This window comes from Frieseomelitta varia, unplaced genomic scaffold (genome assembly GCF_011392965.1).
Source record: "Frieseomelitta varia isolate USP_RPSP 00005682 unplaced genomic scaffold, Fvar_1.2 scaffold_940, whole genome shotgun sequence".
Lineage (NCBI taxonomy): Eukaryota > Metazoa > Arthropoda > Insecta > Hymenoptera > Apidae > Frieseomelitta > Frieseomelitta varia.
Window position 1 is genome coordinate 515633 of NW_025110746.1, and position 69670 is coordinate 585302.

General features: G+C 31.0%; 9 protein-coding genes and 2 long non-coding RNA genes across 19 annotated transcripts in view; 5 read left to right on the forward strand and 6 right to left on the reverse strand.

Annotated features, from left to right (window-relative positions):
• Positions 1-5170: 5170 nt before the first annotated feature.
• LOC122537981 lies at positions 5171-9252 on the reverse strand. The gene is made up of 3 exons (XR_006308757.1): positions 9101-9252; positions 8032-8036; positions 5171-5183 (listed from the first exon to the last, which is right to left on the reverse strand). It is a non-coding gene; the product is annotated as an uncharacterized LOC122537981 (long non-coding RNA).
• A 971-nt stretch (positions 9253-10223) lies between these two features.
• LOC122537976 (nucleolar complex protein 2 homolog) lies at positions 10224-14812 on the forward strand. 2 transcript variants are annotated; one of them, XM_043671678.1, is made up of 12 exons: positions 10224-10313; positions 10486-10663; positions 11212-11447; positions 11539-11651; positions 11718-11827; positions 11898-12055; positions 12156-12380; positions 12476-12664; positions 12744-12863; positions 12941-13072; positions 13233-13448; positions 13807-14812. In XM_043671678.1, exons 2-12 carry the CDS (start codon positions 10513-10515, stop codon positions 14317-14319), a joined length of 2163 nt encoding a protein of 720 aa, XP_043527613.1. In that variant the 5' UTR covers positions 10224-10313; positions 10486-10512; the 3' UTR covers positions 14320-14812. The 2 variants fall into 2 exon arrangements, with proteins under 2 accessions (XP_043527613.1, XP_043527614.1); XM_043671679.1 differs by having other exon boundaries at positions 11218-11447.
• Positions 14813-15266: 454 nt separating this feature from the next.
• LOC122537975 (beclin-1-like protein A) lies at positions 15267-24561 on the forward strand. 2 transcript variants are annotated; one of them, XM_043671675.1, is made up of 12 exons: positions 15267-15522; positions 17244-17499; positions 18252-18336; positions 18557-18736; positions 18938-18978; positions 19636-19795; positions 19995-20119; positions 20251-20389; positions 21481-22108; positions 22607-23121; positions 23833-24034; positions 24121-24561. In XM_043671675.1, exons 1-11 carry the CDS (start codon positions 15500-15502, stop codon positions 23994-23996), a joined length of 2316 nt encoding a protein of 771 aa, XP_043527610.1. In that variant the 5' UTR covers positions 15267-15499; the 3' UTR covers positions 23997-24034; positions 24121-24561. The 2 variants fall into 2 exon arrangements, with proteins under 2 accessions (XP_043527610.1, XP_043527611.1); XM_043671676.1 differs by having other exon boundaries at positions 24125-24561.
• A 1440-nt stretch (positions 24562-26001) lies between these two features.
• Positions 26002-34112, forward strand: LOC122537974 (lysosomal alpha-mannosidase). 2 transcript variants are annotated; one of them, XM_043671674.1, is made up of 17 exons: positions 26002-26217; positions 26589-26691; positions 26827-26908; positions 27047-27232; positions 27630-27835; positions 28022-28158; positions 28465-28598; positions 29313-29526; positions 29913-30109; positions 30424-30620; positions 30919-31115; positions 31516-31726; positions 31793-31910; positions 32329-32605; positions 32852-33100; positions 33193-33342; positions 33763-34112. In XM_043671674.1, the coding sequence occupies exons 1-17, from the start codon at positions 26107-26109 to the stop codon at positions 33991-33993; spliced, it is 3000 nt and encodes a 999-aa protein (XP_043527609.1). In that variant the 5' UTR covers positions 26002-26106; the 3' UTR covers positions 33994-34112. The 2 variants fall into 2 exon arrangements, with proteins under 2 accessions (XP_043527609.1, XP_043527608.1); XM_043671673.1 differs by lacking the exon at positions 28465-28598 and adding an exon at positions 28785-28918 and having other exon boundaries at positions 26004-26217.
• A 528-nt stretch (positions 34113-34640) lies between these two features.
• On the forward strand, positions 34641-38385 carry LOC122537977. Its single transcript, XM_043671680.1, has 6 exons — positions 34641-34923; positions 35255-35642; positions 36006-36794; positions 37047-37484; positions 37562-37624; positions 37725-38385. Exons 2-6 carry the CDS (start codon positions 35255-35257, stop codon positions 38174-38176), a joined length of 2130 nt encoding a protein of 709 aa, XP_043527615.1. The 5' UTR covers positions 34641-34923; the 3' UTR covers positions 38177-38385.
• On the reverse strand, positions 35846-46099 carry LOC122537978 (sialin-like). 5 transcript variants are annotated; one of them, XM_043671683.1, is made up of 12 exons: positions 45747-46099; positions 44484-44796; positions 42104-42303; positions 41461-41591; positions 41253-41358; positions 40642-40726; positions 40357-40577; positions 40109-40255; positions 39898-40030; positions 39569-39810; positions 39185-39448; positions 35846-35863 (listed from the first exon to the last, which is right to left on the reverse strand). In XM_043671683.1, the coding sequence occupies exons 2-11, from the start codon at positions 44506-44508 to the stop codon at positions 39224-39226; spliced, it is 1515 nt and encodes a 504-aa protein (XP_043527618.1). In that variant the 5' UTR covers positions 44509-44796; positions 45747-46099; the 3' UTR covers positions 35846-35863; positions 39185-39223. The 5 variants fall into 5 exon arrangements, with proteins under 5 accessions (XP_043527618.1, XP_043527616.1, XP_043527617.1 ...); XM_043671681.1 differs by lacking the exon at positions 35846-35863 and having other exon boundaries at positions 38221-39448; XM_043671682.1 differs by lacking the exons at positions 35846-35863; positions 45747-46099 and adding an exon at positions 45037-45055 and having other exon boundaries at positions 38221-39448.
• A 78-nt stretch (positions 46100-46177) lies between these two features.
• LOC122537980 lies at positions 46178-51280 on the forward strand. Its single transcript, XR_006308756.1, has 4 exons — positions 46178-46339; positions 48415-48620; positions 49071-49268; positions 51159-51280. It is a non-coding gene; the product is annotated as an uncharacterized LOC122537980 (long non-coding RNA).
• Positions 47231-57805, reverse strand: LOC122537973 (collagen alpha-1(I) chain-like). Of its 2 annotated transcripts, none has more exons than XM_043671672.1 (28): positions 57583-57805; positions 56114-56170; positions 55763-55846; positions 55541-55590; positions 55392-55457; positions 55122-55235; positions 54798-54936; positions 54596-54720; positions 54114-54320; positions 53627-53725; positions 53439-53547; positions 52899-53086; positions 52528-52744; positions 52228-52316; positions 51416-51577; positions 51166-51327; positions 50611-50808; positions 50353-50497; positions 50014-50274; positions 49792-49925; positions 49388-49657; positions 49069-49284; positions 48854-48943; positions 48408-48789; positions 48066-48284; positions 47791-47963; positions 47480-47701; positions 47231-47398 (listed from the first exon to the last, which is right to left on the reverse strand). In XM_043671672.1, exons 1-28 carry the CDS (start codon positions 57713-57715, stop codon positions 47252-47254), a joined length of 4458 nt encoding a protein of 1485 aa, XP_043527607.1. In that variant the 5' UTR covers positions 57716-57805; the 3' UTR covers positions 47231-47251. The 2 variants fall into 2 exon arrangements, with proteins under 2 accessions (XP_043527607.1, XP_043527606.1); XM_043671671.1 differs by having other exon boundaries at positions 57529-57805.
• Positions 57806-59790: 1985 nt separating this feature from the next.
• LOC122537979 (structural maintenance of chromosomes protein 1A-like) lies at positions 59791-62326 on the reverse strand. The gene is made up of 8 exons (XM_043671686.1): positions 62208-62326; positions 62022-62119; positions 61581-61885; positions 60929-61183; positions 60688-60867; positions 60420-60598; positions 60087-60264; positions 59791-60021 (listed from the first exon to the last, which is right to left on the reverse strand). The coding sequence occupies exons 1-8, from the start codon at positions 62294-62296 to the stop codon at positions 59947-59949; spliced, it is 1359 nt and encodes a 452-aa protein (XP_043527621.1). The 5' UTR covers positions 62297-62326; the 3' UTR covers positions 59791-59946.
• Positions 62327-62677: 351 nt separating this feature from the next.
• On the reverse strand, positions 62678-68682 carry LOC122537947 (structural maintenance of chromosomes protein 1A-like). Its single transcript, XM_043671628.1, has 11 exons — positions 68404-68682; positions 68119-68239; positions 67484-67583; positions 67115-67293; positions 66855-66993; positions 65264-65728; positions 64223-64651; positions 63920-64131; positions 63206-63371; positions 62924-63046; positions 62678-62839 (listed from the first exon to the last, which is right to left on the reverse strand). The coding sequence occupies exons 1-11, from the start codon at positions 68513-68515 to the stop codon at positions 62678-62680; spliced, it is 2208 nt and encodes a 735-aa protein (XP_043527563.1). The 5' UTR covers positions 68516-68682.
• Positions 68683-69106: 424 nt separating this feature from the next.
• LOC122537951 (structural maintenance of chromosomes protein 1A) overlaps positions 69107-69670 on the reverse strand; it is a 7458-nt gene continuing 6894 nt past the window's right edge. Inside the window, exon 20 of the mRNA XM_043671629.1 lies at positions 69107-69641. Coding sequence (XP_043527564.1) covers positions 69573-69641 — 69 coding nt within the window. The 3' untranslated portion in view covers positions 69107-69572. The remainder of the gene's footprint in view (positions 69642-69670) is intronic.

The window sequence follows — 69670 nt, forward strand, 5'->3', positions numbered from 1 at the left end:
TTACAATTCGTTTGCAAGATAAAAGTCCGATTGCTTCTAAAACAAGACAACAGACCGACAAATAGACAAGTATCCATCTATCAAGTGCTTGTTTACGTTGAAAAAAAAGCATCATTATCAATTAGTTAACATTTCTAACAATATGTAACAATTGACGCCGCACGAAATGATTGAAAAATTATTAAATTTACAGTACCACTTGTCCAATGCCGAAAATGTAGCTATAAAAGTATCTAAAGAAAATTTGTTTCCTCGTTTGATTAATACCTAGGTAATTCCCAAATCACGTGATGTTTGTTAAAAACTGATGTTTGTAACGTTGTCAGACGAGAAAGATGTAGCGAAAGGTGCAGCGTTGTTAGGATTTCTATATTTCTACGTAGATACCTACGTATACAGATGTTGCAACGACATTTTCAAACAACGTTTGGACTCTCTGTTTTTCTTATTCTCTTATTTGCTGGAAAGGTAGACGGAGAAATAAACCTATAATAGAAATAGAGAGGAAGAAAGAGAGAGAGAGTGAAAGGGGGGGAGCAGGGAAGAGAGAAAGAGAGAAGTAATTGTTCAAAGTCGACTAGGTGCAGCAATTGCGAAGGCGAACCATCATGTCGGCACGGCGACGCGGTGGTGTGGCGGCATGGTGCGGCGTGGTGCGGCGTGGTGCGGCGCGGTGCGGTACGGTGCGGAGGCGGCAAGGCAAGGCGAGGCGCGGCGCGGCGCGGGCGTCTCGATTGGTCCGGACATACGAGCACGCACGTATTCGCGGTACAAGACTGAAAGGACACGTCTCGAATATTTTACCCCGGGAGTTTTTCCTCTTTAATTGATTCAATCGGCGAAAAACACGGCAGGACCGTTTCACCCTCCGGGAATTTTCGCCCGCCGCTTCACGCCGCCTCACGCCGCCTCACACCGCCTCACACCGCCTCACACCGCCTCACACCGCCTCCGCGTCATCCACGCTTTCAGCAACCAACCGCTGTAACGAGACGCTAGAACTAACCTTCCTTTTCGATGAAAACGCCAACTCCTCTTCGCGGTTATTCCCTTTCCTATTCCCTCATCCCTCTGTTCGCCACTTTCCTCCTTCTCCCTTTCATTTTCCTCACTCCTTCCTTCTCTCTCTCTCTCTCTCTCTCTCTCTCTCTCTCTCTCTCTCTCCCTCTCTCTCTCTCTCTGTCCTACCAACCTTATTTTCTCCTTATCATTATTTTCAGTTTCTCTGCACGTCAATTTTTTTTTTTTTTTCTTATTTTTATTTCTCTAATCGCTCTTCTACCTGCATTTCCTTTCATCCACTTTATTCGCTTTCATTCCATTCTATCGTTTTTCTACCGTTTACTAATATTTCACATCTCTTCTTTTCTTTTCTTTTTTTTCTTTTACATATTCATGCATTTCGCTCAAGGTTAGATCATCTATCGACATCTCTCACGTCGAGATATCGAAATTCGAAACATTTAGGTACCTATACGCGAGCAGACACGGGGGAGCGAAAACGGTAGACAGTAGATAAGTACGATACATACTGCTATTTCCGTGAATCGTTTGCCTGTAGGAAAGCGCACTGCTGAGAGTGGGTACACTGGAAACAGAACTTTCCATAAATGATGGAAACTCGCGAATTTTCCGTTTGTTATTTTAATTAGAGCCTTCAGGCCATACTTAACGAGAATCTGGCGGCCTGCGTTTACATTGTATACCTCCACAAAACGACAATGGAGTGTGCTATCGGTTTCTGGATAACGCGACACAGCGCAACGCCCTGTGCCCGTAATCTGCGCCCCAATCGTGAAAATGAAAATCTCCTGCACGAGCGAGTATATAGTGGTATTTCGTTCATATCGTATCGTATACTAACGGATACTATCCGTTTATAAAGAATTCTCAGCTATTGTTATTTTTCTTTCTCTTTTTTTTTTTTCACATCTAGATAGCTACGTAATTGAACGAATATAAAATTTATTTTTCTCAAATAGGATTTTTAATTCGAGAAACGTCGCGACAGAGAGGAGTAGCTACTTACTCTTTCTCGTCGTTCTTTTACGATTATTTTTTACTTTGCACAGTCGTAAAAATTGTTTCACTAGCTAAAAAAAGGGACAAGTTTTTTCCGTTACTGCGAAAAGTGTAGTGGAACTGGTTTTTTGCCGTTAGAAGGTCCCGTTAAAAAAAGCAACGGGAAAAGTGCTTATTTTTTATACTCGGTCACTTGTAGAAAGACGATAAAATAGTAACCTTCCTGTCACTTAAATTTCTTTATTTATCACGCAAAAAATGTACGCGACGACGCAAATGTTTTAAACTTGAAATTCAATGTTTTGTCGAAAAGAGACGTTTTTGCTATAAAATTTGTTACTTAAAAAGCTGACTTTTCAACTTCTCTTTTTTTTTTTCTTCTTTTTTTGCAAGTATTATCTACTTACTTCGGTACCTACTGCTTTTTGCTTCTCACAAATACGCATGCGAACAATTTTTAAAAGAAGGTACTGCAAAGATTTACGATGCATTTTTTCCTTTTAAAAATGTACGTGAATCTTTTTTTGTTTTTAATAAAAAATATCATCCGTGCTTGTAATATTTTTCATGTATTATCTCCAACTGCTATATACTTACAATTAGCATATGGTGCTGTTACATAATGCCTACATAATTATTCGCTTTTACGTCAAAAGTAATACCTATTATTTAAATTAGTGTATGATGTTTCAAGTTGCATCTACGTAGGATAGTGGCCTATCTACATAGATACATGTCTATCTATCCTTCTATAAAAAATTGCACATAGGTACTAGCTACCTACTTATAAATCTTTATAAATTGTGTTTTATTTGAGAAAAGCTTCGGGAATTTAAACATGAGCTAAAATTTTATAATCTAAAATCATAACAATAAACTTATTTTCTTTTGTGTATGCGCATGTACATGTACATTTCATTATTTTATTTATCCCTTTATCCTTGGATTAGATTATATTAGAAATATAATCCTTAGATTAGATTAGGTTAGAAAATAATAGACAAGTATTTGGATAGGTATTGCTCGTTACTAGCATCGTGCTTATTACATACAAAGGACTGAAAAATCTCTATTGGAAATTACAACAGAAAGAAAGAAAAAGGGGAAAAAAAAAAAAAAAATAGGAAGAAATAGAAAGCAGTAAAAGGATGCGGATGGAGCCAATATTGATTAAATACCGCGTGGAATATTTTGAAATCGGATATTTTAATTTGTAAATAGAGCATATTATTCCCAGTGCAGTGCATTGTGATGACGGTGTCTGTAGGGTTCAAAAGGACCGCTTTTAATGACCCGGACGTATATAGTTCCACCTCGCAGTATCCTATTCAATTCCAACCTCTGTACCCTCCGTAATCTCAAAGTAATTCTCTTTTCGATTCTTCCACTCCTTTCGCCCCTCAAGTTCGGCTCACGTTACCATACCCACTTACAATTAGATACCAAAGTACTTTGCACCGATTCCTTCACGACGTACCTACTTGCTTACTTGTTCACGTACTTATTTACTCATGTACTTGTGCTTTTTTATAAATTGTCTACTTATCCATTTACATTAGCTCACGTATCACATTTACATAATCTTTACACAGATTATTGACACAACTTGAAATATATGATTTTTCACACAACTTACAATTAGCTACATAGATGTTCATTTGATCAAATTTAAACGACTTCAACCTCACCCAAATTATGATGTTAGACCCGTAACTCTTTGTGCAATTACAGAAAGATGCGAGCATAGGTGCGGTAAACGAGCAATCGAGCTTATGAACACGTTTGATTTAGCTGTACGGTTATTTCTAAATAGAAAAAAATCACTGTTCATCGCTTGAAATTCGCAAAACTGCTAAAATAACATGCTTCTAAATTTTTTTGGCCGTAAACGTAATTTTGCCAGAAATTACATGTACATATGTAATTTCAAGTATGATCAAATTCGTCTATCTATTGAATAGGATTCCAGGTCAAGTGTAATATAGAAAGAGAGCTCAGGGTCTAGAATCGAAGATGCAATTGCAAAAGTTCACAAATTAATTCTCTTAATTAATTTCTTTTACAAATGAAAGTTTGATTAATTCGTAGAAACTGAAATGCTGGCGCCGCGTAGCGGTGAAACGATGGAACTAAAATCTATCTCTGTCCTTGTATCACAGTGTTGCACTCCTTGTCTATTCAATAGAGTGTTTCGATCCATTGAATAAAAATTCTAAATCTTTATTCTATATATCAAATGAAATGTAGAAAGAAAGCTTAGGCTCTAGAAACGAAGATGCAACTACAAAAGTTTACAAATTAGTCTTTTTTTGCAATTGAAATTTACAGCGAAATGCTAGCGTCGCGTAGCGGTAAAATGATTGAACTAAAATAAATCACTGTCCTTGTACCTCACGCGGTATTGCGCATCTTGTCTATCGATTATGCTGTCACTTATACCACATACGAGATCTTATGGGATTTCATGCCCCATGCTCTGAAATACCGACTAATACTAAGCTACTAAAGGAAACAACGCTTAATCTATTCATTCATCTTCAGAAATACGCAATACTAATTGCGATGCGTCCAGTACAATCATGCTGGAGGTTGCTGTGAATGACCACTTCTGTACAGCTCTTGTAGCTGCATCAGGTAATTTAAGAGCCTTCCACCAATACAGTGGAAGAATTTGGGCATTTTGTAAACGCAACGTTACTTCAAGAAAACGCGATCATTCATTATCGCAAAACTAAGATCGAAAACTAATTGGAAATCGCGATGGAACAATATCGCAACACTAAAAGTAAAAGTAACTGGAAATCGCGATGAAATAATGTCGCAACTCTAAAACCAAACTATCATTGACAATACAAATGCTATTTTAAACATTCTAACTTGAACCAAGAGAAAGCAAGCAAATTTTACTATATATAACATTAAGACCAACTAGAAAAATTCACAGTCAAAATTGCAAAAGACAATCGCGTCAACTCTAAAGCAAATATGATTATTATCTTTTTGTAATTCTAATCTAAACTGTAATCAATTTTTCGCAACATTAACACAGACGCGAAACTTTTTCGCAACTCTAATTGAACCCGTAATCAAAACCGCGATTTGCCCAAAACGACGATGAATGAACAATAATAGAGAAGAAAAAAAAAATACAACTACAAATACTAAAAGAGCATAGTGACAAAGTAGTAACGAGAATGACTTCCCATGCTCTGAAATTATTTGAATAATCCAGAGGATGAGAAAGCATTTGTTGTGACCCTCTTCGTGGCAGTTTGCCGGGTCTCTTCGGCTTCAAGCCTTTTCTTTCTTCGAGCGCAATGCCCGCTGAAACTTACGTCTAGCTCGAGTCTTTCTAATCTCAAACCAAAAAAATAACTTGCAAAGGTGAAATGGAAAGATAAATCGTGGAAGTTGACCTCAACATACATAGACGACCATCGATCATAGTGATCGTTGTCCGCTCGCACGTGCGTGCTCGAGCAATACCTAGATAAACGTTCGTTTCGGGACCTACTCGCGACCTATCCCGCGACCGCGATGCTAAATTCAAAAAATCGAAGAGTAAAACCAGAAACAAGTGGCATGCTCCATTTGTATCAATCTCACTGTCGATTTTTCAAATTAGATTTCCTGAAACAGGTTGGACACGCGAAAGAAGGACCACGCGAGATGCCAGAGACTGTGGCCAACCTGCCCGGCCCTACCTACTTATAATTAAACACATTCACGCCAGAAAGTATGCTACCTATCCTAACCAGTCGCCCTATATTTAAAAAATGGCAAAACAGGCACACCAACACATTCACTCCCCGGTTCTCACACATACCACTCGGACGCAGACCTAAACTAGAGAGGACGTCCCGGGACGCCTCCGACATCCGGGCTTAACGCACAACTTTCACACTCTAATTTACGTACCATTTTCCTAAAATCGACTGACAATGACTAGCGACCATTGCGTAAAACGTGATTGAAACACGTTTATATTTACAACTATATGTGACATACTAATGACTGAAAAAGAATACGTGTAATACTTATACAAATTACACGTACAAGTTAAATCACTGTTATAATTGATAGTATAATTAATAACGTAGTTATAGTATTTGATATTTAATAGGTATTATTATAATAAATTCATATTTCAAATTAGTGCATGAATATTTTAAATATTTCAACTTATAATGAATGGAACAATAAAAACGACGTGATTCCACATCCTAACCACTCACACACATGTGAAAAATACGTCGTGCACGATACGCTAATACATTGTCAGTCGCTGAGAAATCTTTCATAAAATTACAAACTATGGTCATCATGCCCAATGTCTTTCACCCACCCAAGTAGCACCTGGGCACGTGAGTGAGATCCTGACAATGAACACGGAAGGGGTTAAACCTGAAAATCCTAAACTAAAAGAATAATTAGTTTATATAATTTCTATCTAACAGACTATTGCATTATTTTATTTCAAACTGTGACTTTTTCAGAAACTATTGAAATTGCAAGAGAATAAGGACAAAGAATCGAATTTATTAAAAAGGCAAATCTAACAATTGACTCAAAAAATCAAAAATCAAACAATTGACTCTAAATTAAATATTAATAGAAACAATCTCAGGCGATTTCTTCATCAAAGCACATTCTCGAAAATGCGAAAACAGTATCCAATCTTGTTACTTTGATTCAAAAATCAAAACCTGCCTGTCGCAAAGTATCTTCTTGCACATAAAATTTCATACACTTTTCTATGGACAAAATTCTAATCTATTATTATTCAAATTCTACTCAAGTTCATAATTATAAAACTCTGTTAATTCAATCATTCACAATACTATTAAAAAAGGGAAGATAAAGCTGGAAATTATTAATTATTATAACAAAATACATTGCCAACATCAATAAATAAATAATAATTGCATCTTTCATAGCAACAAAATCGGAGGATATCCGTCTTCTCTACTACGAAATGCTTAAACGAAATTATTTTAATAATAATAATTATTTGCCATTTATCTATTCATGTGGATATCCACGTGTATATTTTGCTTTTACAAACATTTGCATTGAATAATCACATTTTGATTTTACAAGTAATTATTATAAATGTGTATATTCATGCTAATTGCCAAAATCGCGATGTGCAAGAAGCCCTATCCTGATCTAATACATGAAAAACTTGAAAAAATGTTACTACTCACGGGTATAAAAAATTCCCGCGGTCACTATGCTCATCAAAAATTCTACGTATACAACCAGTCACTCGTGTCGATTCGGACCTTTCATCCTACGACATGATTGAGTGATCGGAGGGACATAAATGCATGCGACTCACAATTAGATGCTAAGAACGTTGTCATCGATGCAACATTCGATCAAAGAAGGTCGTTGTGAAGATTCTTATCAAGTAGATTTCACCGAGAATCCCATGATGAAAGTGAACGCCGTGAAAGATTTCTTGAAAAGCATAAAGCATAAAGCATAAAGTGTTATTTGTGAAAATTTAAATTTTAATAATGGTAAAAATTAGGATTCCAATAATTTTAATAATGGTAAAAATTAGGATTCCAATAATTTGAAATATCTTTATTTTTTAGTTATAATTTTACATCTGACTTCAATAAAAAGAGAAGTATAGAATTAATTCAAGTACAATATGCTAAAATACTTACATTTTTAGCTTCTGAAGCATCATGAGATCCTTAAAAGATTAGGGGAAGTGGAGATTGTAGAAAATCTGTAACAAACACTAAACATTAGAATTTATGTTTAAAAGCAAAGCAAAATCTGAAGTTGGAAATAATGAGGGATTCTTACATTCTTGGCTTTAAAGCCACCAGTTGGATTTTTCCCAAACAATACAAAAAAATTGTTGCTGATGTGAAGCGTCTGTAACAAAACGCCGAACTTATACTTTGTTGCTAAATTTGAAAAATTGAATAAATGAAGTATATATAAAATTACGATCTTGATCTCCTGGAGAGACTTTATCCTTTTGAGCACTGACACTAATACCGAAAACGAATATTGAACTGACGAAAAAAGAAAAAAAAAAGAAAAATAAAAGACTATCAACGCGCACATTTAAGTAAAAATCGGCAGATTCACTGACTCTAACTTCGCGAATTATGATTTAAACGAATTAATAATTTAATTTAACGAGAGCCATTTTGTTCAGAAAAATATTACAGCAACAAGCACCGACTCTACCGAAAAAAATTATTCACTTCTTCTGGTAATCTGGCAGATCTCGATGAACTGAAGATAAAAATGCAAGTTTTAACTTGAAAATTCACAATACAAACACAAATCTAACAACTATTAATTTTATGTTTTTACCTGAGATACTTTTTTCGTAGACGAGGTGCACTTCTTTCCGCCATGCTTCCCGCTGATCCTAAAAATCGATCGTGAGAAATATCGATTACGTTCGAGAATCGTAGGATGTATATTGCGTACTTCACCGTTGGCGCTGTAATCGCGTGTTTCACTCGAAATGTTAACTGGGAAGAAAAATAAAAAAAAACTAGCCTAAATCAAATACATGAGAAACTCGTAGAAAAGAACGAAAATATTCATACACTACATGAAAAATTGTCAATGCATTAAATTGAGAAATAGGGAATTTTATTATATTACGCAGTAGAATCATTATTTTAGCCATTAAATACGTATTAGCCATTAATTAATAAATTATTCTTCAATTTAACATTAGCATTGTTAAGAATTACGCAGTATGTAGAATTAAAGAATGAACAAATGAACAGAAAATATTACAATAGAAGTAAAAGTGATATATTATATATAATAATAAATTAGTCATATTACAGGGTCACAATATTTGTATTGGTTAGAATTGAAATTAAATTTTGATATAAAATTATAAATAACCTTTAGTACAATATGTTCTATTTAAATGTTTATATACTATTACTTCGTTAATTGTTGAAAATTATATATATTAATTATTTGGTTAAATTTTACCTTGAGTTGAAGCTAAAAATGCATGTTTTTATCTAAAAAAATACAAAACACAAACACAAATCTAACAATTATTGATTTAAATTTTTACCTTCTTTCTAGATGATTTTTCTGAATAACACTTTTTTCTTTACAGACGAGGTGTGCTTCCTTCCGCCATTCTTCGCGTTTTGAAATCGATCGTGAGAAATATCGATATGTTCGAAAATCGTAGGAAGTGTATTGCGTATTTCACCGTTGGCAATTTAAACACAAAACACGCGCGTTTCGCACGAAACGTTAACTGGAAACAAAATTCTGGTCTATATCAAATGCACGTAAGTCTTATTAATCTAATGAATATAAATAATGAAATAACGAATATAATGAAGTATGAAAATAACATTATAATGTGATACTTTTTCATAACTAAGTGTGATTTTTATTGTAATGTTACTCACAGATTAATTTCCATTATATTTAATAATATATACTTCGTCTGTGTTATATGTTGTGTGCTATACACCTTAGTTCCACTGATCTCTGATAGACGGCAGCATCAATATGTTAAATGTGACGACCGTTACACGTTAAAATTGAAATCAGCGCCATCTATAACAAAGCAATCGTTCTGCCGAAAAGTACATTTCCTGTAAACCGACATCGCTAACTGTATGTAAACCCCTAACATAAGAATATTTGTAAATTGTCATTTTATTTTTATTATTACTATGGGGATGTTATTACCATGTTTACTTATTTATAGAGATGTATATATAGATCCCATTTTATAATTTGTTATTCGTTCCTTAATTAACATTCGGAGAAAACAGTTATCTATTTGTGCTATAAACTTTATTGTTATTTAAATGGCATTTATTATAATTTATTAAAAGTTACAAAGTTCTTTTTATTTATTTGTAGTATTATGATATTATCATAATCACTATATAGACAAGAAGTGCAATAATGTGCGACAAGGACAATATAAATTAGTTCTACAATCTCACCGCTACGCAACGTTCCATTCCCCATGAATTGATCAAATTTTCATTTGCAAAAAAAAAAAGGTTTAAATAATATTAAATTTCTCATAAACTATATTCAAAATTTCGATCAAAATTAAGCGTAAGTATAAATGAAAGCATCAGATTTAAAATACATGACTTGAATGAAACGCCAATCAATCGCGTGAAAATGATTTAATTGTGAAACACCGAAAAGCATTGTACACTATCTTAACTTTTTACTAATCCATGCCTGTGTTTTACACGTGGGAAGTTAAAGTAATATCTAAGACGAGGTATAATTGTAAATATTGAAAGGTAAAAGTATCAAGTAATATAAATATGTAATTAATATTTTCATGTTCTTTTTACTTTTAAGAAAATAGTGGTAGAAACTTGATAAGTTGTATTTACATGGTATAGTTATATTAATAATATTCTTTGATATGTATTTGTACATTTATGTAGTAATTCTTTTAATTCGTTTCAGCTTTTATCATCATATTTTATTTAAATCATGAAAATAAAAAAGACAAAACCTGCAAGAGAAAAAGAAGAAACAAAAAAACATGTCACAAAAAAGAAGAAACAATTAAAAAATGTAACTACAGATGACTTTTTCAATCAAAAATTTGGAGATAAAATGATTGATGATACTAGTGAACAAGGTAATAGCACATAAAAGAAAGAATTAAATGGTATAAACAATATTTTTATTTGATTTTGGTTCAAAATCAAAACAAGATGTAGATGAAAACAAACACTAATTGAAAAGGCATATTTGAAACTTGATAAAAAGATGTCTTGAAGAATCTGACATTTTGATTGTGATAATATTTTGATTTGTGATTATGATTAACTGTTTGCAATTAAATTTAATACATAATTTTAAAGAAAAAACAAAAATTTTCTTTGATAATTAGTTATAACCTAATTGATTATAATGTCATCAGTAAACTAGTGTCAATATCTTTTGCACTTGAGTATTCTTAATATTGTATAAATAAAGCTATTTTTTTATTTATGTATATCATCTTTGAGATATAACACATACATCTGTCAATTTTAATTATTACCATAAGTATACTACATAAACCAAGACTGTGTATGTATTAACTTTTTAAAGAAAACTAAAAATTAGATACACTGTAAAAGAAAACAACATTTATGAATGAATAACATTTTGCTAAAAAATAAAATTTTTTATATGTGACGGATCAAGATATGTATGAAGATGATGCAAGAAGCAGTGAAAGTGACATGGATCCGATAGAACATAAAAAATCTTTGATGAGACTAAAGGACACAGACCCTGAATTTTATGCATATTTAAAAGAAAATGATAAGAATCTTTTAGAATTTAATATATCGGACAATGACAATGATAGTAACGACGACGTTAAATCTTCAAACGAATTAAATACAAGACACATACCCAATAGTCATTTAGAGGTACAAAAACGAAATGGACTAACAAAAATAATTTTTTATGTAAAAAAATTAAAAGAAACAAATATTACTTTATATGTATAAAATATTTTAGGTTGCCAGCGATGAGAGTGATTATGAAATAGATCAAGATAATGAAATAAAGGATAAAAAGAAACTTACGTTACAATTATTAAAGACATGGCAAGAGGAAATTCAGAAAGACAAGTATGTAAGGACAATTGTATTTATGTATATATGTTTTATATGCATTGTCTGTATGTAACTTTTCAGATCATTGAAAACAATTAAATGCGCTATAGAAGCTTTTCATGCTGCATTGCAAACTGTAGCTGAATCTGCTGATCCAGAATCTCTACAATATAAAGTAGAGGGTGGAGCAGGTTGGTTTTTTAATATTCAACATTATATTGAACAAGTATTTTCTGTTTCAATAATTAAAATATCATTTAGTGTTTAATGGAGTTGTACAATTGTGTATATTGTATTTACCGAATGCATTTAAAAGATACTTAAAGTTGAGTTCAGAAACTCAGTTTCACGCTCATAAGGTTAAAAGGTTTGGAAAAGTGAAAAGTATCCTCAAGTCGTATTTGGTAGATTTAATTAAGGTAAATATAAGGTTAATATTACGAATATTTAAACTGTTGCATGGTATAAATTCGAATCTATAATATAAAATATGTATGCGAATATATTTATTTATTGCAGATTTTACAAAATGTAACATCAACCAATATTCTCACAGTTCTTTTAAAACATTTACACCAAATGTTGCCATATACACAGTCATTTTCTTCATTAACTAAACCATTATTGAAGCTTTTATTAAGACTTTGGTCAACTGGTGAAGAAACTGTTCGTGTTGTTTCGTTTCTGAGCATATTGCGTATCGCAACTAGTAATCGAGAATCTGTTTTAGAAACATTATTCAAGGTAAACAAAATTATATTAATGTTCATGATATACATGATAAGAATATAGCATAGCAATTTTGTTACAGTTAATGTCTTTAAATTAATATATTGCAGGCGATGTATGTAAAATATGTTGAAAATTCCAAGTTTGTATCCCTCACAACTTTACCTGGAATTAATTTTATGAGACATTCTTTAATTGAAATATATTTACTTGATAATGATTTAGCTTATAATCATGCCTTTTTGTATATTAGACAATTAGCTATCCATTTAAGAAATGCTATGACTTTAAAAAGAAAGGTAATATTTAAAATGAGATACTACATATCTTTTTCTGTTAATATTTTTTTTATTAATAAATCAATTGAACTTACTCTAGGAACATTTCCAAGCTGTGTACAATTGGCAGTACATAAATTCTTTGAGATTTTGGTCGGAATTGATAAATTTGTCACAAAATGATTCTATATTACATTCACTTTTATATCCTCTTGTACAGGTATGTATTCTTACTCTCAGTATTATGATTGAGATATTAAATTATAAAATTATTAAACATGTATTGTGCTTTTACAGATTATTATAGGAACAATCAAATTAATACCAACACCACAATATTATCCGCTGAGATTTCATTGTTTACAGATATTAACAGATATTTCTAAAGAAACTGAGACATTTATACCTGTCTTACCATTTTTATTAGAGGTATGATAAGTTTTTTATCAGGAAACGAAAACTAATTTTAGATGTTAATTCGATAAATTATACAAATACTAAAATTATTTAAGTCAAATTGTTACTTGTGTAAAATAAATTGATCAGTTCATGTTTACCGTTAAAAAAACACTTGGATCTTCTATTCTAGATATTAAATTCTTATGATTTCAATAAGAAACATAAGGCAGTATCAATGAAGCCAGTGCCTTTCATTTGTGTGTTAAGGATGTCCAAGTCTCAATTACAGGAAAATGGTTTTAAAGATAACGTTATTGATTCGATATATAAACTTATCTTAGAAAATGCTGCTAAAGATAGTCATACAGTGTACTTTCCGGATTTATATATACCATGTATAATACAGGTAAGTTAATTATTTATATTCAAGCGGGTGATACAAATTAAATTAAACGAACGTGTCATTTCGACGATAAGATAAGTTAAAGTTATTGTAATAGATAATAAAGATAGAAAAAATTCAACACTGAGTTGATATTTCGAAATTTAGATATTAAACAGATATCAATCAGTATTGAAGCAAATATATACTGTAAATAGTTTCCTATTTTGTTAAACGAGCATTGGAAGTATTAATTTTAACTTGTTCGTCGCTTGAACTTTTTATATTTATTTCAGTAAATTAAACTTTATAGAATTCATAATTCTTTTTCATGCAAATATATTTTAAGCGGAAATTTTATATTATATTCATTCATTTTTAGTTAAAGGCATTTTTAAAACGATGTCACATAGCAAACTATTGCAGAAAAATGAAACAATTGTTAGATAAGATTGAAGGGAACAGGACATTTATTGAGACTGAGCGTAGTAAAACCGTAATGGATTTAAAAAATATGTCAGAGATAAAGAACTGGGAGAACAAGATAAAAGTACAAGGCACATCGTTATTGAAATTTTATGAATCTTGGATAAAAATCCATCAGTCTCAAAAACTTAAATTACTTACAAAAAATGAAGATATCTCTGACTACAGTTTACCATCTATTAAAAAATTGAAGAAAGGAAAAGAAAATGGAGAAAAAAGCAGAGAAGAAAGCAGCGAAGAAAGCGATTTTGATATAAGGATAAAGTCTGACGAGGGAAGACTTGAAAAACGTTCTAAACCAAAAAGAAGGAAACTAAGAGCTAACAAAGACATTAAGGACAAAGACATTGATTTACCTACGGAAAATACAGATATCATACGAGACATCGATAGTAACGATTGGGATTAAATGTAATTTACTTCACATGTATGATATATGTATGATAAATAGATATCAATTAAAATTTTAATAATTAATAGAATAATATTATTTTTAGAATTCAACATATTTAATAATAAAGATTTTTGTTATTACAATTGAGTAATTAAAATTACACAATTATCAATCTAAAATTCTGTAAAACTAACATACAATATATTCTTCTATTTTAATTAGAAGAAAGAGAGAGATTATTTATCGTGTATTTACTTATTTACGACAAAATGACGAAATGTATTAACAAAGAAACTGCAGCAAGTTGTGAGGAGATCGAATGGGTGCTATAACTTATGTCGCGTACAGCAGCAGCCACCGATTTCTGAGGTGTCGCTTTCTGATAGTCTATTTTTACCGAAGACGACTCAAGGCAGTCGGGAAGTTGGTATAGCGAAGACTAGGCGCTATTATAAAGCATCGTGTGCTTGGCGTGTAGTTTGCATTTCAAGTGAACGTTGCAGATAAGGGGAAAAAAGCTTTTTAAAGACGGAAAATAATAGTGTTCGATTTGTTGAAAAATAAGGGTAGAACTGATGGGGGAAGCTTGAATAAAGAACAAGCTTATCCTTCACGCGATTGAGCGTTTGGACGACTCCATTGGAAGAGGATTCAATTACGTATGTAGGTGAATCGAAAAAAAAAGCAAATGTTTATTGATCGATGTAGCTGGAGCGTGAAGTTTTCTGTCATGTTTGTAAGAAGTTTATGATAGTCTGCTTGATATAAAAATAAATATCCGTCTGGTATTCGGTTTCTTTCGACAAGTCTCAGGCATGAATGGGCCGCTGGCGAGCGATGCTGGTGACCGCTAGCCACTAAGTGCCATGCTGACGGAGTTGCCGCGGTTGTGGTGTGCCTAGTCGGCCAGCTCTTGTGCCTAACTGGCCACGTCCGTCCGTGCCAGAGAATATTTTGTAAGATGCGATTTTGTCTTTCATGGCAAGGGAGCGTTCGTCGTGAGATTCGTTCGCTTTCCGTACGGTCCACTTCGTTCGAAGTGTAGTACGCTCGCGGGTTACGTAAATTGCAAACAAAAAAAAAAAAAAAAGAAAATAACAAAAAGGAAAGAAAGAAAAAAAAATTCGTTGCGAAAAGGAAAAGCGCCTCAAGATAAGGAGGAAAGAAATTAGCGAATTGTGCGTAGAACGTCGAAATGAGGAGGGCACCGTTCGATAAGTAAATTTTCATTCTCTTGTTTCGAGAATCGGGATGAAATAGAGTACACATTAGTGGGAAAGAAGCTTCTCACCGCGTCGATACCTTTTGTGAAAGTTTTGCATCATTTCCCACGCTTCCAGCGCTTCCTACGCTTCGTGTGCTTCATTGTGCGATGGTTCGACGAATAAACGTACAGTGCGTTGCTTAATACCTCTACTTAAGGTATAAGAAATTTTAAATACAATTTTACCATTATGTCGATCATTGGCACAAATTTTCTTACATTTTCATAAATAATGAAAAAATGATGAGAATGTTTGTGACAAAGATCGGTAATTATTATTTTGAAATATTTCCTCAATAACAATCGAACTTTTTCTGCCGATTAATCTAACAGATCAATCACGTTACTTTAATTTACAAAAAAAGATTAAAAAGTTAAATTTGATACATTTTCAAGTTTATAAAGTGTAACAAGTAGAGTTTCACGCAATTCTGAATAAATTACAATCTGACGTTGATACAAAATAATTCGCGTTATAAATTTTACAGTAATTATTTTAAAGTATTTTCGATCGTATCAATAGTGCAAAAAAAAAAAAAAAAATACATTGCAATACTATTTAAACGTAAGTCAAATTATCAGTAAATATGGCAAAAAATATATAGTAAAAATTTGACAATCAAAAAGCAAGTTCTCGGTAATTCGTATCAACTTTTTTCCTAATCTCATTCGAAACATACCTTTACATTATTTATACTTATACGATACGGGAGATTTTATAAATATCTCTCGATTCGCTTTTTCTTCGTTAGCTTTAATTTAGTTGCGTATTTTTTTCGATCAACTTGCTTTCTAATAAACGCAGCACTGGTAATACGCCCCGAACGCAACCGCTCAAACTGTTACTGCGTATTACGTTACAACAGATAAATTTAGCATTTCTTTTGCATAGAACCTTATTGTACCGCTGCCAATACTGCAACGCGGAATTAATTGGCTGCTTGGAAGAGAACCAATTTCTTTTGATAAAAAATCTGACTTTTCCGATGTCACGTATACACACAAATGTCTATATAAATATATATCATGTGTACTTATTTGCGTTCGGTTTACTGCTGACTTCTGTTTATTTTTTTTTTCTTTTTTTTTTATTAAGATTTCATATTTGCGAAATAGCACCACAACTGTAACGTTGACATACAAACGAAATATTGTGAAAAAAATTTGAAATTACATTTACACGGCTTCCTTTCAAAACAAATAAATCAATTTCGCTCTTTTGCTTTTTATACGTAGATTATACACGTAAGATTATACATAATTTGAGTAATTAAAAGAATATTTACGCACTGGTGTTTCAAATGAATAAAAAATGTTGTATTCATTCACTGTAGAAATTCTGATTAAAGAAACAGCTTGTAATGTCCATGATTTATTATATGTTATTACATATAATATAATTTCAAATTAATACTAAGGGAGCGAGGAGGGGGGGGGGGGGGGGGGGGGGGGGGACGGGACCCAATTGTTCGTTTCACATTATAAATCAAATTACAATGTTATTTCTAATAGCAAAAACTACTGTGTTAAAAGTAGCTTCTGAGTAACATTGGCTTCGATTTGAATTTTTTCGTTAATTTTCACGATCGATTTATCGTAAGGAAATGAAGTCCGCAGTAAACATCACGAACAGTTTGCACGAAACATAGACTAAACAATTACCATTTACCGGCAGACACACTAACACGAAGCGGAACGTTTCGAGCAACGCGTACAGTTCGTATAAAATTGCGTCTGAAAATTCGAAGGATGCCAAGTTCCAGTACAGTGTAAATTACAGTAATTTACAAGAAACGAATTATCTGCAACGAAGCATTTCCGCAGACAATGTTATAATACGTTCCCGCGGCTTCAAACCCTCCGATAGGCACGATCCTGTGAAGAGGAATTTCCTTGAGAATCTTACAAGACAAATACTGCATTTCGACATGGTGAGTATTTATAGTTTTTCGTTATAAAGTCTAAATTTCATATATGTTCGGAAGCATAGTAGTTAACTTTTAGCACGATACTTGATCGTTTAAATGTGATTTCACACGTGTAGTTGCATTAAGCACAGCGATGACAATATGTACAGAGCGATCGTTGTGTTCTCTTTCTCTTTTCTTATCTCCTTTTGCCTAAAAAAAAAAGTGAGTTACCCGGTCGATCAACACACTTTTTAGTAATGTATCTAGAAAAGAAATTTACCTTGCATTACAAAACAAACAAGTTAAGTTAAAGATTAAAGATATTATAACATTTACAAACCATTTGACAGTTACTTTCTCCGACTTGTAGGGATATTTGTACGTACATAAGTAGGTATGTACATACATTGAATTTAGTGCTGCTCAACAATCAGTCTGAAACTGACCTATAATATAAGATATACACTTTATGACTGCGACTCTGTAAAATTGGCTAGTTTATTACATCCATCTCGTCCATTTGAAATTATTGCTCTGTTATAAATATAGTTTATTTATTTCGTCAAAGCGTGCCTCAAGCGTAGCGAAATACATAACACTAGACTTGATTGTTAATTTTGAAACGCTTGAAATTCCTTCGATAGTACCTCGACAGTTCTTTTCGCAGTCCTTTGGAACTTTATTTTACATTTTATGTTACGTTACAATTATTGTACAATAACAATTATACATGTATGTACATACATTGATTTACTTTTACTTTTATTTTAAAGGAGAGCAATGAAAGTACACCGGTCAATTTGCAAAAATTGCTCACGCCTGCCTCAGATTCGCAGGGAATCATACAATCGAAAAATAGTAAGTTGCACGTAGAACAGAATAAAAAATATTAATCGTATTACACAAGTATTATTGGCCAAAGTCTGTGCGCGTACATATGATATTTTTGCGAATCAGGAAACATTAGCAATTTAACAGGAACGTAAATAAGAATATGTGCATCTTCCGCACCCAAAAATATAATTAATAACTCGACGACTTGAATGAGTTCAAGTACAAAAAGTTTGTTGAACTACAGGGAAAATGTTTGCGTCGTCGTACTTTTATGCACCGACACACCCGACCGTTGAGGACCAAGTTGAACTCGCTCGGCGAATTTCACATTCGTTGAGCGACGTGAAAAACATGAAAAGCAAAGGCCAGTCCATGTACGTGAATAGAAAGAAACGGTCAGTCAAGTGGATTCATGATGGCAATGGTGAGTATAGATGTACGTACGTAATGTATTACATGCATTAATAAATAAATTTATGAATTTCACGTGTATCCCCAGACACAGACGCGCAGATACTATGCGATACGTAGATGCATCGATTACACGACATGTTGCAAATATTTATAATCATAATCGATCGTTTTACAAAATTTGTTTCAATCATTCAAAATTGCTGTATTACAGGTGTAGAAGATGCAGAAGAATCTTTAACACCTGTTCATAGAGTAAGTGGTGTGTGTTTAAAGTTGCAGTGCGTATATTTATGTACAATGTGTGTATATTACGTATACATATGTAGCTTCACGCCGAATTTTACGCCGAAATAACGAATGCCATTTTGATAGATGTATTAATCCGAATCACACGCGTAATTAACACGCTTTCTATCGATATCAATTTGAATAATTTGAAATACGTGGAATGTCGATCCCCTTTGCAGATTTAAGCGTGAATTAAACGTTCCTCTTTAAATTTTTTTAAATAATCGATACTAAAAACACAAAGAATAAACTTGTCGATCGACATAACTTTGTTAGACTTAATCGTGAGTTAATCTTTGGATTAAAGTTTTTTATCCTTTTATTCAGATAATCCTAGAAAAAAAAAAGAGGTTTGTATTCAGTTTGAAGAATGCTTAGTTGTAAATTCAGTTTCATACATTTATCTATAATTGAAGCTAGTAATAATAATAAACACATATGTATGTATGTATGTGTGTATAACCAAGGGATAAAGATCAGTTAGATTTTAGATTCTGCGTTTTTTTTTTTCTCATTAACAAATTGTAATAACGTGCATATACATATGTAACACAATTATATGTCGGTTTCATATTCACTGACGTACGTCTTTGTGTTTTATCGAAAACATTGTTTCAACAGGATAAGATTCCTCTGAAGTGCATGATGAATCCACATGGGAAAGTGTTGGATATACACGGTATTCAAGCTCTGGGGGAAGAAGTAAATATCGAACCGATGCCCAAGAATCCGGAGAAACTGTTCGACATTGTTCGTGATTTAAACAATCAAAGAGGCCGTGGTAATGACGAGTCTACACGTGTTTTTATCTTTTACGCATGTTTACCGACAGTTTCGAACATTGTTACTTGCGAAAGCAGGTACTTGTAGAACTCAAAAGAGAACTAGCTAGTTCTCAAGGAAATATTCCACGACTCGGGAGAAATATCGATCGTTGCTTCCGATAAGTAAAAAAATTAAATCATCGATTCGATTTATAGGCGCTGAGATATTTGCGAAACGCAGGAAAAGATCGGAAAAGTGGGTCGTGGACAAGGATCAACAGCCACAGAGTACACCAGGTACACCTGGTATGCCAAAAACGCCAACGTATCCGGGGAAATCGGTAAGGTTTTTACCTCGATAGAGATACAATACAGCAGGCAACGTTGTTATTCAACAATTAAAATGATGATTTCGTTAAAAATTAAAAGTTTAACGAAATTGATATATATTTCCTCGATGTGTCCGATACAGGAAATGAATGGCAGTTCAAAGTTTCCTCCAACTCCACCTTCTCTCACGCGTATCGTACCCGAGCCGGCTGTTGAAAAATCATTTTACAATCCTTTCACCGTAGATTTGTCTCTGAACGATACAAATCCATCTGCAACAGGTACGTGCATAATTTAAAATTTCGAACAAAGCCGAATCTTCTTCTTTATCGTACGTAGTCCTACGTAATCTAGTTGGCACGTATCGAATTTGGCAGCGCTCCACGCTATATTCTCGTTTGTTCGAATTGTTTTCACATCGCGACCAAACGCCTAATAATTTCCAAGGCTTCAAAGTCGAGCTAAACCACTTCATATTTATTTCTGGTTGATCTGTGAACACTCTATCTATTCTGCTCTTCAAATCTGTTTTCACTTTCGCGTTCATACATAGACACGTGCATACGTACGTGTATCACCCTACGGATAAAATTACGAAACAACCAGCTCGAAAAGCGTCAACGCGCTTACTGCACATGTGTATGCTATGCGTAAATACAAGTCGACGTGTTAGTAGAGACGTTAGAGAGCCTGTTTAAGACTCGTCTAATTGTAAGTCCAGGGTTCAACAACCCAGAAGGCTTCGATTGGCAAGCGACATCGATGTTATTCAATCGATGCGAGACCACTCTCGGCGCGTCGCATTCTTTTTCTTCCTGTATATCTAAAATAAACGACTGTCTGTACAAACTGTTGTTGCCAATCGATATCTTTGCATCGATCTCCGAGTTAATTATACCATGCGAGATAAACCGGCATTCAATTCAATTGTCGCGTTGAAACTAGCATTTCACACTTTCCAAATATACATATATACATATATACATATATACATATATACATATATACATATATACATATATTCGTATGTACGTCGCCTATGACAATTTTACGCGCGCGGCAATGTTGAAACAAAATTACAATACGTACAAAGTTGTACAAGTACAATTGTAAATTTTAATAACACCACCACCGCTGATTACTACCTGATCCATCTTTTCATCTTTGTAACTTCATTCGTTTCGCTTGAAGTTAAAAAATAACGTTGAACGAAAAAATGAACATGTTGGAAGTATAATATAAGTTTTTAAATAATATTAATTATTATTGTTTATTATTATTGTTGTTTATTATTATTACCGAAACCAAATATTTTTCACACTGAAAAATCAAAGAGATCTTTAATCATCAGAATTTCCTGCAAACGTTCCAGGACGAAATCAGTATCGATGCAACGGTAGAGAGTGCAACCATCCGACCGAGGTGAAAAAAATTTATCTGAGAGAAGTAGCCGTTGGTACTGATAACGATTTGCCTCTTGACAAATCTCGATCGTCGATCGTTGAGAAATCACGTCGAATCACGTTCGAACCCGATATCGAACGGCATAACAGCTATCACGGCCGAAATAATAACATTAATGAGAATATGGCAACGTCGATCATTACTAACAGACGCAGTCACAATTATAACAAAGCTTCGCTGAATAAATCGAATTTTTCTAATGCACAGCACGCTACTAACAAAGAGATTAAAAATTATGCGAAAGAACAACGGGTCGCAGAGTGCTCGGCAAAGAGCGCGATTAACGACCAGGGCAAGTTTCTAAATAATCGGCAAGATATTGACAACGAAGAGAACGACGACTACACACCGATTCCAGTCAAACAGTTGATACAAGAATTCGAGAAAACGTGCAGACCCGTTCTGCAGTACAAACAATTCAGTCCAAAGGTTATTCCAATTATGCAACAATCACCTCTCGACAATGACATATCGCGTTTCTTTGCGGAAAGGCAAAATTCCGTCAACAAGTACAACGCCGAGGAAGAGCACAGGAGGTGAGACGAAATGAAGTTTTGTCGCGCCATTCACCAGATAATAAATTCCTAGACGTTTTATTATATTAAATGAAAAATTATTCCCGTGTCCGGTCGTAAATCGATAAATGTCAATCCGTCTACTTTCCCTTTTCTGTTGTATTTTTTTCCCTTGTATTTTTTTTCGTCTAGAGCGTTGCACACACGTTTTCTTCGTCGTCCTTGCAACGGCCCATTTTGAAACAAGAATTTTTCATTCCACGTTAATTGAATCACATACGTAAAAAAAAAGTGAACACCTACATATGTAGGAAAGAAATTTCAATTTTTCTTGCAATTTGATTCGATATCCCAATTAGACTTTGGCAATTTTTATCAATCAAACTGCATACATAAATCTTACATGTCTTACGCAGACAGAAGATAGATGGAGAATTTCATTTCTCGAACACACAAGTTTACAATAATTTTACAAGTTGTTAGGATCGCAATATCATTTCGATATTGATTGCAATACAGAATGACCGAACGACAAAGATACGAGGAACTGATGAAACTACAAGATCGCTGTAACAATGGTTACGTGTCCACCGATGATACGGAATACACGACTGACGGAACCGACGATTCCGAGATGAACGATTACAGCGAGGAAATAATCTACCGGGAGAAGTCGGAATCGTCGAGCATAATGAACGGCGATCAAGACTATTCGTCGATTTATCGCGAGGAATGTTCCAGCCGACGTCGATCCGTTACTTCCGAGGAACTCTTGGACAACTTTTGCAACGACAACGACAACGACAACGACAACGACAACGACAACGGCCACGGCAATGGCAAATTCGCGAATACAGAGTCGGACGTGCCCGTGGAAGCCAAGTCGTTGTTACTCTCGATGATAGCTTCCCAAGAAGATATCTTGCAAACTATTAAGCATTTGCGTAACACGCCTGTTTTGGACAACCTGTTGCATGGTGTAAATTCGCCGGACTGTAAATTCACTGTCGACGTCTCGACGTGTCCGGATGTAGGCAAGTTAACTCGCATGCGCTTCCATTGTTTCTATTTCTATTTCTATTTCTATTTCTATTTCTATTTTTCCTTCTCTTTAATTTCTTAACACTCGACACGTCGTTAATTACTACGTTAATTAATCTTCTCATTACTTAATCTTCCGATCGCGATGAAGATTTTAAACGATGCACTCTCTGTCAGGCCTGCGCAGCAACGACAATTAATCCTTGCGAACAGCCATATTTTTGAAAGAAAATTCAATACAATTCATCCGTTTGCTTTGCAAATATTTTCTCTTCGTAATTTTCACTTTCGTTACTAAGAAACAGTTTAAGCGCATCTTTCAAACACAACGGTTCAAACGTTCATCTTTATTCTTTCACATCTTGGATTATCGCGAGAGAAAGATACATTTGTGAAAATGTATCGATTCCTCTTTAGAAGATATACGGATTAATTGCTTTTCCTTTTCTTTCAATATATTTTGAATGCTTTTTTTTTTTTTCTAAATTTTACCCACCTCTGTGGATAGATTGCATCATTCAACAAGTTATTCGTGAAACAGTAAACAAAGAAGAAAAAGATTCCTTTATAAATTTACGTATATGCGTATATACTTATATATTCGGCATTTGTATCGGTCGTCTGTACGTTTGGTACAAAGTATGTCATGTATGAAAGGAAATGTATCATTTTCAAAAATTCATTAAAGTCGTTTATTCTTGCAGGTAAAAAGCTTTATGAAAGTAACACCTATGCAGGACCAAAACTCGCTAGTGTCAACAACCTAACTAACTACAATACAGCACCTCGAGGATGGGATCAGTCGTTGACTTATTATCGGCCGGTTAAATTTGAGAAACCGCAAGAGATTGTTTATTCTGACTTTTAGTTAAACGATTTTAATAGTTGCTGCATCGATATACTCGGGTACGTATCAACATTTTACGATTCAACTCGTAATTCTCAATTCCAATCTCAATTTAGACTTGAAACAATCGTCTTTTATTTTTCAGAAAGCCACAAACAGGCCATTGCAGAACTCAGTTTCTCAAATTTCGCATTAGAGATTATCTGAATATTCTTTTCTCTTATTTATAATGTGAAGATGTTGTTTTTTTCTTTTCTCACCCCCCTCCCCCCTCTCTCTCTCTTTGCTTCCTTTGGTTTTGTTAAATTGAAAACGATTGCCGTAAAGGATGAAGAAGATTTCGCATTAAAAAAATTGTGCGATACATACGTGATATATACGTCTTATATATATGTCCATATACATATACATGTATATTATACGTGTGTATACATGCATATTTTGAAGCTTCGTTTTGCTTGATGTAACTATACACGTATATCTCTCTCTCGTTATTCTAAATATTGATCCTTATTTATGCCTCTCAGCAGTGTTGTTGCATTTTACTTTATAACCTAAACCTCAATAAATGTTGCTTTCATAACAATAACGTGTATTTTGAATTTGTATGTAATTCGTTCATCCAGCACTTTGCCGCATAATAAATTGTAATTTTGAAAAAACATTCAAACACGTACTTGTCCACTTTGTCGATCGATTTCTAATTTTCAGTAATCGAACGTCGTAATAAAATTATTTTATACAACATACTCTGGATTTTAATGAAATATCGTTGTCTCTCTCTCAAAAAAAAAAAAAAAGAGATTATTTACAAAGAGAACAGCTTGATTATTTCAATGTAAGTTTTATGTAAGATGCGTGAATACGTACTTACGTATGTACATATATAAGTATAATATCGTAAGTGATCTAAACACGTACCACATGGTATTTTATTTTTGTGCTCTATAGCAAATTATCTCTAGCACGTTCTCTATCAATTAGACGTCAGTTGCAATAAACGGAGGACAAACTTTTTCGAGTTTTAGTGAGTTTTATAAAAAGAGATAAGCTACGATTACCGGCCACAACAAGAATTAATTAAAAATATAGTTATTTAAAAAATTGAAAAATTCATATCGAATACATACTTGTAGTATAATTCCTTGATTGTTTCGATATTGATCTTTTTTTTTTTAGTGTACGCAACATAATCTAATTATCTTTGGTTGACTTGTTTATCATTACATTAAATGTAAGTTATATAACAATGTGATACGTGTATGCGATGTGGCTCGATAATTTTGAAAGTGAGCACTTGGAAAAAATATTGAGATATCAATTTTAATTAAACGTATGAAAATATTCTGTTTGTCATGTCTTTTGCTATCAAACGTGTCAAGTATCTACCATTTCCCTCGTAGTAAATAGTAATCTACGATTTTACTTCTTTAATCGACAAGCAAACACTTGCTTACTTGCGTGAACCAAGACGATGTAAAATTGAAATATCTAGCAATAGATACTAAATGAACTATGTTGTATTTAGGAGTACAATTAAAAGCATCATAATTTATTAGACGCTTTATGAGAACAATTTATACTGAAAAACGTATCGTTTCATATTTGCACGCTCGTGTAGCAGAAAAGCGACATATTTTGTACATGTGTCCAAATTAGATAACCACTTACAAAGGTATTTATACCTTCGTAATAGTAGACGAGGTTTCTTCATTCGTTATTTAAACTTTAAAGACTGACAACAAGTCTTGTTACAGTTCATTCATTTTTGCTATTACAACAAATGACAGCATCGTAAGTTCTTAACGTAACGTAACGTAACGTAACGTAACAAAAAAATACACAGTATGTAAATGAATTTCGACCCTTGAACGAATTCCGATCTCCGACTGAAAACTTACTTATCGCTACGGTCGCTAATGCAAACGTGAAACGTGATAATTGTTGAAAAATTTGGAAAGCTCGTTGAATGAATATTTACGTCGAAGGTTCGCTAGCGGCGAACTATGTATCTTGTATCTTGGACGCAATCGCAACAGCAGCAGCATGAACAAACGGTATAAGTAGAAGAAGAGCGAGTGATTATTTCATTAGTTGTGACTGAAAGCATCTAGTGTGCGATGCGTCGACCATGTCGTTGCTCGAGTTTTTGCTTACGCTGATTTCGCTCTTGCCATTGTTGTTCGTCTACAGCGATGCAGCTGTAATTCCGGAAGCAGTTGGTAAAACCTGCGGTTACAAGGTATTGAACGCACGAATGAATTCTTTGTTAATTACTTTAAGATTCTTTTTTTTTTTTTTTTTTTTTTTTTTTCAAATCGATAGAATAATAACCCCGTTCGGCTTTCTAATTTTTCTTTTCAAACGTCAAGTATAAATTGCATATGTATAATTTCAACATGCATAGATGAACGTACAAGTACTTTAAATATGTACTGAAATTACCTAATATAACAAGTGTAAACTTGCGCGATACACGCAAATGTGCGTGCTTTTGAATACATTTGTCGATCGTCGATAGTTTTTGAAGTAGTAAGAAAGTTAAAGTTTCTATATATTCTTGCACAAGACACGTTAACAAAATAATAACCTATGGATTCACGTACATTGTAGGCATGTCCCATAGCGGATCCAAAGAAACTGAATATTCATTTGGTTGCCCATACTCACGATGACGTTGGTTGGTTGAAAACGGTCGACCAATATTACTTTGGAAGTAAGTATACCTGTGAAAAAGTTGAAGTACCATCGTATCAGAATTTATATATTTATGATGTATAAATTAGATTAGTTAAATGTGACATTCAGATTTTTTGACTTTTCATTTATTTTTTTTTTTTTTGAAACGAAGGTCGGCCAAGAATTCAAAAAGCAGGGGTACAGTATATTCTAGATAGCGTTATTCAAGCGTTGCTGGCTGATCCTGAAAGAAAGTAATTACGTTACCACATTTTTCACTAATTTACTAATTTGTCAAACTATTTCATCCAACGATGAAACAAATAACAGTCCCTTCACGCGTACGTCCCTCTACACTTACGTACGTGTATAATTTATGCTCGTTTAATCAGATTTATTTACGTGGAAACTGCTTTCTTGTGGAAATGGTGGCTGCGTCAAAACGAAAAGACGAAAAAAGACGTGCGAAATTTAATCAATCAAGGCAGATTGGAAATAATCGGCGGCGGATGGAGCATGAACGACGAGGCAGTCACTCACTATCATTCCCTCGTGGATCAATACACTTGGGGTTTCAGGTAAAAGAAAAAAGAAAAAAAAAAAAAAAATAGAAATTTTGGATTATATTTAAATAAAGACGAATATTCATTTTTATTCGTACTGCTATTCAATATTTGAATAAAAACATTGACAACACGATGATAGCCCACAGCAATGTTGGTATTTCGAACGTCTGATATCACTCTATACAACTATAAAACAAATATCAAGTATATAACAACTCGATGTTATATTCGTTTATGACATGAACGCAGCATGTTAAAATCTAAGTATTTTCAACGTACATGCACACGTGTAAACTGTTCTGAAATGCGACGAGGAGTTTGCTTACTTTCATTTTATATACCCATTCCCGTGTATGTGGTTCGAGTGTTATTTTCGAAATTAAAGTTGGAGTTTTCCTAATCTGTCTAGACGTCTTAACGATACCTTTGGAAGTTGTGCCAGGCCGCGTATAGGATGGCAAATAGATCCTTTCGGCCATTCGAGGGAACAAGCGTCTTTATTCGCGCAATTAGGATTCGACGGAATGTTCTTGGCTCGCCTCGATTATCAAGATAAGAATAAAAGGCTCAGGGACAAATCGATGGAATTCATTTGGAGAGCGAGTCCAAACCTAGGTAATGACCAGAAAGCATTTAAAAGTTTTAAAAAACACAATTTCAGCGATCTACGATAGAGTACGTAGAGAGAGAGAGAGAGAGAGAGAAATACATGCAATAGTAGTTGTGTAGTGTGTAACATCTGTGAATAGTTGTTCGAAAATACAATGAAATGGAACGTAGACACACTTTGTGTTGTTGTAGGATCACGTGCAAACTTGTTCTCGGTTGTACTGTATAACAATTATAGCCCACCCCCTGGTTTTTGTTACGATCTCTTGTGCAATGACGAGCCGATAAACGATGATATTAATAGCCCGGATTATAACGTTAAAGAGAGGGTACGTATATAATTTTTAACAATTTCCCATCCTTTTCCGAGTCGTGACTCTTTCTTTATTAGGTATAATTTTTTAGCTTCGTCTGCTTAAACCTATTAAAAGGTTTAACAGGCTAAAATTACCATTACCATGCTACTATAATAATATTTACATCGACACTAGTCTATTGTTACTTGATCCGATAATTTAATTATTGTATGTCGAGCACATTTTTATTATTCACGTTTTGTCGAGAATAACAAAGAACTTATTTCTTTCGGGGCTTTGAGTTATTTTCGCCTGATACCGATATCTTTCGTAAAGCAGATCGACACATTTTTACAATACGTGACTGACCAAGCTAAAGTGTATCGTACAAACAACGTTATATTAACAATGGGCGGAGATTTCACTTATCAACAAGCGGAAATATACTTCGCCAATATGGACAAGCTAATAAGGTATCTTTCTATTTCGTTAAATCATTAGTTTCGTCTCGTGCGAAAACATGTAGGTACCATGTATATATGTCCACATACGAAGAGTATACAGGAGGAAAAGGAAGGGAAAGGTCTTATAATCGTAACGATATCGAATGTCTTGTAAAAATCGAATTGGTAAGTAAAATGCATTGCGGTCATTGACAGGTCGAACAGTTAGTGCATTATGCGCATCTTCAAGCAACGTCCTACAAGACTAATAACGTTATCTTTACAATGGGCGAAGACTTTAACTATCAACACGCTGAAATGTGGTTCAGTAATTTGGACAGATTGATCAGGTAAAAAACGTACTCGATAATGTTCGAAATGCTTGGCTCGAACATTTATACTTATAACGCATAACGAGTATGTATGTATGTATGTATGTATGTATGTATGTATGTATGTATGTATGTATGTAAGTGAGTATACAGATTACCTATACAGGGGTTTATTTATTTTGAAAAAGTGAATAAATGGTCAGAGATAAACATAAAAATATTTAACATCTAATAGTCATCACAACGAAATTATTCATTAATTTGAATTATTCATAATACCTATAGGATTATTAAGGATTACCTCAAATAGATTCTCTATCGAAAATCACTTGCATTTAACAACTACGACTTTGAAATAATTTGCAATACATGTACTATAGTCTTACACGTACTATTTCGTACTGTTTCACAGGTACGTGAAGAAAGAAAAAAGTTCCGAAGTAAATATATTTTACTCGACACCATCGTGTTACTTGAAAGCAGTAAACGATGCAAAACTTCAATGGACGACGAAAGATGATGACTTCTTTCCTTACGCGAGTGATCCACACTCATATTGGACTGGTTACTTCTCCTCCAGACCAACGATCAAATTCTTCGAAAGAATGGGAAACAATCTTTTGCAAGTAAAATTCTATTTTCCAAGTTTCAAAACCTAACGCCAATATTAAACATCGAACATTTTCATTTTTTCTATTATTTAAAATTAAGTATCAAGTATAACATAATCTGATTATAATTTATTACATTCTGATCAAGCCAATTGAAGAAATTGAATCTAACAAGAGTCAAATATTAATAATATTATCATTGTTATCATTATATTTGATAGAAATTTAAATTGAAAGTTAACCAAAGTCCAAAGTACAACTTTGACACAAAATTCGAAATTATATCAAAGTATCATTAACAAACAAGAAATGGACGAATGGACTTGATGATTATTTCACATAACGCAAAATGCAGTGAACATGATGCAGTGAACAAACGTGCAAATATTTTTCTGTTTTAGGTATCGAAACAATTAGCCACAGTGACACACTTGGAGGGTTACGAGAAGGAGTTGGAATATTTCAGAGAAGCAATGGGTGTAATGCAACATCATGATGCCGTTACCGGAACTGAAAAACAATTAGTTGCAGACGACTACGCACGTATATTGTATGCTGGCATGCAACAAGGCACAAACGTCTCTTTTCAGGCTCTAAGGTAAGATACATTCTTTCGATTTTATATCATAATTTTGTACGTTGTACGTATTTTTTAGACTATTGTCCATAATTTTGTCGGATTAATCATTTTCTTGGTAATATCAGATCAGCCATCAGTAGCTAGTACCTAGTTTTGTATCGATTTTAGTTCAGTTTTTTTTTTTTTTTTTCCTTACAAATACCTTGCTACGAGATTGTCGAATCGCTATTCCTTTCAGCTTAATTTTCCATAGAATAACATCCTACATGTACCTATCCTTCAGTCCTGATTAAATTCATTTAGAATTTAGCTTGTTGTTTCTTTTTTCTCAGAAAATGGAGATCAAGTGGAAACTCAGAGTTTGCATCAGAGAATATGTACACGTGCATGCAATTGAACATTAGTATGTGCTTGTACACAGAAGACGAAAATTTTGTACTAGCAATTTACAATCCCTTGAGCCAGAAAGTGGTGTCACCCATTCGCGTTCCCGTTCAACAGGGCAAATACAGCGTTGTTGATCTTACAGGTATGTATCGTTTAACGATTATTAATAACATCGTGATATCCATCTTTCGTCAGGCTTTTAATCAATTTTTCTTTCTTTCTTTCTTTCTTTCTTTCTTTCTTTGTTTTACTTGCAATTAATACAAGTAATAATGATGAATTCTTCATTGCCAATTCATCGATTATATTCCACATTGCTAATTAATTTACACATACTAGATAATCTAAATGATACACAGCGATATTATCGTCTTCTTTTAATTATTATTTTAAACTATTCAATTAATTAAATATTAATTGTTATTTAATTTTCTTTCAAGATGGAAATGAAATTGCTTCGCAAATAGTTCCCATTCCTGAGTCTGTACAAAAAATACCAGGAAGGAGAGGTAATGCAACTGACGAACTTGTATTCTTCGCATCGTTGCCACCTCTCGGTTATAAGACATATACCGTCAAAAGAAATTCAAAAAATATAAATCAGCAACCTACTGGAGAAGTTTCCATTGATAATGAGGTATTTACTTACTTACTTACTTACTTACCTACTTATTTATTTATACATATGTTACTTTGTGAGAAGCACATGTCATATCAACCAATGCGAGTCAAAAATCATTTTCGCATATCTCAATTGTTTTATTATTATCATTATAACAATAAACTATGATACTATGATACTGTTTAAGACGTTTAAGAGTTTAAACGTGGTTACTATCATTGCTAATAGATCAAAATTCTATTAACAATGAGTAATTCAGTAATGTGTAATACAATGAATAATTTCTAGAATAATGAATGAACTCTATTCATTGATTAATCAAGAAAGCAATGAATGTTGCATTTGCGAAATAATTGTTAATCAAAGTTGAAACGTGAATGACAGCGAATAATGTTTTCTATTTTTTTTTCTTTAGTTTTACAATGTATCCGTCAATAAGAATGGCCACATTGTGATAAAGTGGAAAAAACAAAATATAGAACTAACTCAATCGTTCCACTATTACGAAGGAATGGAGGGAAATAACGAGGAATTTAAAAACAGATCTTCGGGCGCATACATATTCAGACCTAGAAGCTCGTCTGTTAAAAATTTCATGAAGCCTGGTTCTTACAAAATATACAAAGGTAGTGTGATTCGATAGCAGAGGCGTTAGAAGATTGTCAAATTTGATTCATTTCCTGCCGTTACAGGCCCGCTGGTACAGGAAATTCATCAGTATGTCACTGATTGGGTGTGTCAAGTAGTCCGAATTTATAGTGGAAAGCAATATGTTGAATTCGACTGGCTTGTTGGACCGATACCTGTTAAGTAAGTAGATTGTATAAAGGTATAAAGTGTTAGTTTTTTAGAGATTCAAAATTCTACGTACATACATGTAGAGTTGTATATTTATATTTAGCTTTAAGATACTTGATGAAATCAATATTTAGAAAAATATTGCAATCGGCCAATATCCATCCAGCCTTTCATCACACTCTACCACTACCTTCCTATTACTGCTCTATTCGATCTAATCACTGATTACACAAAAATTTCTGAACAATATGACGATTACTTTTCGCATCGAGTTTCATTTATTCAAAGAGAAATTCTGAAAATTGCCATAAAACGATACAACTATTACATGTATAAAACGTTTGTTTCTTGAATATCATCAACATATTATCTAGCAATCTCAAAAATAGGTAATGCTATTATATATAGTAATAGTGAGATACGATTTTAGGGATAAGATCGGTAAAGAGATTGTAACGAGATATTACAGTAACTTAAATACTTCTGGAGAATTTTATACGGACAGTAACGGCCGTGAAATGTTGAAACGGAAGAGAGATTATCGCCCAACGTGGAACATAGAACTAGAAGAACAAGTATCTGGCAACTATTATCCGATTACCTCGAAAATTTCTTTAAAGGACAACGAAAATCAACTCAAACTTAGTTTACTCACAGATCGAGCAGAAGGTGGAACTAGTATGAGAGATGGAGAAATCGAAATGATGGTAATATTTATTATTTCACGTATTAAGCGATTAGAAAAGTAGAAAATTCCCAATATAATTGTCTAGTGATTATGTAAATATGTGTGTATATGACACGTAATATGAAACAATATACAATATGCATGTTATAATATACATACATATTACATTATATAAAATAACAATAATTTTTAATAATATCTCTAATAAATTATTATTATATATGAAATAATATCTTACGTAATATGTGTGTATATGTGTGTACAGGTTCATAGAAGACTTTTAAAAGATGATGCATTCGGCGTAGGGGAAGCTCTCAATGAATCTGCATTTGGCGAAGGCTTGGTGATCAGAGGTTCCCACTACATCATCGGAGGTAGTTTGAAAAATCTAGACGAACTTGCAGTTGAAGAGAAAACTTTGGCGCGTCAATTGTTACTTCGCCCATGGCCTTTTATTATACCCGTTGAAACAAATTCTTCAAGACCGTACACACCGTACGCATCTGGCTCGCAAGTAACTATCCGTTTTAGATACACTGGTACATGGCACATGGCTCATACGAGAAATAAAAGTTTATTATTACGTTCGTCTCTTCTCCTTTTTAGGGCACAGCTCTTGCTAAAGCATTGCCACCAAATGTTCATATCTTAACTTTGGAACCGTGGAAGAACAACACTGTTTTACTCCGGTTGGAACACATTTTCGAAGTAGGTGAAACTGTGAGTTTGTCAAAGCCCGTGGAAGTTAATATTCAGGTATGTTTCTTTTAAAAATTTTGTTTAGCTTTTACAAAATATCGGTGCAGAAAAATACGATCAATCCATGCATCTACGTTCAATGTGATTCAAAAGTGAATATTTAAAAACTGTTTACTCTTGAAGAACGCGAATTGACGAACAACATCTCGCTCCAATTCAGCGAGAGATCAGATTTTCTTGTAAAATCTCCTTTCAAAGTTTCCTCAAAAGAAAACTTTAAACTCAAACGTTAGTTTGCAACAAAATTCCTCATTTCATTTTTCTCCAAACTAACTTCTGAGCTTAAATCTTAATATTACGCGAATGAGAAATTTAAAATTTCCTTCTTCCGTGCTTAATATATATGCACTAAATGTAATTTTTTTTATTGTTTATATTTATATTGCAAGTGTAAAATTTACCGATTTGTCACAATAGGATCTATTCGCAACTTTTACGATTGTATCTATCAAGGAGACCACGTTGGGTGGCAACCAATGGATTAAGGATACGAACCGTCTAAAATGGGAACCTGAGACGAATGATATTTTCCAAATGGAAGAAAACCTTTCTCATTCTGTAGAAATGAATGGAAATGTGATGAATGTTCTTTTAAAACCAATGGAAATACGAACATTTATCGTTGAAATCGTGCCGCGGCATTTATGACTTGAAAATTAATGATGTATTGGCATTATATGTTGTTAAGAAAATTTCAATTTGTTACGTATGATTTATAATACATAATTGGCATTAACAAAAATGTAATAAATATAAATATGCGATTCTATACCTATGTCTATACCTGTATCTATACCTATTATAACATTTACTTATCTATCTGTCAGACTCGCATTTCTTTAAAGTTACAAGAATTAAAAGAATTTTATAATTAAATTTGTTGTAATATGATTCGTTCTTTTGCTGTAAGTATAACTTTCATTATAATCTGTCAGCGAATGAAATATCAAAAAGGTACATTGCAGTAAAACTTTGTTTAACCAGTTAATGTTGAACCTCATACTATAGCGAGTCTATTATATATAGACTCGCTATAGTATATATTATCTGACATGTTTGGAAGTTCTATTGTATTTATACTTCTACAAAAAAAAAAAAAATAGCATAGTATCTTTGGCTGGATTATGGAATTTTATCGAAAGCAGCGGATCGCATTTAACATTTTTTTATAACAATTAGCTCCGCTTATTTTATTGTTATTATGCACGATCAATTACAAAGCGAAGCTTCGAACATATCAATTTCATTTTTATTCGTTTCTTTAGACTATAATGAATTTCATTTTGTTTTAAATTACGTTCCACCGTGTACGTATCCTATATATATTTTGTACTATCTCAAGTTGAATATCATTTTTTTTTTTTTTTTTTTTTTTTTTGACATAGCATATGAATTTTAACCTTTTAACATGCAAAATTCCAATAATAAAATTTTCGAATAATTTGTTGAACTCTTGGACAATTTCTTTCGAATACTTTCTGCTCTGAGATGACATCTTGGACTAACAAACTAGTATTCATTCATTGACGCTAAATTACATTCGAAATAAGAATAATTTGGATTTAATTTCTTATCAAAGTAGGTGCTACATATTTTTATACATATGTACGTATATATGTATTATATATGTGATATTGTACTCTCGGAAAATTCAGCCACAATTGTCGGTAAATTCGGATCATTTTCGACCCAATCATGTTATTCAACTTGGCTTTTCCAGCAAACATAAAAGTACTTTTGGTTGTTGATGCACAGAAATTATTAGCAGAATTAAGTACTCATACACATATGTATGTACATATATGTATGTAGTCAAAATTTTCATTGTTTTCCCAAGACTTTGTCAACCAGATGATTAGTGTCTCTACATATTTTCATATATACTTACAACATATATATCTGTATATAGATGACTTCAGAAGATGATGCTTGGGCTCAAACTCTTATCACGGTAACGCCAGAAGACAGTGCGACGTTAAGAGAAATTTCGGATACGGTGACAGTGTCGTCAACGCCAGGCATAAACTTGGCCCTTGATCCTGATGATATTGTATTTAGACAAACGTTTATCCATAGACAATTTGTAGATTCTAAAGAAACAGGAGATGAAGAACCGAAAGCACTAGAAAAACCAATAGACGAAATCGAACGCAAGTCCAAAGAGGATGCAGAAAATCAAACGTACTTACAAGGAATACCAGTTGTACGCATTTCTATTGAATATCGAGACGAAGCCTCGCAAACAATGTACATGAGCACGCCCTGTCCTCCTTTAAAATACTTTAGGGATATAATGAGTATGTCTGTCCTCTACTATTCTTTGTTTTTCGTTATCTTTGATGCAAGATACTGTAGTTTCTTGATCCAAGCAATACATATAACAAAGTTTAATAAGACTACCGAAGGAATAAACAATTGTTTTTCTTATATGTATATTTACTAAAAAAATATCCCTCTTGTATATGTATGATAAAAAAAATAAGTTAAAATTGTACTATTCAAAATAAATTAATATAAAAATGTAATATTTTCATAGTCATATTGTACATCACAGAAAAGTAAATATTTATTCATACCGATAAAATAAAAAGTTTCGCCTCTATTTTGGCTCTAATTGTTAAAATATTGTAAGCCAAGTCATTGTGTCTATGTGTATGTAGCGTCAATGAAGGAAGGTCCTATGCCCGAGTTGAAGAGAAGCAATGCGACAGCAACTATTATTAGCTTCTATCCCGATACACCGCAAAATGTTGTGATGGAACAATTGTCCGTGGACATCGCAGACGAAGAACGCGAAGAATTCCAATCCAAACTCAACACCGAAGAAGAAACAGAAATGGAAGTTACTGAGATTTTGCATTTTTTACTAGCGCGTGCATTCTGGATAGACGATCCGACTAGTCAAGCGCAACCAGAAATTTCTGACAAAGCGACACAGACTTACATTAAATATAATAATCGTACGAAAATCTTGGTCATAGATAGTCAAGTGCAAACAGATTTGAGTTGCGAACCGAAACAATCTAACACGATGCTTCTAACAGATTATTGGGAAACAAAGAAAATGATCTTACGTTATTTGGAAGATTGTATTTCTACAGGAGTCGACGTTAGAATTATAATAGACGATATAATAGACGAAATTGTGAATAAATGTGCCGAAATAGTTAGATATCCCATGAAGGAGCAAATTGTACAAACTGTAGCTACGTACAAAGTAGACCACGAGAAAGAGGAAGATGTGTTGAGAAAACTGAAACTCGATATAATCGTAGATCCTTTAGAATCATCAATTATTGTCATACCTTTGATGGACAGTCTGTTAGAAATGACTTGCGATGTTATACACAAAAATGCCGTTGAAACCATTAAAATCATTTTAGATGGAATTATTCAACGAACAATGACTATTATTGCAAAACTTGTACAACTACAGAAGCAAGCACAGCGTTAGTATCAAATTTATTGTTAGAATGTCTCGTTATTATCATTAAATTGCAATTGCAAGCGTTATATTTATTTTTTTTTTTTTTTTACGCATAAGTACTACACACATTGATTGTTATAAAATATACTTTCACAGAGAAATGTTTTATTTCAATAACGATTTCAATACTAGTCATAATTAAACAATTAACTTTGTTTAATCTTAATTTAATCGTGTAACTCATTGCTAATTATAATATATTGTTACATTTCAGGTAAATCGATAGATCAATTATTGGCTAAGAGAAAGAAAAAAATTCTTGAATTAATGTCAAAGAAAGAAACTGAAACAATTTCTACGCAGACAAGTATAGCTGCTATTTCTGAAGTCAAAAAAATCAAAAAGTCCAAGGAAGTTCTATGTTCCGTCTGTAGAAGGCAATCAATGTGCCAATGGTGTTTAAACGATCAAGAACTTCACATTCCACAAGAGGAAATTAAGATACTTCGTACACAAGATATACTGCTAGCATATAAACCCTGTTATATTGTCACTAAAGTAACTGAAAAGGACGAAAATCTTCAACTACCTTGCCTTTCACAGATAAAGTTCAAACCTCCCGCACAATCTTCTTTAAAAGAAGACTCAGTTGGGGAATCTCGTCATACAATTTGTGTATTCGTACAACCTGACAAAAAAATCGAACCTCAAGGTATAAATATTACTAAATATTTCGCACAATATGTATATCTGTTTCTGTCTATATTTATATAAGTATTATTTTTTTAGAATCTTTTAATGAATGGTCTTACATAACAGATGCTACGATAATGAAATCATGTTCAATCAAAGGTGAAGAATTATAATTTTATTTTAAATATGAAGAAGCATGTTCGATATAAATAAGAAAATTAATTATTACTGAATATTAAATTTTGTACGTACTTTACAGAATCCGTGAGTAGTTCGAGTCAGACAATCACAACTTTGTTAGATCAACCAATTTGTCCAGCTTCTTCCAGCTATCATAGTACATTAACTTCCCAAGCGGCGAACGCCTTACAAATATTGAAAAATACATTTTGTACTCGAGAAAACTGTATTATTTCCTCGCAGCAGACTATGAAGCATTTTTCGTTTGCGGAAAATGAAGACGTGTATACCAAATCGACTTGTAGTCTATGTTTAAGTACAAATAACATAAGTAATAAAATAAATGAACAAAAAATCTCTTGCATGCAACAAACCTGTAAAACTTTTTCAAAACTACATTTGCCCAATACAAATACTTCTAGCAACTGTACTTCTTCTCGCATTCCTATGAAATCAGATGGAGATGGTTTTAAAATTATTCCTATATACCTCTCTCAAGAGGTACTTGTACCTAATAATTGCAAGAATTAACATAATGAGTATTTCCATGAATGCATTTATATTACAACAATTAATACATTTTTAAAATGTTTATTTATTCTTAACATATTTTTAAAATATCATCAGATCAATCTATATGCATTATAATACGCTTATATACTGCATCACTATATGTATAGTATAATATGTACATTCAGTAAATACATAATAAACCTTCCTAAAGATAATTATACAAAGTACATGTCGTTTCTTACTTCGTGTATGATTTTTATATTAATTATAACGAAACATGTATGAAAAAATATTTGTAATACTTCTCCAAATTTCGCTCTGTAGAGTACAAATAAATTAAATATGAGAATACATTATTACTCGTGCAACATTTCTTTGTATTAAATCATATCCCTCTTTATATTAGAATTAAGATGATAAATTATTAATTATCTTATATACAATTGCATATTTTACATTTCTGATTTTACAAATATAAACAATTGTACATTATTATTAAGATATCTTGTATAAAGTAAGCATTAAGTATACATTTGATTTGGCACGAAGTTAAGAAATGCAATCCGAGTATTTCTCACGTTTTAAAGTGTAAAAGCATATATTAAATAAACTATATATATATATGCAGTGAAAGCTCGCGATTTGAAATCACAAACTAGATAGAATTTAGAGACGATATATATATATATATAAAGAACTCGACACGGTGGTGTTTTAAAATCTCTTTTTAAGATTTACGCTGCACTCATTTATTTGTAAGTACCAATTCATGTATTAAGTCATTGAATAAATAAAACGAATAAATAAATAAAACGATTTTGGAAAAAAGTAGCAATAAACTAAAATAAAAAAAAAAACGAAAAAAAACTGACTTAAAAGAGGGATCGAGAAATTGGTAAATAAATTACAACTGACTATAGAAATGTAGAAAAATAATTGTGAATAAATTGTTTGTCTAGCTTCAAAAAACATCCGCAATATTCATACCACTTATAAAATAATTGGATGTTTTTAATATTAAATAAATAAATTTAGCATTAACTTAAAAAAAATGCAATTTTTTAATTATAACGATACTTTAGATTCATCGTCTTCTTGTTCTGGATGTGATTTTGTAGCGTGTATTGAATTCATTTGCGTTTCTTCATCAGAAATCGTTGATACTTTCTGTTGATTTAAATCATTCCATGGCTGAGTGTCTGCTGAACCAAAAAACCAAAAAAGTACTGTTGCAGATGTAAATACTGCTGTTGAAATCCAAAACATAATACGCCATTCTTCTACTCCATTCTGTAAGATAAAAATAGTAAATCAGTAACTACGAAATACTAAATTAAATTCAGAAATTTCCTTAACTAGTTTCTCGATTGTAATAAAACAATAAAAATTTTATATTTAATTTATCCATACTCTCTCATTTGTTAGAGCACCAATAATTGGTGGAATAATAAATCCAGGAAAACTGCCAAAAGTATTCATGATTCCATATAAGGAACCAGCGTAATTTGGTGCAAGATCTTGATGATTTTGTAAACTGGTTTGACATGCAGCACCATTAAAAGTTAATGCTACTATTAACATAATGATGGCAGCTGTTGCATCGCAACCAGCATATGTCATTACAATTAAAGCTAATGCAGGGCCCATATGTGCTGTCAAAGAAGAAATTAATATTTTATTTATCGTTAACAAATAAAATTCATTAAAATTAAACAAATAATTCATTTAAATTTATTTACAGAAAAGCATAAATATTTTTCTAATCCAATTTAAAGTAAGAATATTTTTCCTTCGAACATAATCACCAGCTGCAGCAAACAATATTCCAGCACCAAGTCTTGCTATATAAGGCAATCCTGTAATTGATCCTCCCTGGATACAATTCAATAAATGTTAGTTTGATTTCTACAAACTAATTTGAATTAAACTAATACATAAACAAGACAGTACCGATTTCATATTAAAACCAAGAACTTCTAACGTATATTTTGGTCCGTTTGTAGCAATGAAATATATACCCCACATGTTTGCAAAATGAGCCCACAATAGAACTATAAATGGTACTGATGTAGCAACAGCTCTCACTGGCAATTTCACCTACAGTTTTATGTTAATATTTAATAATAATTAATCACTAATATTATATATAATGTCTGAATACAATAACTTCTCAACTTAAAGTTTCAAAATTTGCTTACTTTTTGTTTAGAAACAGTAGTACCTATTTGTTCTTTAATATAATCTTTTTCATTTTTTGTGATTCCTGGATGAGTATCAGGGGTATCGTATATAAGGAAAATCCATAAAATATAAAAAATCAGTATAAGACCACTAGTAACATAATATGCAGCTTTCCAACCAAAAGCGCTAATTATTTGACCACATAATGTAAATGTGACCACAGTTCCAAAAGGTCCACCTAAAACCAATGTCTTGGTACATTCTATTTGATTTCTTAATTTTTTTCATTTTCATTTAAATACCTTGCATTGTCCACACAAATATACCCTTCTCACTAGGAGGAACCCATCTTGCTATCATTGCATGGAGAGCAGGGTAAATAGCTGCCTATAAATTTTGCTCATTAATAAAAATTTACTTCAATTACATTATTAAGCGTAATTAATAATAACAAACATTTTTTATGGATTAGTGAAACATATGAAGGGTATGTTACCTAAAATAGCTTTGCTATAATAAAATTTCATAAAAATATTTCCTATAAAAATTTTGAACATTTCGATTTAATATAGTTTAATTATATTAAATTTAGATTTAATTTAATTTTACGTGATGAAAATCATGAATATGAGTGTGCAAATTTTTTCATTGTACATTGTATACTGAACCTTATAAAATAATATATAGAATCGTAGCAAACATTTTTATGAAATTTCGAATGATAAAGTTATTCTTACAATAAAAATTTTCTGTACACTTTTATAAAACTATCTTCTGTAGTAAAAAGTTCAGTGAAAGAATAATAATTTATAAGAGATAAATAATTTAGTTCGAGTAAATAATTTAGTAAATAAAAGTTCAAAATGAAGGAATAATAATTTGTAAGCGATAAATAATTTAGTAAGTAACTTACTCCAAAGAAGCCCATCAAAAAACGAAGTGCAAACACTACACCATAATGAATATCAGAAGCCCAAGGCATCAAAAGGTTTAATATTGCAGGTATTAGTGTTGCAAATCTATATTAGAAGATTACATAAAAAATATATATATATATATGAAAAAAAACAATCTATAAAATTCAATGTAAAATAAGGAATTTGTAACTGAAAAATACTTACGCTACTACTTTAGAACCTCCATATTTTTCAGCCAAAAGACCAGCAGGCACACTTGCTGGAAGAACTCCGTAAAAATAGCCAGAGAGCAGAAAACCTTGTACATGTTGATTCCATTCAAATCGTTCACCGTACTGTAAGACGGAAATATTATATTAATTTAACTTAATAGTGGACAGTAAATTAATGAATTAACGTTATATTATCATATTTGTTACAAATCTTTACAGTATTAGATCAATATTTCTATAAAAAATCGTTAATTTTTCATGAAACTATTATTGAAAATATTATTGAATATGATTCAATAAGTGTTATTAAATATGAAGATATTATTGAATATGATCCAATAAAGGAAATTACATGTATTGAAGATGATGATTAGCGGTTGCTTAGATAAGATGTGTGTTGTGATTTCAATGTTAAGAAGAATATTTAATGATGGAAGAGAAAAAAATTTTTTTATATTTAAAACTCTGATAATAACATAATATGTACTATATCGTCTTTCTCTTAACAATTAGTCATATAACATGTGATAGAGACTTGTTTTAACTATGGAGTATGCTAAATACTTATTCTATATACACTTCTAGTACAAATGTGTGTTATACAATTAAAAAAAGAAAAAAAAAACAAATCTTACATCTTTAAGTACAGCAGGTTTATGACTAGTACTATTGCCATTAGTAGCGATGGCAGAACATGCTGGACCACTTATTCCATCTTTACTAGTTGTATTTGTCATAGCAACAATAATAATGGACAAATTTGTACGAATCATATATGAAAACATACAAGCTAAAAACATCATTGCACCTAGAATTGCTCTCCTTGGTATTCTCTCTGAAATATATGTATATACATTTTATTTGATAAGATAAATGTAAAATTTAGAAGATCTGATTCAAATTATTTGCATTATAGCAATATTTGCTATAATCAAACAAATATAAATATATCTTAATTAATAATTAACGAGTTTTAATTTTACCCAAACTGTAGCGAGATTTTAAATTTAAATATATTAATCAGATATGTATGTTGTGATCGACTTTGAATATAGTATAATTATTATATAGTGCATATAAAAATTAAATACGCAATTGATGACAAAATATCATGAAACCTGACATTTCCTAACAACCATCCTAACTATATAATGATATTTACTTGTTTTTAATTCTTACGCTTGTTCCAAACGTTCCAAAAGTATTTTACTTTAGAAAGTACTAAATCGATTAAGTTTATCATTAAATCTTCATAATATTAAAGATAAAGATAATCATACAAAAAACTACTCTTTTTTTGTATGTGAGATCTCGTTGTTCGAAATCATTTGAAATAATGAAATAATAATAAAATAATGTTATCATTAGCATATTTCAGTTAATATTAGAAATTTGAAGAAAAATGACCTTGTGGATAAAAATATTTCATCGCAATATTCATCGTACAAAATCAAACAACTTCTTCCTGTGGGTGTCTAACGCTGCCAAAAATAACAAAAATGCAAAGAACAACGGTAATAATAAATAACAAGCGAAACAAAAATGGTTTAAATATGTTAAAAAACAATAAATTATTTAATTAGAATTTTAGTCATACATATATATTATACATAGAGAATGTTTTCGATTTCGATGGTACAACCGAAAAGTGGACGATTCTAAAATTCTTAAAAAAGCTCCAGAAAATTGAGTTTAAAAAGCGTTATCTAGTATATTTAAATTTGTCTAATTCTAAACTAAATGATAAAAGTGTAGTAATTGGTGGAAAATTATTCTGCCTTGTTCGTTATTCATGAATGTTATTCATTACCGCGAAAGTAAGTGAACATTCAGCGAATATTTAAAGAATCGATTTTAAACATGAAAGGCAACGAGAAAAATTCATAAAAATGCCGATTCAGGCTTATTTCTCGAGTTATATAGCATAAATGAAGATAAAGAATATAATTTAATGTTAGAAATATACTGAAACTACCATAGGTCAATGAGTCAGTTCAGGCAAATCTTTCTATTTTAGTCATTCTTCATTTTTTTTCACTCTGAGATAAATGAGCGAAATTTTACGTAATCGTGATCTACGCCAAGTATAGGCACATACATATTTAGCGTAAAACAATATATACTATTTACAACTTGAAAAATAAGGCTTAAACAACATAAATTTTCTTTATTGCCTTCATGTCTGAACTACTTGCTTTGGAATATCTTGTATATTACAACATGCTCATAAATACAATTGACATATATACGTATGTATATTGCCAATACAATACGCGCAAATTGCCAATCTATGTATACATATCTGTACAAACAGCATCCGAATCGAGAAGTTGACCTCAGTATTTAACTTTTAATAAATTAATAGTTCTTCTTGACGCGCATATGCATTTGTCCTAAATAACCGTATGAACCAAACCGAACTGTATGAAACCAAAAGAATCTAAAAAATGAAACGAAATAAACTTTTTCTTTAATATGAGGAAAAAATTCTAAATATCAGATATTTTTGAATCCACTATTAATTCATTTGTAAGATGAAAATCTAATCAGAAAAATTAAACACGAATGAAGATAAAGAATATTCGTAAATATTCTGCCGGACCGTTATTATTCTTACAAATCAAATTAGGTCATCATAGAGGAATTCTCAGCTGGTTCTTTGCATATTTTACAATATTTAAAGAAAATGTAATAAAAGCATTAAAATGAATTTCGAAATAATTAAAAAGAAGTGAACTTTTTTTTACATCGCATAAGAAATAAATCATGTTTTTTTTTATTTGAATATAAAAACTAGAACATTCAATATTTGTTCATATAAATTTTTATTAATTGTTCGCTATGTAAATACGAACATATAATAGTATAATCTTATTAATAAAAAATTAAATTAGAGAAGGAGAAAATAACAAGAAATACAAGCAAACATTTATAATGCTCAAAAATATATATCTAACAAGCAAGCATTTAAACTCGAAATCGAGTTCAAAAAAAAAAAGATTTTGAAATACTTACCATTGAACTTCCGGAAGAGAGCCATTTTGCTTGCACTGCGTGTCACAATTGCTCGCTGGTATATATAAACAGCAGATCGATGTCTAGTTTTATAAATTATAAATGGTATTTACGTTTTAAATTGACGACTGTTAATCGTAATCAATAATGCAAGAAACGTTGGAGTCAGGTGATATCTTCAGGATTTAATCAACTCTGTAAACTATTGGTTTATTTTGCATTACGTCATGCTCTCGCAAATGTTGGATAATATAACGATATTGTTTTAGACTCTGCTTGGTTGAATTCGAAATCATATATCTTCACGAGGACGCTGAAAAAAGACGCGAAGACTATTACACCACATCCGAATTCTATATTTAATCCACCATAATAGAATTAGACTTATGTAATATCACATGTTGCATATATAAGAAGTAGAGTTTTAAAAAAACAAGCACAAACAATACATTCCTAAAACATTGTCCAATACGTATATCTGTAATTTGTTTATCAAAATCAAGGTTGTGAAATTAATTTGCAATGCGTATTCATGCACTTAATTCTATATTACCGATAAAATTAATACCACTTGAATTCACTAAACGACAAACGCATACATATACGTATCTGTATCGTATTTGCATCGTGTGTGTGCACACACTGTATGCGTATGCACACAAATCAAACAAATGTAAAATTTACGAATACTGCAAAGAAAAAAAAAGAATAAGAATAATATACAAAAGTGAAATTTGGCATTAAACACTTTTAATTAAAATTAATTAAAATGGTTTAATCTATTCGCGTTATTGCAACACCGAATCACATGAAATTATGCTTGTCTTCCGTAAAAATTTCGTTTCTTGCAATAAACAAAATTAAACAAAATATAAATTGTTAACTTTCACGTTATTACATAATGTATTAATATACTTTGATAAATTAAAAAATTGAAAACACAATTGGTTAAATTTAAAAAGATGGAATACAACTTGTTAAGATATTTACCATTAATCACGTTTATTCGGTAAGGTTTTTCTCTTGAAAATAAATAAAATCATATTTTAATTTCAAACTAAATTAAATTTTTAATATTCGTTATTAAAAGTATGATTTTGTACATGTGTTGAACTGTACTCGAAGTAAAATAAAAATTTTAACATTTCGATACGTTAAAATTAATATGTGAAAAAATTCACTTAATACATTCAAATAACAGTTAATACTATAAATTATTGAATAAATAAACAAACAAATTATTGATTAAATAGTTGTACTTACATTAACTGCACATATTTATGACAACCGTTTCATTTATTGCATGATGCACAACGTGAGACTAACCTATTTCACTCTCATCTTTTTCAAAAACATTGCAAAACAAACAATAACATCCCGCCAATTTGTCGATCAATATTCGCTCAAAGCTACGTTATCCTTTGTCAATACGAGTATTCACATTAAAATAAAAAGATATTTTTCATTTAACCTATTTGCATATACATGTAACAAACTTTATGTAAAATACAAACGTAATATTTATTTTATCTTTCAAATATCTTTAGATCACAATAAAATGCAACACTGTAATCCTCCTAACATGCAAATTCTTATACATACGCCATGACGAACGTGACTATGACTCTGACTGAAAGTTAGTCACTGAACGACGCGGCACTATCTTTTTTTAGTCTCCAATTCGCGCTTCTTTCTCCCCACCACAATCACCTGTTGAATATGTGTGTGTATATACTTGTATATACTATGTGTATAGTTGAATAAATACGATTCAGTCAGACATAATAATGGACAAGGATTTTGGTTCTAATTCCATTGCTTGATTGGAATTTTATATTATTTGTTTTACATATTTTGTACGTGTATAATAATTAAAATAATAATTAAATATTGTGTTTTTTAAATTATAAAGTTATTTTATAAATTGTAAATATTTACTGTACTTTAATAATATTTTTATTTTAACTAAATTCATATTTATATAAATGAAAGCATATAAATATAATAATGAGACTTTTTAAGACTATTAATATTTAGAAAATAGTGTATATGTAAACATTTGGAGTAATTGTATGCGTTTTAATTTGGCATTATTTTAATATGTGGTTCCGCTATCTTTGTAAATTGATTTATAAATCAACAAAGATTAAAATTAGTTGATATTTTAATAATTTTAAAATATAGAAGAACAATATAATTAGTTAATATTTAACAATTAAATGATCTAACTTTAAAATTAAATTTTTAGCAAAGCATACATTTACAAAGCAAAATTTAGTATTGAGATTAATGTATACTTTTATTATGTATTGTATAATCTTGTATGTACCGAAATTGTACAAAGAATAAAAATTTGTTGCATAAAATCGGAAACAAAATATTTATATTATCTTGATATTTGTTAAGTATTTAACATGTTTACATGTATGTATATTAATTGTAATTTTATTCAAATGCTATTGGAAGACTGCTGTATTTATTAAATACTTTAGTTAAAAATTTTACACATTATCAAAACTGGCAATTACTAATGACATATTCATTGCACGAACTTACATTTGTGTTAATACAAATTATGACAATTTGTATAAATTATAAAAAGCTAAAAAATTAATAATTAATATACATAATAAGACATTTAAACCACCACTAATTTGAATTTATAAGCTATATGTACATATATACGTATTATATGGAAATAGAGTAGAGAAAACTTTTTCAAGTTGTGTAATAATAGTGTAAAAATATATTTGTGTAAGTTAAATTTATTATTCATAACAAACAATACCAATTTCAATAGAAAAGCTCTGATCTGAGTTTCCAATATCTCTCAAAGCCACATCTATTATAGGCAATCTTACAGGTTTATCAGTTTGATATGAAATTGTTGTCTTGCCCCATTCCCCGTTGTATACCTATAAAAAATTTTGATATGAATGCTATGATATGTTGAAAATTTTTCAAGGTTAACAAATTTTCATCTGAATAATACTTACTTTGCATTCATCAATTATCATGTCATATCTTAACCGTTGATTTCCACGTGGCATTAATTCCACATCATTCCAAGTTAAGAATTTCATACCTTTTCTGTATGTCTTTTGTTCAGAATCAAAATAGCCTATGCTATTTTTGCAATGATATGTCATATTTTGGTATGCACGTGTTGACAGAAGTTGTAAGAAACCAATTTGATTACTGTCTGCTTTATACGTAATCTATATATTATGGATATTAAAAATATATAAGATAGTAAGGCAACTTATCACATTGAAGATGTATATGTAATATCAATAAAAAACGTTACCTTCATTCCATCTTCTATTTCGCTTAACCAAGTTTCTGGTTGATCAGTAATATACTTGATTTCTGGGGAACGTACTGGACTCGGTAATAAACATGTTGCACGTTTCTTAGCATCACAATACACTAAAATTGCATCTCTTGCATCACCTTCATTGGGATCCACCCAATATTCTCCTAGAGTAAAAAAGTATTTTTAATAAATAAATCTATACTAAAACAATAAATTACTGAAACATATGATTGTGTTAAACATTATTTTTCAACTTGTGAACTGACCAGAGAGTTTATCCGGATAAGCAGTATAAAGGTCTCTACAGGTTTTGGCCGGTGAATTTTTTTTACCATCTGGCCTTATAAATTTCTGAAATGATGATTTCAATTGTTTGTATGCCTTCAAAATGAGTTCCTTCCTTTCTTCTTCTGTCATATCTTGACTAAAAATTCTAGGTGGTTCATCACCAACTAATGGATCTGGTCCTTTAGTTTGACCTTGTCCTATTCGCATAATAATAATATGATTGATTCTATTCTGTTGAACAATATTTCACAATTTTTACTTTTATATTTACTTGGAAAACAGGTAAATATAAAAGTAATTAAGAAAATGATAATAATCACCTAAAAGGGCAGCTAAAGAAGCAGCATCATATCCCAAACCAAGTTCACCGGGTGGACCTGGAGGTCCTGGAGGACCAGGAGGACCAGGTGGACCATGACGACCTTCTTCACCTGGAGGACCTTTTGGTCCTGGATTACCAGTTAGTCCAATTATTCCAGGATTACCATCTCGTCCAGGACTACCTCTAAGTCCAGGTTCACCATCTTTGCCAGGTAATCCAGGAAATCCTGGTATTCCTTTCTCTCCTGGCAACCCAGTAGGCCCAGGTAGGCCTGGCAAACCAGTAAATCCTCTATGACCTTTCACACCTTTTTGGCCTTCTTCTCCACGGTCACCTTTAGGGCCTTCTAATCCTATCGGTCCTGGTTTTCCTCTAGGTCCCTAATTATAAAAATAGTATTATTTTATTTTTTAATTTAAATTATTTTAAAATAATAAAACTAACTTGTTGCCCTTCTACGCCTTGTGGTCCTGTTTCGCCTTTTGGTCCTCTTTCTCCAGCTGGTCCTGGAGGACCTGCTTGACCATGTGATCCCTAGTTATCAAAGTGTTCATAACTTATATAATTTTCACATTATTACTTTATATTTAATATTTAACTTTCATTGCATATTCGGTAAATTATTAAGATTTATAAAAAGTACAATTGTCACATCTTACAGGTAAACCAGGAGGACCGGGCAATCCTGTCTGTCCTACCGCTCCTGGTGGTCCTTTATCTCCAAGACGACCTGCTATTCCAGGTGGTCCAGGTTTACCAGTTGGACCTTCTGCTCCAATTTCTCCTGGTGGTCCAGGTGGTCCAATTGGTCCAATTTGTCCAGGTGGTCCAGGTGGACCTTCTGTTCCAGGTTTCCCAGGTATGCCAGTTTCACCCTGTTATATTATATTAAGTATAAATTAATTGTAATTAATAACTTTACTGAAAATAGATATATGTATATGGATTTTACAAAACAAAAAAGTTGGTTAAACTTACAGGCGCTCCTCGTACTCCTTTACTACCTATTGGTCCAAAAGGACCCGGTAAACCAGGTAATCCTCTTTCACCAGGAGAACCTTGAGGACCTTGAGGTCCAGGAGCACCCGGTAGTCCTTGAGAACCACTCTCTCCTTTGTTTCCATCTGCACCAGGTGAACCTGGACTTCCAATGGGTCCAGGACTCCCAGGTCGTCCTGCTTCTCCAATATTACCTTTACTACCTGGTAGTCCAGGTGAACCTGGTGGTCCTGGTGCACCTGATGGACCCTATAATAATTTTAAATTCTATATTGTATAATTTGTCTGCAACGAAATATATACCGTACATTTGTAAATATATAAATATTCTCTTGTTTATAATGATTTAAGTAATATTTCCTAAATAATATAATGAAACGTACTGTTGCACCAATGATTCCCGGTACTCCTGGTGGTCCCATAATACCAGGCTCTCCTCTAATACCTGGTTCACCTCGTACTCCTTTAGCTCCCGTCAAACCAATTAGACCTTGTGGCCCAGTTTCACCTGGACTACCTAAATAATTTATGTTCGAAGCGTATATTTATATGTAATTTAAAACTTGGTATATTTTTTTCTTTATCTAATACGTATTATTTAGTACCAGGTGAACCAGGATTTCCTTGATCTCCTTTTAGACCTGGATAACCACGGTCGCCCTTTAATCCTGGTAAACCAATAAGTCCTTGTTGTCCTGGAAAGCCTTGCAATCCTTGTAATCCTTGGGGTCCTCTCTCTCCTGGATTACCAGAAGCACCTACTTCTCCTGGAGGTCCAGGTAAACCAGGATCACCTCGTTCCGCTGGTTCACCTGGTGGACCTGGCGGGCCAATTTGACCTTGCGGTCCACGTTCTCCAATCCGCCCTACAATAAAATATAATATAATAAAATAGATACATGCTTTTTTAAAATAATAAATAGACATTTTCTTTAATGTACAACCTGGAGGCCCTTCAGGACCAGGTGGTCCACTAGATCCTCTTTCTCCTTTTGGACCCGATTCTCCTGGAATTCCCCGTAAACCAGGCAGTCCCAATAATCCAGGTGGTCCTGAAATTCCTTTATCTCCTTTTTCTCCAGGTAATCCCTGAAATATAATCAAATATTATATTAAAAATTGCAGATTTTTTAATGTAAAAAGTAGTTTGTGTTAAATAAATTTAAAAAGATAAGCACATGAAAAAGTCTAGAAATGCTTACAGGAGGTCCATCTAATCCTTGTACACCTGGTTCTCCTCTTGGTCCTGTTAATCCTGATGCTCCTGGTATACCTCTTTCACCGGGAAATCCTCGTTCACCTCTATTTCCAGGTGCACCTGATGGGCCGGGTGGTCCTTGAACACCTGGTTCTCCATCTTTTCCTGGTGTTCCTGGATTACCAGTAGCACCTGGAAAACCCTAATCACATCAAATTATGTGACAAAATTATATTGCTCCTTTTATACATTCGTTTTTACATTCATTCAACAACTACATATGTTTTATACATTAAATAGTAATTAGTTATAGAATTATTATTCATTATTAAAAAATTTTGATTGTAAAAAGAATGGAAAAAATGCAACAGAACAATAAGGTTAATGTAATAAAATTTTCTTATTACTTTTTCTTTTCCATTATATGTATGTTTATCATTACAATCGCAGCAGCATAATGTCCATTCAAAATTGAAAACTTCATCTTATGCCTCCGATTAATAAATTATTCAATCAAGTATAATATAGATTGTAGATTTTAATATTTTTCAGGATATACCTGAAAACCTCTAGGACCTGGAGACCCTGGAGCTCCCCGTTCCCCATCTGTTCCTGATGGTCCAGGTGAACCTTGAGGACCTGGGGCTCCTTCTTTTCCTGTATCACCTCTAGGACCAGGTGGTCCAGGATTTCCTGGTTCACCAGCTTTTCCAGTCTCGCCCTTTTAGAAATACATTTTCCATAAAAATAACGCTAAAATTTCACATATTTGATATTTAAAACACCAGAAATATCAACATCATCAATACCGGATATCCCTTTTCTCCTGGAAGACCTATTGGTCCAGGCAAACCTTGTAATCCAGGTGGGCCTTGTTCACCTGGTTTTCCATCAGCACCTTGAATTCCTCGTTCTCCTGGATTTCCTAGTTTCCCAGGAGCACCAGGGCGACCCATTAATCCACGGGTACCCTGTAATATTATATCTCAAGTTTTCTTTCTTTATAAAATTGTAAATTCTTTGTAAAATTGATAATTTTAAAGTTATTGATAAGCTGCTTTTCTCTCTTTCTCATTTCTTTCTATGTAATTTAAAATACTTGTACATTTTTTATAATATCTTATATATCTAAATTATTATGAGTAAACTGCAGATTTTTGTGCAATTTTGAAGGAAAGATTGCTTCAAAGATTAAAAGTTTTTTAACACATTCATTGCCAGTATGATTAATCGGTCACATCGGTAATAATAGTGAAGTGCCGAGAGAACCCATTAGTCACAAGCGAGCGAACGAATTCAATGTCACAGTCTACAGTCGACACCAAATGTGCACACAGTCAAAACAGTTGGCAATAAATGTGTTGAAATATGAGTATCTATAAATAGAAAGTTTGTAATAATAACACATGTAACTCAAACGTGCACCATTAAAAAAAAATATTATACAACTTGATTATTCAAAAAAATAAATTTCATATTAAACTCTCTATGACTGTACAAAAGAATTTGAAATGTAATTTTATTCTTTGTTCATTATTATTTAACTTTCCAGGCAAAAATATTTGATGAAATTATGTTATATATATTTTCCTGTACTATTGAGGTAAATATAAGTAGAAACCTGTAAACCCGGTGGTCCTGGACGACCAAGATCTCCTGCAGCTCCTTTTAGTCCCATTGGTCCAGTTGGTCCACGATCTCCAGATTGACCTAATGACAATAATATGAAGTATTCCTTTATTGAGATATAATAACATTAACATTAATTATTATTGCATCATTGTGTAAACAATTTTAAAATATAAAATTTCAAATAAAATCCTAGAAAACCACACATTTATTTCTAATAATAAGAAACAATGTTGATTTCTAATTTTATCAATGATTTTAACAAATTATCGTAATAATTATGACGGCATACCTTTGGGTCCCACGGGACCATCGAGTCCTGGAAGACCCGGTGCACCTGATGCTCCGCGCTCTCCAGTAGGACCGGGGGCACCAATTGGACCGCGCATTCCTCTTTTCCCTCGTTTACCCTCATTTCCAGGAGGTCCAGGTAAACCACGTGGTCCTGGTGTACCTGTATCACCTTTACCTCCACTGTCACCTTTAAATCCTCTTTCACCAGGAAGTCCCTGTATTTTATAATATGATATATATTATATTAATAATTATAATTTTATAACTCCTATTGTAACATATAATGCAATAAAAAAAAAAAAAATGTATACGAGTATAAAAATTTTAAGAAATTCGTAGAGTTAGATAGAATACGAAAGTAATATTTACAGGCATGCCCTTCGTCCCCGGAATGCCAGGATTGCCAGGTATTCCAGGTTGTCCTCGAGTTCCAGGAAAACCAGGAGCACCAACTAAACCAGGTGCTCCCATATTTCCTTTTTCTCCAGGTATTCCATCTTTTCCCTGGGGTCCCTGTGGTCCTGATTCACCAGGTTGTCCAGGACGACCGGTTTCTCCTATGAAAAGAAATATATCATATTTTTTATTAACTATATAGGGCTTAAAACACATAGAATAATAAAACATGAACGATAGTAAACTGGGAAAGTTACATGTATGAAAATTAATGCGGGAGATATATTCAAAGTTAAAATATATTGTTTCATACATTTAGTATATTTCTCTTGTTTGTAATTCTTCTTTAATTTAACATGAAGTCCAGCGAAAAATTATTGGAATGTATATCCGTTAGAAGTAAAGGACAGTAGAGTATACGACATTTTTATGTAAAAACAGCTAAAAATTCGTTGAATATTTCAAATTACTCATAGTAATTAATGAGTATCTAAGATAAACGAAAATATTTACCTCGAGGGCCTTGTATGCCTTGACTTCCTTTTGGTCCTTGTGCTCCTTGATCTCCTTTTGCACCTGGATTACCTGGAAAGCCAGGAGAACCTGGTTTACCTAGTGCACCCTATGTAAAATAAAGTCATATGTTTATTACTATTATAGTCGAATTTATATTTGTATTTTATCTTTTTTATTTGACTTACAGGTTGCCCAGGAGGTCCAACAATTCCATCCACACCTCTAATTCCCGGAGGTCCTGGAGGACCTTCTCTACCTCTTTCACCGCGTGGACCTGCAGGGCCCTATTTAATTATTAAATATTTAATGAATTATATATTAGAAGACTGAAATTTATAAATATTAATTTCATTGATTGCTTGTCGGTATCTAATAAACTATAAGAAATAAATAATAAATAAACTTTATGAAGCACTCTGACTCAAACAACACATATTAGAAATGAACAACCGCAGATCCTAACGAAAAATCCTAATCCTTGCCAATTGCAAAAGAAAAAAATATCAATAATTTAAAATGATGACAAAGGTGTTCAATAGTTTTATAAATTTATTGTTGTTACAAACAGGTTGGAATTTCTTGAAAATTTACAAAATGTATGAAATTTCAAATTTTATTTCAAGGAGAAAGAATGACGGAACATTTATGTTAATAAGACTGACCAGTACTTACCATCGGACCTATAGGTCCCATCAGGCCAGGTGCACCCATGGACCCTTTCTCGCCAGATACACCTTGTTCTCCTTTTGCGCCATCCAATCCTGGAAAACCTCGATGTCCTTTCACACCAGGAAGACCAGGCATTCCTGGCAAGCCTCTAGGACCGGCTGGACCAACTGATCCTGGAGGACCAGGTTCTCCGTCTTCGCCGATGTTACCCTAACAATAACATATACCTTTATGTTCCCGATATTACTTTATCCATTAGTTTGATTAATCTCGCTAAATAGCACAGGAGTTTATTAATAAATATAGCATAGCATGGTGAGTCGTGTAATATTTAAACTTTTGAACGCTTTCTTATTTTTAACGATAGTAGAAATCATTTAAGACAAAACAAAAACAAGAGATCTTTGCAATTGATAAACATCAATCTTAATAAAAGTTTTGAGGGTGATAATTTTATGAACATTACAAATTTAATTAATACATACATCCTTTCCAGGTAAACCGGATAATCCTCTGGGACCTGGCGTTCCCGGAGGACCTGAAGGTCCAGGTTCACCAGATTCTCCTCGCATTCCTTGAAAACCTTGCGGCCCAGGTGGTCCAGGTGGGCCTATTTCGCGTTGAAAAATGTCACATGAATAATTAGCAATAACAATAAGAAATAATTACTAAAGCAAGCATAATTACCTGGTGGACCACGTGGTCCAATAGGACCAGTTTGCATTTGTAAATAAGCTTCAGGGCCATATAAAGGAGCTGCTGCTCCCGTTGGTCCTTTATCTTGATTTGCTTGAGACAAAGCCAACTGTTGATAGTACATTGATACCTGTTGATATCAATTTATTAGCAGAAAAAGTGTTTACAGTACTAATTACAATGTATAATTTATACCGTGCATTTAATCGAACGCACAAGATAGTAATTTAATATGTCAATTGATGAATGTTAAATGAACGTCACGTAATTAAATAGTAAATTTTAAATAGAAAATGAATATCAATGTCTACCCACATCAGGTATAGGTCCTGGTGGTCCTGGAGGCCCTGGAATTCCCGGAAATCCAGGCTCACCTGGAAATCCAGCATCTCCCGGACGACCTATATCTCCAGGTCGGCCAGGTTCACCCTAATTTATAAAAATAACGTAAGTCATTTTAACTTTTCATAATAATTTTATGATAAAAAAAATACACGTGTTCTTAATGATATTAGCTGCAAATATAATATATATACATATATATGCGTGTTTTTGTTAAAACATGTTAAAACAAAAAATACTTACCCTAGGTCCAGGAACAGCAACCGCACTAATCATATTACTTTCGCCGGGAGTAATTTCCGTCGGTGACTAGCAATATAAATCAATTTAATTTTATTATTATACATATCTATAGTTCTCCATGTGGTTTGAATTTCATTTTCAATACTTACTGCACGATTTCTTTCTGGCGTTGTTTGCATCTCATCTGGCAATACACCAACTACGACATTTTAAGTAAATCAGTGTTTAAAAAAATATTAGATTTACATGATTACTTTAAATTCAATTATGTCATAATAATAAAATGATAAAACAGGATAATAATTTGTTATTGATACATAATATTTAGTTGTGAATTTACATTTGATCAATTATACAAAAGTATCAATTACCTTGATTAAAATTTCGAATTGTCGTTTGCGCTGGTATATCTGTAGACAATCCAGACCTGTAGTACTCTCCCGATAATCCCCTGCCTTAAGATAATATAAATAACGTTAATCAATTCATTTCTAACATTAGTTAATATTTTTGTAATAAATAATATATATATATATATATATAAAATCTATCGTTAATATTAATTTGTTACAAACATATCCAATTTCATTTTATCACTATCCATTTTAGACAGTTCCCTATTTTTTTATGAAAATTCAATCATATGTGACATTTTTCAAATTTATTTTTTACAAATATATTCTAATATAATATTTAAGATTCCTTAAAGGTATTGTACATACTTGCAGTGTTAACGCCAGATGTAACAAGTGGTGACGATGTGGTTGTAGTTGTAGTTTCTAAATACACAAATATATTGTTAAAATAGCTTAATAAATTAACGTAGTTAAATATTAAATGAAAATTACAAAATTTCAACGTTTAAGTATAATAATTCTCCAGCCTTGTTTTTATTATAATAATTTTTATAAAATCGTATTCTAAAGTTCGAGAGTTGTATTTTAAGGACCACATTCTTACCTTCAAGCTTATTGTTATATACCCTTATAATACATGATCAAATGTATAAATGACATTTTAAAACGTTTAACATTCATATTTACATAACAGTTCAAAATTCTTTTGTAATTCATTAAACTTTAATTTAATATTAAAACGTTCCCTTTAACGTAGAATAAATAAAATCATGAAAATATTAAGTATGAAATATTCAATCTATGATATACCGTATGAGATAATACTACCGGAATACACGTTGAAATGCGTGTCATTTAATAGACTACGGTAAAAACTTTAATTGTTAATTTTTATTAATTAGCACAATTGATTAATTGCATTACGCAAAGCGCTAAAACAAGCATTCGGTCCAAAGCTTCCGCTGTTATTAATATATACTTCCTTCAATTGCACCGTAACTAATATCTATAGCAACTTCTTACAATAACAGAGGGCTGGTATGTTATTTTACAAAAATGTATGTATTCATGAATGTTGAAAATAGCATAAAAATGATCGTCGTTGGTAAATATCATTTTGCACATACTATATTGTGCAAACTATAAAAAATATGTTATATGTTGCAAAAGAATTGAAATTGAAACAACAAGATTATGTAATTATTAAGTTTGTAAGAAATTTCAAAATATTTATCATAATATTTGAGAAAGATGCTAAAATCTTCTTTTCTATGATTTGAATTTTGTTATATATAAATTATATATTATCAATGCCACAAATATTGAATCTGCTTATCAGATTTTAGGATTTTTTAGGATTATGATAATCGGCTAGTTTATATAAAAGAACAACCAAGTCATTGATAAAGAATAAAGAATTACACAAATCCGACATCAAACAATTAAACGTCATAATATCAGAACTTGTATTATTAATTTAATAAAAAAAAAAAATCACGTAGAAAATAAAATTATTTTACAATTAATATATTACTACAGAAATAGTTATATTTGATTGCATTTTTTAAAATAAATTTTTCACCATTGTTCTAGACTCGAAATATACATTTTCTGATTTAGACTTAAAGATTGCTTGAAAAGCTGCTAGAAAAACAATATATTACTTGAAATCAATTTTTTAAGATTCTAGTATACACTCCAATTCGCAATTCAAATTTATCTACATAAATATAATACATGCTATAAAAAATAAACGAAACAAATGTAACTGTAATATTCACCATTTTTGTCATCGTAGTCATCATAACTCTCGTAATAATCGTAATCGTAATCACCGTTTGCAGATTGTTGAGCTTGCAGCGGTTTAGAGCGTTGTTTCCTGAGTTTGATCCGTACGGAATGAACCTGCAGCAAAAGAAGCTGAGCCACGACAAACGCCGCGGTTATCTGTAGGGCTTTCAGCCCCATGAGCAGCTACTAGCTGCGACAGTCGATAGCCAATAATCTGATCCTACTAGAGCCAACGCGTCTTCGTTCGAGAAGCTGAGGACAACTAAACTTACGACAACTGGCGTATCATCTATTTAGCAGATGCTTTGTAACCGTAAGGGGAGGTCATCATCCTCCGTTTTACGATCTACATGTAGTCCTCCCCACTGTCTTACTTGTTGTTAGTTTGATCTCATCCCTTCTCTTTGATCCCTTTCCTTCGATATCATTTTTCTCTGCTGTCTTCTGGCATTTTTCGTTGAAAAACTCATTCTTCTTCCTTCTATATCCAAGCTAGCACATAGGGATGAAACGTTGTCGCGCAGAATATAACATAATTAGGTTTGTTAAATCGATTGTTAAATTTGCATACACATATCCATTCGAATGAAAAAGTTTTTGGTAACTTTTGAATAACTTCAATCATATGAAAGATATGATTCTTTTTATTTTCAAAATCATTACCCAGTGAAATTACCCAGTTATTTTTTCGATTATATTATCCCTCATTTCATCTTATTTATTTATTACATATACATGTAACTCTAATATCGTTACCTAAAGATTTTTGACTTCTGTATTTTTTATTTTTCTGATAAAAAATATTATTTTTAGTTTATCTTAACTTTTAGATTTAGCAAATATAAATTTACATACAATTTATGTATTTGAATAGAGTTGCGAAAAGGAATCGCGTGTTGCTCCTTTTGTATCTATTACGTGTCTATTTCACCCTAGATTCGTCTTACGAAATAGAAAGGTCATCACCCTTTACCAAGAAATTGCTTGTGTCTTTTATTACGATGATCGAGAACGCATGCCACTTGTTTATTCTGCTAAACGTACCTACTTTTAATTTCTATATCTATATCTAGTGTTCTTATCACAAAGTCATTTCAATGAAACGTTTCTTAATAAATATACATTATCTTTTAAATAGAGCTTTTTTTCCTAACTCTAAAGATCACACATGTGGTGTAGAAACATAAATTAAGAAAACTACATGACAATTCAATTACCTGTATGGATAGCTTAATTACAATGTTACTTGTTTCAAAAATTGATGTCATGCGTTTAAACATTTTTTAGATATACTATTACATACGTGGGAATATTAATTAAGAGTTCACGTAAATTTAAATATATTATCTAAAATTTTTTTGAACAAACTAGGCAAAAGAATACGATTTTAGAATATGAATATGCAAACAATTGACTGACATATTCCATGATCCTTTAGTTTTTATCGGTTAGGATGCTATAGATCGCGTCATTTCGCGACTTAATAAGTTTATTAAACGACAATCATTATTTTGGCCGCATTCCCGGAGTACGACTTACTTTACAAAGCGTTAACCGTAATAGACTACATTGACCCAAGTCCCAGTATCGTTGTGTCCGACTATAAATCAGAGTTGCCACTATTTCTAGTAGTATAATTGGGCCAGTATGATATGTGTTAGTCAGTGTTGTTTTTATAATTTTATACAATGAAGATTCGTGATAATCCTTACGGTGTTGATTTTATCAACATCGAGTAACTTTATTAAGCATCTTTAAATCAAGTTCGTTAAGACAAATTATCTGTATAAGGTTTTTTATGATATAAATTCATTTTTAAATAAGTTAAATAAATTAACTAAAAAATAAAATTTTACTTTATATGAGAAATCTATTTTGATACAAGCATAAAAATTACGAGAAAATAATTCATAAGCATGTATGAAAAAAAAAGTCAAAAAATATTTAGAGTGAAATATCATTCAAAAATTTATTATAGTCTAAATAAACATTCGAAATAATTTAGAAAATTTCAAACCATAAGTCATTTGTTTCATCGATAGCAGCTACACAAAAATAATGCGTCAAAAGTAGTTTAATGGAAACTACAGACCTCGGAATATTAGGTTGCATCAGTATCATCGTCACTACTATTCGGATTAAATTACACAATGTTACATATATGTGCAGTTCATTTTACGAGAAACAACGAGGTCAATAGAAATAAATAATAATTTTAAACAATTTGAAAAAAAATAAAAACCGTAACTACATACATTTTATTTAATTAAAATGCGTATTGCGAAAATCTAACTATTTAATAAATCAATAATATAGTTGTACCGTGAGTTATGAATATTAAATTCATACACTGAAAACTAAATTCTCAATTTTTCATTTAACAATAATGTTTGCATAAAATAAGAAAATTATTTCTCGTATGATGTGGAATATTCTTTCAATGAAAGCGTATATATTAAACTTTCTGGACATTCTCCAGTAGTCTAGAAATATGAAAAGTTTAATGTACAAAATGTAAATAAACAATTTTAAGCAATCGTATACTTACATCAGAGCAAACTCCAATAAGAGCATCAGCATGTGAGTATAACTGTTGGTTTAAAGATACAATGATAAACTGCATCTCTTCCTTTTTAGAACATATAAATTGCACGACATTTTTTATATTTATGGTATCTAAAGCTGCATCAATTTCATCCAATACACAAAATGGTGCTGGCCTAAAACTATATATTTAATTCCATTCAGAAATTAGTTATTTGTAACGCCAAGAAAATACTTAGAAATAAAATTTAATACAAATAATATTTTTAGGTCATCTTATTATACGAATATATTAATTCGAAATGATTAGATAATTAGAAATATCGTAATAAATTACCTATGAATTGCAAATAAAATAGCTAGTGTAGCGAGTGTTTTTTCTCCCCCAGAGAGATTTGAAAACGACTGATATCGTTTGCCCGGCATTACGCAACTATAATTCAGTCCAGCTAGGTATGGTTCTTCAGGGTTATCCGGTATAAGAGTCGCTTGGGCCGACTGACTTTTTACTAAACACTTTTACAATAATATAAAATAAAAATAAATTAATATTTTATACTTAACAATAGATGTATCATTAGAGCATTATAAAAATATTTATTTACCTTATAAATGGAATCTAATTCTGTAGCAACGTATTCTAAACTACGTGTGAATCTATTATATCTTTCTTGTTTCACTGTTTCAAATTGTTTTTTAATTGCATTCATTTTCTCACGTGCTTCCTGGTATTTAAAATTTGTATCTTTTAATTTCTCAACTGCGAATTCAATTTCTTTGTGTGCCTGTGGAAATAGATTAGAAGACATTACTTCATTAATATTCATTCAAGCAATTTTTACAAACCTTGAAATTTGGATTTTTTACAGATTGCATTTCATTTTGCAATTTTTCAACTTCTTCCATAAGTTTACTTTTCAAATTAATAACTCTTTCATCTGTTCGAGTTCTAATATCCTCAGATAATATTTTGAAATCTATGGGTATAAACATGTCTTGCATATCTGTGTTTGGAGTTGAATCGCTCGTACTAAGTATTTGTACATCTTCAAAATTATTTACGTTACATCCAGAAAGTAGTGGAATAGTAACATTTTCCATCTATTAATACGTAAATATAACTAATTAACTTTTATAGAATCATGCTAAATTTTTATATTAAGTTTGCAAAATATGCTTGAAATAAATTAATAGAAAAACATTTTTAAATATTATGAAAAAATAATTAGTACTATTGTTACTAAAAGGATATCATTCGCAAGACTTAATCTAATTTTCTATAAAACTTGCTTTAAATGAAAAGATAAAGAAATAGAGTTATTGATTTTACATAACTTACAAATATATTTTAGTTCATTTTAGTTAATAAATCATCTAAAAAGTTGTTAATATAAATAATATGAAGATATCTCTATTAAACGTTCTTACAACTTAGGATTATTGATCAAGAATGAAAATTAATTGATATTATTAATACGTGTATCATTCCCAACATTACCTTGCAATTTTTCAAAATAGCATGATATTTTACTTTTTTCTTTTTAATATTTGTTGTAATTACTATAAGTTCTTTTTCAGTATTAATAATTGATTTTGCAATGATTCCGATATTATATCTACATTCATTAACATTTTTCGTCTGCTCATTAACGTTAATTTTTGCTTCATTACATTTACTTCGTAAATTGTTTAATTTGTTCGTTTCATATTCAGTACTCTCTGTACATAAAACTTCATTCTGACGTGCTTGTTCCAATTCATTTTTAACCGTGTTTAAGTCTTTTTCCATCTTTAAAATTATACCTAAAAAAAGGAAACAAACATTTTTATGTAAATAAAAATTTCTCGATAAATAATTCATTTTGATGTTATTAAATTGCATTAGAGTATCAACGTATAAGCAGTAAGTAATAAAATAATATAAACTTAGAATATTTACTTTTCGTATCACGATCCTTTTCAAACTTCAACAAATTTTTAATACGACTATATTGTTCTTCTAATTCTAGTTTTTTCTTTGTTTGCTCTTGATGATATCTGTTATAACAAAAATATAATCCTTAAGTACAAAACATAAAAAACTATATATCTTTGAAACTATTTTAAATTCATAAATGCTATTTACTTTAGGTATCCTTCTTCATATTGACGTATATTTGAAATATTAACTTTTTCACAAAACTTTTTAAAAACAGTATCTTCAATATTCATCATGGATTTTTCGATATTTTGAATATCATGAGCTGTTTTCATCATATCGTTTTTAATCAATGTTATATTATTCTAAAGAATAAAATATTTAAATTATTTACGTAAATAATATTTAATATTATCAGCATATCTTGACGATGAAGGAAAATTTTTATTATTAGTAACAAAATGTAAAAGAGAAAGACACGAAAAATATATAAGAACGAGAGGAAAATACTTACATTTATTAATTTCAATTCGTTTTTAATAATATCTATTTCATTTTGAAAAGTAAGTATCTTATTTTCCTGAAAAATAATTAAAATTAATTGGAGAGAGAGAGAGAGAGAGAGAGAGAGAGCTGAAAATAATTAGTTGAATCTAGTTATCTATATATCTAGTTTGTTAAAAAAAAAAATCACGATAAACACTTGCAGAATCTCTTAAATCAAATCTGCAATAATTTAATTTATTTGTTAAACTTTGAATCTGTACATCTAATGTAATTATTTCAGATTCATTTTGAGAAATTTTCATTTTTTTCCTCAATTCCTCCATTAGCATTATCTGTAAAGGATTAAATAAAATTATATATAAATATATATTTATATCTTTCGCTATGTGAATAGTAAATGGAATGAAAAAGAAAACCTTTTTTGACTTTAATTGGACTAAGTTTTTTTCGTTCCATATTTCAGCTTTCTTTAATAATTCAACCTGCCCTCCAGAAATTATGCCATGCTTCGTATAATAAGTTCCATCTAATGTAACGCACTATAACGACATAAATATTACCGATGTTACAATACGATGTAATACAATCAAGTAAATCAACACATACATATGTATAGTGGATTTGTTATACATATGTATAGTGGACTGTAAGCTTACTAAAATTAAAATTAGGCTTATTAAAATTATATTCATTCTCACATTGATTTTAGTTGGTTCCATTTCATCTGCCAATATGATTGCATCTTCCGACGTTTCACAAACAAGGGTGTTTTTAGTTACGAACAAGATGACATTGTTAATTTCTCTATGTTCAAAGTTAAGTACATCGTACAAAAGTTTTACATTTTTTGGGTTTGTAATTCCGCTAAAGAATTTTAAAAATATCATTTACAGTACTTACACATGTATTGAAGAATTGAATAAATATTTTAAATTTTAAATATTTTAAAATTATTTCATTAAAATTTTTATTGAAATAGAACAACCTGATTTACCGTAGATTTCTGAGAAAGATTTCTACTTATCCTCACCGAAATAACATAATCACAAATTATCAAAAATGAACTAAACAATATAATTAAACCGCCACCGTTTATGTTGATACACAAATTATTGATACCCCGTTCAATTTCAGGATGATAATAACTAATTAACTAATTTTAACTAGTTAATTGTTAAAGTATAGACTATCACTCCAAAAACATTCAGTAAAGTAATCAATAGATTCAAAAATGCGATTTATGTATTAACGAGAAAATGAGAAGAGACTACAAAATAATCCCAAGACAAATAATTGGAGAGTTAGATAAATTTAAATAAAAAATATTAAAATGATATTAATAAATAATATAAGATACGAGATCATCGTTTTGTATGAAATCAATATTTTATAGATAAATATTAAATCAGTACCGTAGGTTTTTCTTTATTGGTTCTACTTTCAAACTCTCCACTGGCAGAAATGTTTCAGTTCCTATTTTTTGTTCCTTTAAATAATTGATACACTGTACTGCTACTTTGTTTGTAGAGACAATGATTGAGTTGCAGTATTTTCCCAATACTTTTGTCATAGCAACATCGTATTTAGGATGAATAGGCTTACACAATTTATATAAACGATCATACTGGAATTTAAAAGATTTAAATACATTTTTTCATAATATGTATAAATTATTATTGTTAATATATGTATATTTTATGAATTTTAATCCATACCACACCAGTAAAAAGATTTTGTAAAATTTTGATTGTTTCTTCGCCTTTAATTAGGCGTGAAGTTGTGAATTTATCTAATTTTGCAGAATCAAGTTGTTCAGAGAGACATTGTAATTCTTGTTGTATAGATTCCACATCCTTTTTTTCTTTAACAATCATGTTCTCTAAATTATATTTTGTATTTATTTTATTTGTTAACATATCCTGATTTTCATCCATACATTGTTGAAGTCTTTTAATACGTCTTTCTGTTTCACCTTTTAAAATACTTTTTTGCTGTAATGTAGCTTCTAACTCATATTTTTTCCTATTTTCGTTATCTAATTTATTTTGGTTCACACTTTGTTCACGTTTAAGAGAAATGGACACCTGTATATTTTCTGAACACTGTGCCCCAGCTGTTTGTTTCAAATGAAAATATTCTTCCACCTTTGAAAACAAATATGTGTATAAATATATGTCAATTGTTTTTTCATGTATTATTCTATAATTATATCATATAATAATAAAGATTAATACAAAATTTTTAACACAAAAATTTTATATTAAATTAAAATTTTATTATTAACATAACATTAATTATACAATTCAGAAAATCAACTGAAAAATAATAAATTTTTATTATTTTATTATAATTAAACAATTAAGACTTTTATATTTCATTCTATAATCTTTCTTATAATACAAAGTGCTTTTCACCAGCTTTAGTGCTTTATAACACATATATCGAAACAGAGTAGACACGCATTCACAGTGAATGTTTGTATGTATTTTTGAGTATTTTTAAATTGTATTAGTATCAATTTACTCAAAAATGAAGTCCTTTATGAAAAAGATATTATTTTATAATTCTAAATTATTTTTTTTATAAACGATTACACTCTTTCATATGAATTCAAATATTATGAAGTATTATGTATAACACATGTGCTATTTAAAAAATGTAAAGCTACTAATTAGATTTTGGCCAAATTAATGTCATGTCTTTGTATAAAAATAGAATACTACATCATATATATGTATTTGCAGAACTATTATTACTTGTATATCATTAAATTGAATACTGCTGCCTTGAGACAATAAATGAGTTGCTATATCTTCTTCGAGCTTAGATTTCATTTGCATTAATTCGTCTTTTCTTTGCATTAATTCTTTTATTGCTTTTAAGTGAGATTTATTCAATTCTCGTGCTTCCGATAGCTTCCGACTAATAGAGTTGAATTTTTGTTCGCAATATGAAACTTTTTCTTTAGCTTCTAACAAATTTGTCTGTTTCATTTTTACACCGTTTTCTAAATTAAAGAGATCCTGTTCGATATTTTCCAAAGTTTCAAGTGCAATTTTTAATTGCCTTTTTCGCTCTTTTAAAACGTCGCTTTCATTGTCTTTATCTGTTTTGTATTTAATCAGTTTCAGTTCTGTAGCCTTCAGAGTAACATGTAAATCTTCAATATCTTTTTGAATATGGAATAATTCGAAGAGATACAATTCTGTTTTTTTACTTAACTAAAAGATAAAAGAAAATATTTAATATATAGGCTTAATTTCTTGTAATGAAATAGCATTTACAATAAAATAGGCCCTTAATTTGCCTCTATGAGACTAAGCCCAAGCAAGATAGGCAAATGGCTGATTAATCCGAGAATATATATCAAATATAGTTTGCAATTTTTTGTATGTAAAATTATTATAATTATTATTATTATCATATATTATTATTTTTATGTGCATAAGTATTATTTTTGCATATTGCATTTAAAAATTAAATCTAAAGGATGTTTTGTTTCATTGCATTAAAAATCTTTTTTATCATAAAGAATATAATACAATATTTTAATTATCTAATTTTTAATGTAATGTGACCGTGAATTTTACGCAGTTTACAGTAAAATACTACTTTTTAAAAAATTATAGATTTATATGAAAAAATTAATATGGAATACACTATGAATGAAATGCTATAGCTCAGTGATAAAGTATTATAATTTTTTTAGCTAAATTCAGAGGAGCAATTAAATTCAACATTTAATAATAAAATATGAAAGCAAACACCTCCGCATATTTATCGCAAATCGCTCCTCTATCTAAACGTTCAAACATTAAAATACTCGGAGAAAAATTTACTTTATATATTAAAATGACGCAATACGAGAAAAATATATCTTGGAATCCGCTATCAGTCAAAGTAATAAACCCACACACGGATCTGTCTTTGACCGGTGCGTTACAGATGTCCCAAAGGCTTATATGTACATAAATATTATTATGTATACATATCGTGAAATATGCGCAACGCCAAATGTGTGCAAATGCAATGTAGCAAAAAACAAACTGATCTCAATTTTAAACCATGCTATCGATATTGTCGCATCATATGTATTATCAATTTGCACACAACCATAATACATATATGTAGTTTTTCATTGTGGTTCGAGTGGTCGAATGGCAATAACTTTATCGCTGTAAGACTGTACATCTTATTTAGGATTTAACACTCAAAACATCCGTTATTAGACATTCTAAAGATATCTTTGATAAGTCACAAATAATGTTTCAATTTGTATTAAATTTACTTTAATGGGAAATCTTATAACAATCCTAAAATATTAATTAATCTGTCTCTACTACATACATATTCATTATGAAGCTTTTTATATTTATCTGCTTCCTTTTTTTCTAATGAAACATATTTCTTCCTTGAAAGAAGATCCTTTTTACTTTTGTACAAATATTTAATTTCATTTTCTTCTTTAACAATTTCATTTTTTAACCTACAAATATATATTGACAATATTTATAATAACAATAGCATATAACAATAAAATTTATAATAAAAATAACAATAATAATAACGATGATATATAATAATGTTTAAAAATATATTTATTTCACCTTTCATATTCCTCCTTTAATTCAATTGAATTACTAATTTCTTCAAACATATGAGTATATTCTTTTGGCGTTTTCATTAATGTGGAGTCAATAGCTCCTTGAAATACTAAAAAATTTTTAGTTGTTACATTGAGATTTAGTTTCCTTAATTTAGACATGTATAACTGAGCAGCAACTACCTTAATTGCAACAAAATACATTATGTACAATTATTTTTTCTATAATGTTAATATTAAATAAAGTATTAAATAAATTATACAAATAATTATTCGTTATAAAGAAATAAAAAAAAATTAATTTCAATGTTACAATTATACAACTTTGTAATATACAGTTAAAAAAATTTACAATTACATAAAGCAAACTTACTTGATCATTAATTTTATATTCTGAAGAAGTATGATATATAGTTCTTGTAAAAGTTTCAACACTACTGTCTTCAAAAACAAATACAGCTGTTACATATGCTCTGCATCATAAATAATATAAAAAGATAACTCTAATGAAATAAATAAATAGAACATTTTCATCACATATGTTACAAGTATGTTAAAACTGTCAATAAAATAAATATACTAAATTATGCAATAAACATATAAATATTATATTAATTAATTGTAAATTATCTAAAACAAAAATAATTATAGTATAATATACGTATGTACATATACATATGTACAAAATATAAATCTGAAAAAATGAAAAAAGGAAGAATATTTATAAGAAATTTACAATCATATATAAATTACATACATATAAATCATATAAATCATAAAATCATACATATGTAGATAAAATTGATTTGATCTACATATATAATGTAGTTTTGTAGATTCTGTTTTTTCTATATAGAAAGAATATTTTAATAAAATTTTTCAGTATACCATCTATTATATTCATTCTATAATAGATAAAACTTACTTTAAGGAAAACTACTGTAATATGTATAATATCAAGTTAATAGTAACTCAAAATAAAATTTAAAACAAAAAATATATTGACACCTGTGTCCTATGGGTATTCCTCTAAATGTACCGTAGATAAGCTCATTGAGTTGTTTAACACGCAAACTTTTAGCTTTTTCACCCATAACAAAACTAATTGCATCCATAATATTTGATTTTCCTGAAACACAGATCTGTAATTTTAGTATTAATATTAATACACCTAAATATCTAAGTTCAATTATCGTGTATACACATATGTATACATGTACTTTATGACATTCTTTTTTTGAAATCCAACGGTAATTGAAGTCAAATGATCAAGATCAAAAAGATAACACTTACCTGATCCATTTGCACCTATAATAGCTGTGAATGGTTTAATGGGGCCAACAGTTACTTCTCCTTTAAACGACTTAAAATTAAAAATTATAATACGATCCAGTTGCACTTGCATCTTGATCTTTATACAGTAGAGTACTATGAATTTAACTTGCCGCTACAATTTCGCACATGTACTACCAACTTTATTAATCGAAAATTGAAACGTAAAGAAATATTCCGAATTAATCCTTTTTGTGAAACTATTAATAGTGCGATAAAATAAATCAAACTGAAGATTCATTCTTCATATTGCTTTGAAATATTTAAGATATTTATATTAGAAACGTATACATACACAAAATAGAGAAATATTACTTCTTAATTTTCATGGAAACTAGAAATAAAAGCAAGATTATTAATTAATTTTGTTGAGTTTTTTAAAGTTAAGATTACTCTAAGACTGACTATTACGAAATGAATTGTAATTTACAGAACACAACACATATCTTCACGATAAATCTATTTCAGATAAAAAGTAAAATTTATTTCAGTAACATGATAACATTACGAGTAATCTACCGCAAAATACGTTAAAAATGGATTGACAATTTAATAAAATATTGTTACTTCACATTGTTTTCACATGATATAAAAATTGCTAATTGATTTTACTCTACAACTTATGTTACTTACTGTAGAAAGGACAGACATTTAAAAACTAATAAACAATACATTATAATAAATTTTTTTATCCTAGAAAGGTATGTGTTTACATATAGTTACTTACAATATAAAAATTATGGTTTAACATTTCATGTACCTAACTTAAAAATTGACATGTTATTTTAATTTAATACATAATCTATGTACTTATATAAATAATTTATTACCAAATAACTTTTACATTACTAAAGGCAATTTCTTAGTTAAATCTACTTGAAATAAGCAGAAGAATTTTAGAACAATTGAAATACGATAGTATTACATTAATGTTTCTGAAAAAAAAGAATTACAAGTAAAAGATTGAATCGTTTGAATACTCTAAAATTTGTTTGATTTGACCATTTCTCATGAATTTACGAAATACATTTTGATACAATGTATCTTGGAAATAAAACTACTATATGAAAAATAAAATCATAAATGAAACATAATTGAAGTATGTGTAATTATAGTTGAAATATACTCTATCAGTTAATATGCGTGGGATATGTGGTTAAATCAAGAGTTAATACTTTACTTTCCAAGCAATCACCAACCTGTAATCAAAGAGAAATATATGTGAAGT

What these genes read in the sequence shown, in the direction of transcription:
- LOC122537976 (XM_043671678.1), top strand. Translation starts at nt 10,513, where the DNA reads ATGAAAATAAAAAAGACAAAACCTGCAAGAGAAAAAGAAGAAACAAAA. An exon ending in TAAAGTAGAGGGTGGAGCAG is followed by an intron (nt 11,828 to 11,897) that starts GTTGGTTTTTTA and finishes AATATCATTTAG; the next exon opens with TGTTTAATGGAGTTGTACAA. An exon ending in ATTTGGTAGATTTAATTAAG is followed by an intron (nt 12,056 to 12,155) that starts GTAAATATAAGG and finishes TATTTATTGCAG; the next exon opens with ATTTTACAAAATGTAACATC.
- LOC122537975 (XM_043671675.1), top strand. Translation starts at nt 15,500, where the DNA reads ATGAGGAGGGCACCGTTCGATAA. An exon ending in AAATACTGCATTTCGACATG is followed by an intron (nt 17,500 to 18,251) that starts GTGAGTATTTAT and finishes TTTATTTTAAAG; the next exon opens with GAGAGCAATGAAAGTACACC. An exon ending in GCCGAGGAAGAGCACAGGAG is followed by an intron (nt 22,109 to 22,606) that starts GTGAGACGAAAT and finishes ATTGCAATACAG; the next exon opens with AATGACCGAACGACAAAGAT.
- LOC122537974 (XM_043671674.1), top strand. Translation starts at nt 26,107, where the DNA reads ATGTCGTTGCTCGAGTTTTTGCTTACGCTGATTTCGCTCTTGCCATTG. An exon ending in GAGAGCGAGTCCAAACCTAG is followed by an intron (nt 27,836 to 28,021) that starts GTAATGACCAGA and finishes GTGTTGTTGTAG; the next exon opens with GATCACGTGCAAACTTGTTC. An exon ending in GTCTCTTTTCAGGCTCTAAG is followed by an intron (nt 30,110 to 30,423) that starts GTAAGATACATT and finishes CTTTTTTCTCAG; the next exon opens with AAAATGGAGATCAAGTGGAA.
- LOC122537977 (XM_043671680.1), top strand. Translation starts at nt 35,255, where the DNA reads ATGACTTCAGAAGATGATGCTTGGGCTCAAACTCTTATCACGGTAACG. An exon ending in ATACTTTAGGGATATAATGA is followed by an intron (nt 35,643 to 36,005) that starts GTATGTCTGTCC and finishes ATGTGTATGTAG; the next exon opens with CGTCAATGAAGGAAGGTCCT. An exon ending in GAAATCATGTTCAATCAAAG is followed by an intron (nt 37,625 to 37,724) that starts GTGAAGAATTAT and finishes CGTACTTTACAG; the next exon opens with AATCCGTGAGTAGTTCGAGT.
- LOC122537978 (XM_043671683.1), bottom strand. Translation starts at nt 44,508, where the DNA reads ATGGCTCTCTTCCGGAAGTTCAATG. An exon ending in TCTCTTCCGGAAGTTCAATG is followed by an intron (nt 42,304 to 44,483) that starts GTAAGTATTTCA and finishes CATATATTTCAG; the next exon opens with AGAGAATACCAAGGAGAGCA. An exon ending in GTGCTCTAACAAATGAGAGA is followed by an intron (nt 39,449 to 39,568) that starts GTATGGATAAAT and finishes TTTATCTTACAG; the next exon opens with AATGGAGTAGAAGAATGGCG.
- LOC122537973 (XM_043671671.1), bottom strand. Translation starts at nt 57,715, where the DNA reads ATGGGGCTGAAAGCCCTACAGATAACCGCGGCGTTTGTCGTGGCTCAG. An exon ending in TGGACCACGTGGTCCACCAG is followed by an intron (nt 54,721 to 54,797) that starts GTAATTATGCTT and finishes AACGCGAAATAG; the next exon opens with GCCCACCTGGACCACCTGGG. An exon ending in CAGGACCACCGGGTTTACAG is followed by an intron (nt 51,578 to 52,227) that starts GTTTCTACTTAT and finishes ATAATATTACAG; the next exon opens with GGTACCCGTGGATTAATGGG.
- LOC122537979 (XM_043671686.1), bottom strand. Translation starts at nt 62,296, where the DNA reads ATGATGAATATTGAAGATACTGTTTTTAAAAAGTTTTGTGAAAAAGTT. An exon ending in TAAAAAATCCAAATTTCAAG is followed by an intron (nt 60,868 to 60,928) that starts GTTTGTAAAAAT and finishes CTATTTCCACAG; the next exon opens with GCACACAAAGAAATTGAATT. An exon ending in AATTAGATTCCATTTATAAG is followed by an intron (nt 60,599 to 60,687) that starts GTAAATAAATAT and finishes TTATTGTAAAAG; the next exon opens with TGTTTAGTAAAAAGTCAGTC.
- LOC122537947 (XM_043671628.1), bottom strand. Translation starts at nt 68,515, where the DNA reads ATGCAAGTGCAACTGGATCGTATTATAATTTTTAATTTTAAGTCGTTT. An exon ending in TTAAAGGAGGAATATGAAAG is followed by an intron (nt 66,994 to 67,114) that starts GTGAAATAAATA and finishes ATATATTTGTAG; the next exon opens with GTTAAAAAATGAAATTGTTA. An exon ending in TTCAATTTAATGATATACAA is followed by an intron (nt 64,652 to 65,263) that starts GTAATAATAGTT and finishes TTGTTTTCAAAG; the next exon opens with GTGGAAGAATATTTTCATTT.